Consider the following 72,089-nt stretch of genomic DNA (forward strand, 5'->3'; position numbering starts at 1 on the left):
AAAGTACTTATTTAGATTCTATCTACTGGGCAATAGGGTGTCTTGAACAGCATTCTTAAATCTGATATGAGGAAAAAAAAAGTATATTTATGTTTATATTCTAGTGACTTATCATTTATCATTAATTACATGGAGTGATTCATTTCCTTATGTTTAGTGAAGAGATGATTAAACTCCCCGGGTACAAAAAAAAAAAAATGGCAATAACTGATTTGAATGTGGCATCATTAGTTATCCATTCATTTTCATTCAAAAGTAACTTACGGGACACTATCAGTACACTTCAAGCATTCTGCTAAAGATTTCACATAGTAATGGAAAACATTAAGTTTTGGTAGTTGTGCTTTGGGTTTAGTGTTTTTTTTATTAAAAACAAACAAAAAGTAGGTTAAACAGACAGTAAATGGCATTTATGACAGGGTCAGAATTGTTTCTACTGGATACCAGCTGATGGATAACTACTTGGTGTAGCCTGATCACGTACGATACAGCCTTGATATAGTTTCCCACCAAAAGATGAAGCTCTTGTAAGAAAATATCAATAAAAGACACTTGAATTCTATGTATCAATGTATATAATACATACAATTATCAAACATCAGGCTTCTGTAATGATAGAACACCACTCATTATATTGCAGACGTCACATTCAACTTCATACTGAGACTAAACATATACCCAGGTAACGGACTAAAGTAATTCTTGGTTGGCAAGAAAAGTAACTATTAAGGATCAGGATCATCAGACTTCATCTAATACACAAAATGAACATGTACAACCAGCAGCTCAATAGAAATTCATGCATGTTAGTTTAACTATTGTTTTTTAGGAAAGTAAATTCATAGAAAAAAGTCAACATAATAGGAATTACTTTTGATTAACACATACAAATACTGTCATGGTATTGAGCCCCTTTGCACACACCTACTTATAGTACTAGGCATACACTGATAAAATCCTGAACAATGATTTTTGTGCTTTTATACAATAGTCATTTTTCTTTTTTTTTTTTTTTTTTTGGGGTACAACCTTATAAATGTTTTGCTGTTTTGAGATTTATTGAGACCTTGTCCATAAATAACCACATACTTGATTGTCTCTGAGCACAGTTTCATCATTCTGTTAAAGCTTTTCTGTAAAGGCATTCTGGTGGACACATATTTGACAGTGTTGACATTAAATATATTGCAACGATGAGCAGACAGTGTTAAGAAATGTACTGATGAAAATTTCCTCATTAAACTGATTCATGCTGATTACTATGGTCAATCATAGTAACATGCATATTCTTCCATTAAAAAAGGCACATATATTTTCATCATAGTTTTTCAGTGGATTGAAAAGTCAGTAATTACAGGCAACGTCTAAAAAGAGTACAGTATATAAACCTAAAGCAATTGTACTTATATTTGGCAAATCTGTGTAAAAATAAAGCTGAACAAATTTAGGGGGAGGTCTCGCAACTGTCCAGTATTTTCTGGATGATGTCTACCTTTATTTTGCCAACCAAAGCTCGACAAAGCTTCCCAATTGTGCAGCCAATGCTTCCCTCCTTCATCTTCCAGCGCTCCAGCATCTGGTGGACCATCTCGGGCAGACCGTAACGGTAAGAGTCTAGCTCAATGGTCTCTATTTCCACAGTGGACAGACCCAGGCGCCGTGCACAACTCTTCCAGTTAGCCCCAATGTTTTCCCTCAGGAGATCCAGATGCTCCTCAGTAACAGCGTGATCCTCTAAAGAAACAGTCAAGTACAGCATATTAGTGAAAAATTTAATCAAGCACAGAAATGTTAGACTGTTTATTTAGAATTTCAGCCAAGAACTACTTGTAACTATTCTACACAGCTCATCTGTCCAGCCTCAAACATTATATGACACATTAACGACCTTTAAAAGCATTACTGCTTGTAAAAAAACTACACCTAGTAATCCAGAATATTTAACTGCACAGTGAAGTACACTAGTATGCACAAGCAGAGCATCCATTCTTGAACATGGAAAAAACAAGGATTACCATATTTCTGAATGGCTTCTTTGATGAGTGAGTTAGCCAAGCCGTTAGTAGTAAAAGATAAACCTTGGGACGACTCATAACCTCGGATACTCAGCAGATTGTTGTTCCCAATTTGGATCCCACTGGCATTCTGAATATAGAGAGATCCTGGAAGCAGCACAGACCAACACAGATAAACACATCAGTGAGTGACAAAAACACATCTGAACACCTTACAACTAGATATATAAATGATGATTCAACAAACACATGGATGCATGTACCTGGATCTTGTGCTGAGCCACTCTTGGAACTGTTCAAGAGACGTCCGGTGGTCATATCAGGAGCATAACTATCACACACTGGGTAAACTGGCCATGACTGCTGGCGGTCAAAATGGGAATGTGGATGCTGCTGGTTCAGCTGTGATAGAGAAGGGGTGCTGATAGACGTCGGCAAAGAGGAAGGAGTTGGTGCGTAAGAGGTCATGGACTCATAAAGACCAGTAGTAGGGCGATACCAAGTTTCTTCCTGGCTGGTGGGGTGCACCGGCTCAGCCTTTGTCCAGGACTGGACAGAGGACTTTTCTTGTTCTGGCTGCCTGATTCCGCACTCTGAAGAGCTGAGCTGGTTTTGCATATAAGGATTGGAGCTGTTTGGGTAACCACTGGCAGACTCAAGCTGGTTTTCACAGTTATAGCTACCATATTTATGATACTGAAGCTCTCGATCCAGCTTCTCTTCCAAAGCTGAAGGGCCTCCGGGCCTCGCATCCGTCTGGATTTGGGACTCCACAGGTGCCTCATACTGGATGTCATGCAGGTCCTCGATACTCGCTTCGACTGGCACAGATACGCTTCTGTCTGAGCTCACCAAAGGAGCAGGGCAGTCTACACAGTAAGAGGACACGTTAAAGCAAAAACGAACTTCACATTTTCTAACCTGAAGTGTTTAAAGCAATTAAACTTTGTATTTAAGGAATCAAGGTTCCCAGTAGAACTCACCTGCTAAAAAACTTTCATGGGTCAAGGATAAAGACTTCATCTTTTCAACAAGTTCCTCTGGGCCCTCATACCGAATCTGTTTAAAGCACAAGGAGAAATGATAATAAAGGTTTAGAACCTGTATATTTGGGTGCGCAAAAAAGAAAATTAATAAATTTCTTCACCTTTAAGTCTGTTAAATCTTTCTCTACATTTGGGTGGAGCTTTTCCATGTAGAATGGTAGGAAGAAGTCATAGGCCTCTGCAAGAAAAAAAAAAAATTGTTATGAAGGAAATTCAACTCACTTTTGTTTTATCAGTCTGAGAATGCAGACCAAATGAGTCTACATATTACAGTTGATGAAAACAAAAGGATTTCTGTCTTGTTTTAATAACAAAAATAAATAAATAATAAAAAAACAGCAATATTTCCAGCTGAATACAGCTTAAGATGGGAAACATTGGATGTAATATGAATTGAACTGAACTGAACAACTATGATAAAAGTCTCAGACAAATACAGTAACATTTAGGTCTGATTCCATATATTCTCACATGGCTGTTGTATATCAAACATGTGCTGAACCATGTATTAATTGTACATAATAAACACAAATGAACACAAGTATACCTTTAAATGTTGGCCGCTGCTGTGGATTGGGATCCCAGCAGCTTTTCATTAGTTTTATTATCTCTGCAGGCGTGTCCTCTGGAATAAGGCTCTCCAGTGGTCGGTTACCATTCCGCACACACTGGCTGATTTGGTCTTCACTCCTGGCATCTGGTCATAATAAAATACATTTACATAGTTATCATGTGATTTAATTTAATTAGACATGTAGCTACTTTTACAATAGACTACTAAAAGGACAAGATTCTCCGTGCTTAAAATGTGTCTTGTTATTAGGACTTTTTAGAAATCCAACTGACTTGCATAGGGCTCTTCGCCTGTAAGGATAACCCAAACTACAATTGCAAAGCTGTAGACATCAGACTTCTCCGTGGAGGCTGCATGGACACTCTCCAGGTGTTCAGGCGCCATGTAACTTAGGGTGCCAGCACCCCTCGTCCCAGATGAACGGCCCACATGACTCTTTCTGCGGGACTCCTCCTTTGTGAGTTTGCTCCATGTCTGACAAGTGGCCAGGCCGAGGTCTGCAATCTGCAGAACCAGACAAGTGCATAGGTTGTCATAACTGCACATGCATATGGTCTATATTAAAATGAAGACCACAATGTCTGTAATATACCTTGATGTGAAAATCCTTGTCCACTAAAATGTTTTCAGGCTTGATGTCCTTGTGTATGACGTGTTTCTCTGTAAGATACATCATCCCTTCCAAAATCTCTAAGATGATTCTGCCCTTGATTGATATTGGTACAGAGACCTAAGAACAGATGTGATTTCTGCAGTTTATTCAAAATGGACAAAATGTACTTATGTTACAGTTAATAATTTCACTTTCTCTGTTCAGTCTGACTTCAGGTAGTGATGGGTTTACCGTTTCTAGCATGACCAGCAGGTTGCCTCTAGGAATGAGCTCCATGACTAATGAGCAGTCTCTGTCTTCCATGATCACACCCAGCAACTTGACCACTCGCTCATGGTTCAGGCTTGCCATAATGTTCCCTTCTTCCAGCAGTGACCTCTTTCTGTCCCTGGAGAGAATATATGGAGCGCAAATATAAGAAAAGATATTTAATTCTTGTTACAGAACTTGCATCATACCTTACATAGTGTACATAGAGGCAGTGGCAAAATATAAATACTCTAATTGCAGTAATGTGCTGATGTATAACTTTAATCTAAAGTACATTTTATGCAACTTTATAGTTCTACTCCAATACATCTCAAAGGTAAATATTATAGATTTATTATTATTATTATTATTATTATTATTATTACTAAATTTGTCATATGGTGTTTTACATTTTTCAGTTTATGTTTTAAGTGCCCATTGAAAACCACCGATCTTCTATGAAAGCGTTAATTTTGATTGTTTGTGATAAGATGAAGTATTAAGTTTTCATTTATGGGTTGAGAAAATGCTCCTGCTTATAATGCTAAATCAACTCTTTAAAAATCCTCGTCATTGTCATAAATCTGAACACAAGTCTGTTATTCTCACTTCATGAGAAGCTGACTTTTGGATACATGGTTGTCACAGGACTATGACGATGAATATGATATTCAAAGAACATGTTGTGTTGGTCTAGATTTAACACCTTAGTATTTATAGTAGTTAAAAGGAACTCACCATTGAACATCTAACTACAGCAATTTTTTTTTAGAAAAAAAACATAATTATTTATCGATAAACATGTAGAAACATTTTTGGAGCTGCCACAAAACTAGTTCTAGGTCTTCCAGGGTTAATCAAATTAACATTACCTATAATAGAATCAGTAACAATAATAATTTTAGTGCACAATGACCACTTTAACCCTGCCATGCATGAATTATGAGAACCTTAATCAGGATTTTTTTCCCCCTGAGTGTTTTTATTCCTCTTTAGTTTTGAAAATTTTCTTATTAACCTATTTTTCATGGAGTTGCAAAAATGTCCCCTCAGCTGGACCCCATTCGTTTAATATTTGAAGCAAAGAAAAATATATATTTACTGCTATATTGTGTGAAAACTATGAATAAAAACATTTCTAATGCTGCTAATCTGTTGTTTTCTCACATTTTAACATACTATAATACTAGTTATTACTCACTTCATGGAGATAATATGCAAAAAAAAAACAAAGAAAACTTTTGTTTAATGACAGCCTAATAACAATAACAAACAATTGATTTACACTCAAACATGTTACTACAGATCAGGTTTATCAAGAACAGCAAAGTTACAGTAATGGTATGAATTGCAGTGTATAAGATGATGCATAAGCATCCACTGTGTTGGCGGATATGGAACCAAAACAACAAAATCCATGAATATATCCTCCTGAGAGCCAGTAAGTAAACATTTTCACCATTTTACATTAAATAATTGCCTTAATTGGAAACAGCATGATGCAACAGTTTTTTCAGATGCACTTTTTGTATATCGGCTAAAATTTGCTTAGAGGTCTTATTTATGTCTTTGTGCAAAAGAAATCAATATAAGTGAATCCCCAAAGGAACTTTGTGTTGGTAAAAGCAAGTTATGCAAATTTACAGGATTTCAGTTCTGTTTGCAACATGTTGATGGTCATATGAACTATGTTTTCAGGTCAAAAATGTCCAACTTCATCACAATTAATGCAATATTTTCATGTCACAAATGGCCAAGTTATATTTTAACTGAATTTACCTGAAAAACAAAGATTCTATTCTTTTAGATTCCCCAGTTTTTTTTCTTACAAGATTATATACTACATATCACGTTTTATTTTTACAGGTTGCAATATGGAGTATGGTGCTGATCCATCCTGCTTATGTTACGTGAATACACACATTAAGAATGTCACACGTCACTTTTTAAGTCAACAGTTTTCTAATAATAAGCATTTTTATAAAGAAATAACAATTCTATACTGTTATTTACTCTTTACTATGATGATAAACTATACAATAAATAATTCCGATACTAGTTTTTGCACAGGGATCATTTCTGGAAATGGTGACATGGCTGCCGAGCATCAGTATGATGGAATCCGTAACAACCATGTCACATCCGTCCACTGACACATTTTGTGTTTTTGTTAAGATGTTATTGTTTTAGATCCACAATACTAACATTTATGAATAAGAGGATAATTAGCAATAGTAAGTATATAAGTTTATTACTAATAAAGTACTGGTACTGACCAGATCATCATGGGTAATGTCACGTCCGTCCACCAGCAAAAGTTTTCACATACACATGCTACTCAAAATCCAATATTTCTGAAAATATAGCTTCCACTGTCAAATAATATCAGTAGTCTGTGCACAGATGTATTAGCATTATTTCAGCACAGTTCTAAGCAATTCTTACAACTTTTTTTTTTTTTTTTTTTTTTTTTACAAAAATGGCCACTCATTTGACCCCCTAAGTAAAATTTAGCCAATATATAATGTCCTTTTCAGTGGACATTTATTTATTTTTTAAGTACAGATGTGAAACTCTTGTCTGCTACAGAACACAAAAAGGCATTACTGGGTCTCAGGAGGATATCACAGAACATCTTTGAGGAGCTGTCCACTGTAGTGACCACTGAGCATGAAAGGGTTAAGTACATGCTGTAGATATACTTTTCTTAAGTAAGTTCTTTAATGTAAAAACTTTACTCATATTTGAGTATTTCCTATTGACTTTGCTTAAAAAACAAACAAACGCACAATCAATCAAAAAAGCCCATTGAACTGATACTGGATAGTAAAGAGGATGCAGAGACACTTGAACTGATTAAGCGGATGTCACACATCCGCATTTAGGGTGAATTGAATGTTATGTGTTTAAGGACGTACCAAACAATCACTGTATGCAGTTACAACACGCATAAAGATGTGTGTTTATGTTTAAGCTTTTCTTACGGGTCGCAAAACATTGGAAAATTGACTTCCTTAATCATTTCACAGACATTCACTGGGTTTTACGGAGGGCCGTGAAATGTCCATCTGCACACATGATTCACGTTACTGTTTAGTGGAAGGGGAAATCCCATCCTCAACACTAGAAGAACACAGTGAACTTACTCGTTCCGAATAAGGCCCGTGTACATCGTTTTCAACACCACCTGGCCCAGGGTAACGTGGTAGCACAGGTAAACCTCTCCGAACCCTCCATAGTCCAGAGGCTCTTTTATGATCAGATCTGTAGACCTCATATGAAGGGAAGGCTGCGGTGGCGCAGTGGCCATCCTCCGATAAGTCTAGAAAACAGCTAAAAAACATAAACTACAGCTCAGAAACATACACAGACAACTGGTCGATAACAGTAACAGCACAGAAACAGTGCATGTAAAGCTTTAAAGAGACAAATTCAACAAGGACATCACGACGCAGCCATCCAGAAAGATGAAAACATTCAACATTTAAGCTAGCTGCAAATGTCTAACAGTCACTGAAAGTTTGTAACACACGACAAACTCGACTCTAGTGACATAAACAAGGCACTGTAACCTAAAAACGTCACTTCACATATAATTGGTCATCAATATAGAAAAAGTGGAGTGAAAGCATTACCTGAAACTGCTGTAAAACTCTCACCGTTTAGCCAAGTTCCGGGAATTCCTCGACGTACTCTGCAAAGTGAAAGGAAACATGAAAAACTACAAACAGCCCAAGAGTGGATAGCAGAGCAGGACGGCTAGCAGCTAAAGGGTTTTCATGGAGGGAAAAAAGCCTTAATTTTTTTTTTTTTTTTTTTTTTTTTTTTTCGTGTGAGTAAAAAATATAAATTGCAGTTTTATGTGTTTACACTTCTTCAATCTTCGACATAACCAGGAAAATGCAGAAATGTTCTTCACGGATATAAGTGATTTGTATGACATTGTCTCCATCTACTGGTGGAATTAATTATTACAAGGAGTCTGAGTTTAGAGGTGATGCATTTTTAATAAAACCTGCAGACCATTTTATTTTATATCTCACCAAAGTGCCAGACTCTCCATAAAAAAGGCAATAAACTGTGATTACATTTAACAACTATCAAATTCAATGCATTACTCATAAAAAAAAACACACACACACACACACACATAGATTTTTTTTCTGAGGAGGTACAATTTCATTGATAAATCAAGCATTTAAGTGAAACCAGATCGGGAAACCACCTAAAATGCAGCCTCTGACATGTAGGCCTACTTTCTGGGCAGCGTATCAGTCAACGCCTACACAATGAATTCCTCCTTTTGCACACTAAAACCACAACAAAGCTGCGTCATATTTACCTGTCTTGTACTGTCACTACTTTCTGGTTTGTAGGCTGTGTTTTTTCTGTAATTGATCGTTTGTTTATTGGTAGCAACATTCTGGTTAGAAAAGCAGAAAATCCAGAGTGACCTCAATTCACTGAAATGTGAATAAGGCAGGGAAATCTAAATATTCATGAAGAAAAAAAAAATCCAAGGCACTTTCTGAGCAAAAAGTTATTTCCCAAAAAGTTCTCTTAATAAGCATAATCTATGTTTGTACAACTTGCAGTTCTGATAAAGGGTTTTTTTTTGTTTGTTTGTTTGTTTGTTTTTTTTACTTTTTCTCTGATGTGAGTATTGTTTAATTTTTAATCCACAAGTTACACAAAAATCTCTTTAAGGTTATTTGAAAAGCAAGTTGACCAGTAAACCATGAAATTATGTATAGTCATATTTGAAGCATGGTTTACTTTTAGGAGGGGTGTGTGAAGAGTCAGGTCAGTCATTTCTAGGATTTTTTTCATTTGGATCTTGATATGTTGATATTTCTTTGTTTTCTTTGTTTATTTTTAGCACATCCCAACAATGAGACAGCAGCCATTTTAGATTTATTATTAATAGAAATTACTAATACTAAAATCATAATAATAATAATAATAATAATAATAATAATAAAAGATCTTTAAACTTGTTTTAAAGTCTAAAACATATAATGAACTCTATATAGTGGCTTTGGCCATTGTACCTATACATCTCAACCATCCTTCCGGTTTGAGGTCTGGCTGTTATAATGTCTCAGATAGAACAACAGATTATTATGAAGCTGAACCAGCAGCAGTGTGGTCTAATCTGATATAGTAGATGTCGACAAAGTGCAGTAGCAAAGCTTCCTGTTGATGTTCTTCTGATAATCATTACAGAAGTGCCAGGTGCCGTGTTATGTCTGCAAAAGACACTGAAATTATTCCCATGCTGCCCATGCTGTTGCATAATTCTTGCCTCAGCTGTCCTACTGTTTTTCTCTTCATCAGTCTGACTCTTCATTAATGGAGAAAGATGTAGGGATGGACATAGATAAGTAACGCCTCCCTATTGTGTAAGGTTTTTTGCAATATAATTGCACTTCAGATACAGATATAAAGTTTTCCTTCAGCTCAAGAAAAAAAAGGAAACAAAAGAAAATTAAACAAACAAACATTAGGCTGTTGTGGAGTGTGAAGGCAGTGGGAATGAAGGATCTTCTGTACTGTACAGTCCTGCATCTTAATGAGGAAAGTCATCCACTGCAGCTGCTTCTCTGTTTTGTTAGAAAGGGATGAAGAGGATGATCTGGATTGTCAAGGATAAAGATAGTCCACCTTAGTGTGCATCTCTCTACTGCAGTCCTGAAAGAGTCCAACTTCTTTCCAAACATTTCACCCACTTTCTTCTCCAGTTTGTCCAGCTGTCTTGTATCCTTTAGTTTGATGAACACACCACTGAGCATCATATGCATCATCTTAACCATTTATAAGGCGTTAATTGAAATACTCTGAAACTGAAAATTTCAACCTTAGGTGAAACCTGAGTTATTGGACATCGTCATTTACCTCCTCGTAGATTGGTGTGACAACAGTCTTCCTCCTCTTGCCATAAAATATCTGAGCAGCACTGGCTAAAAAGTAAACACATGCAATAAAACAACTGTTATAAAGTCATACACAATTTCTTTAAAATGTCTCTGAATCACTGTGTAGTGTTATAAATATCAACATACTTTTTGACCTCACTGAGGCACAGGATTGGCCCCATATTTAATGTTTGCCTGATAAAGAGTTAAGGCAGACGTCAAAGGACCTGAGGCTTCTAAGGAAAAACAGCCCGCTGTCCATTTTTGCCTATTCTCACTCTAGGTAGGTAGTGTTATAGACCACCTAAACCGAGATCAAAGCAATACCAAGATCAAAGTGCATCAAGACTAAGGCTTTGAAGGGTTGAGACCAAGACTGAGACCGGACTACATACATAATAACAGCATTATAGTTTTCAGATGTTTCAGGGGAAACTCCTTTACTCTACAGCCTGACTGTTTGACATTGAGAACATTATCAGTGGTTTTAAACAACACACGTAGGTTATAGTGATTAGAGGCACTAATGTTTGATAAGTGATCTGTTTTGGCCTCTTTAACAGTGTTGTGGTCATGATGCTAACAGTCAAGTCATGACTCAAACTAGAGTGAATTAAAACCAGCAACTAATTAAGAAAAGTTTACATGGAGTGGCAAGAGGGAAGACACTATTTGGAATCCTCATATAAATGTAAATGGATTGGATAAAACATGAGAAAGAAATACTATTTATTGTTATGTCATACCTAGGTGTTCTTAAGGTACAACAGGAAAAGACCAGTGTTCACTGTTTACTGCAAGTACAAATTCTCTGTATAAATTATCTTCCTGTAACCAGCACCTTTGGTTAATGTTTTGTTTGTTTCAATGTTTCAAGAAGGTTCTGAACATAGTAGTGGTAAAGTTGGCTATAATGTTGATTATGATCTACCCTGCTCACCTTTAGGGGTGTAAGAAAATATTGGTTCTGCAATATATTGCGATATTTCATTTCACAATACTGTATCGATATTAAAAAGTACTGTATCGATATTTTTAGGTATTTATTCAAATGCAGATATTATGGAAGTTCATTTTTGTGTTTTGTTTTTGTTTTTTGTTTATATTTTATTTATTATTATTTAACACTCTTTTATTAAATAATGGTAGTTCCTTTGTTGGGATTGCACAAAAATAATGTTCTGATGTTAGTTATGAACTAATAGAATATGAGCATTTGAACAGGATCTTAAACTGTAATGTCTGTAAAATATAATTTTTATGTTTTAACGCAGGGAAATTTTGTGATATAGTATTAGATCCTGTTTGGATCAAATAAAAATGTGTTTAGTATTTGTGCAGATTTCTGCTGTAATTCAGTTCTTCAAGGAAATAATCATTTAAAAAAAAGAAACAAACAAAAAATTGCCTTTTTACCAGTATCATGATATATCGTATCGTGATCCTAGTATTGTGATTTGTATCATACCACCAGATTCTTGCCAATACATACCCCTACTCACCTTGAAAGGTCAAAGTTCAAAGTCACACAATCAAAAATGATTGTCCCTGTAGTGATATAGACTCACATGCTCATGTACATTTTATTGTGTTATTGTTGTGTATTCTTGTGTTTGTATTGATAGTTTATATTAATACTTTACAATTCTGTCATATTTTATAACCTAGAATTTTATCTCATAAGAATTGTCATATTAGGGTAAATTGTGTTTGATATATATATATATATATATATATATATATATATATATATATATATATATATATATATATATATATATGTGTGTGTGTGTGTGTGTTAGAAATATATGGGCAACACAGTGGTGCAGTGGATAGCATGCGTACCTCACAGCAAGAAGGTCCTGGGTTCCAACACCAGTCGACACCAGGGACCTTTCTGTGTGGAGTTTGCATGTTCTCCCCATGTCTGCGTTCTCTCCGGGTACTCCGGCTTCCTCTCACTATCCAAAGACATGCACTGATAGGTTAATCTAAACTGGCAACATATCCAGGGTGTACCCCGCCTCTGCCCATAAGTAGCTGGGGTAGGCTCCAGCGACCCCCGTGACCCTAGTGAGGATAAAGCAGGTTCAGAAAATGAATGAATGAATGTGTTAGATATATATCCTATAAACAGCCACTGGCGACCAAACACTTCTACTGATCTAAACTATTTAATATTTGTTGATCCGTTAATTCTATCAATCCATGTGAGTATATGTAAAGTACAGTTTGTCGTCTTTTCATGGTCATCAGATATGACCCATTTGGACGTTCAGAGGCTCTGTGGTGAACATGGAAACGCCATCATCTTCTACAACATTGATTCACCAGTAAATCCCATGGAGTTTGACAAATGACAGTAGATGGACACATTGGGTTTATGTTCAGATAATGATAGATTTGACTGAAACATTCACTTTTTCTTCAGTTTTCTCTGTTCCTGATATAGTAGCCTTTGAAATTACTCTGAGCTTTTATGAACATCTAGCCTACATGATCAGTGAATTAAATACAAGAGAATATATGATTTACACTGAAAAAACTCAAAATAAAAATGACAATATTCATTCATTCATTCATTTGTTCATTTGATTTATTTCATTCATGGTTTTGCATTTCATCAGCAGACACTGAGTAATCATCAGGTGAACAAACATGTACACACCCATGCTTGAAAAGAGGCAGGATGAAGAAAATCTTGTATTTCCTGTCCCCTTCAAAATAATAATAGCCTTAATGGTTAACAATACACAACTAGCTATAAAGTCATAATATATAAATTCAGACAAACCAAACAAAATACATTCAAAGATAATACAAATTAATAATAAAGTCATACTGTATAAATTCAGACAAACCAAACAAAATACATCCAAAGATAATACAAAATTAATACAAAACCAAGTGCAAAACTACATATCTAGGAAGTACAAAACAAACAAAACATAGGTAAATATATACCTGATGAAAAGATGTAAAACAATTACGATACCAGACCAAAATAAGTAAATAAATATGTCACAAGATGCAAAACAAATACGAAACAAAATGTAAAAACTTCTAACTGTTAATATAATCTCATTGTTCTGTCTTTATACACTGTTTTTTTTTTTCAATTGGAATATGTTTTCACAATCCTTCAGCTCATTATACAGAGAATTCCAGAGTTTAACACCAACCACTGATATACACATCTGCTTCAAAGTTGTCCATACACATTGGTGCTTGAAATGACCTCCTCATTCTCTGAAGTGAGGACAAACAGTTTTTTGTCATTTAGCTGGTTGTACTTTACTTTTAGCCTTAAACATAAACATAACAAGTAATGTCTGTAGTTTAACTAGCTCTTGCCATTTCAGTAATCCAATATTACATTAAATGGTGATAAAACACTTAAAAAGGTTAAATATAGAGGAAAAAATCATGTGGGAACTGACAATAAACATGGACCAGACAAGTTAATGTCTCTATCTCACACTGCTGCCATGACCAAGACATGCCATTGTGTCTGAAAAGTCATTTGTCTTGTCACAGTAAACATTTAGAGCACAGGTGTCAAACATGCAGCCTGGGGGCCAAAGCCGGCCCGCCAAAGGGTCCAATCTGGCCCTTGGGATGAATTTATGAAATGCAAAAAGTACACTGAAGATATTAACAATCAATGATGTTAAAATCATTTTAGGTCAATTCAATCTAAAATGGGTCAGACCAGTAAAACACTATCATGATAACTTATAAATAAAGAAAACCACAAATTTCTCTCTTTGTTTTAGTGTAAAAAAGGTAAAATTACACAACACATACATTTACAGACTGGCCTTTTTACAAAAAATTTCAATAACCTGAAATGTCTTAAGAGAAATATGTAGAATTTTACCAATATTCTGCCTGTTACTACATGTCGTGTGATCTGTAAGTTATGATGCACATGTATAAATGATAAATGAAAGTGTAATATTGCTAAAATTGCACTTATTTTTCTTAAGAATTTTCGGGTTATTCATATTTGTTCATGTTACGTTCAAGTAGAGTTTGTAGATGTAAACATTCTCATAATGGAATTTGACTTTTTTCACTTAAAAATATAGAGAAAACTTTGGTGTTTATCAGTTCTTATTCTATTATTTATACAGGGTGACACAAAAAAACAGGAACTTTTTAACAATCCAATAAAACCAAGAGTGATGGAAGAAAAATATTTTATTCATAGTAACTGAAACCTTAAACCATGCCATTTAAGAAACGATGATGGAATTTTCATTTTTTTTAAAAAAATTACTTCCTGTAGATAGCGTCCTCCTGTACGAATGCATTCTTGAAATCTGCTGTTGAGATTCCTCATTGACCACTGCAACATCTCAGCTGGGATACTGTGAATTTCATCCTGAATTCTCTGTTTTAACTCATTCAGAGTTCTTGGTCGAGTCGTGTACACTTTACTCTTGAGATAGCCGCCAATGGTTACTAAAATGGGGGTGTGTTTACTTGCTCAAGGTCACTGTCTCGCAGTGCTGCCACTTGCTCATGTCTGCCAATATGCACTTCAAAAATTCCCGTTTTTTTGGCCGTAGTAACCATTGGCGGCTGTGCGAGAATTGTTCAGTAACCATGTGATCTCAAGATTCGGTAACGTTCCCTGGCCCCCTAGATTGCCAGATTTGTCCGTTTGTGATTTTTTCTTGTGGGGCTATCTCAAGAGTAAAGTGTACACGACTCAACCAAGAACTCTGGATGAGTTAAAACAGAGAATTCAGGATGAAATTCACAGTATCCCAGCTGAGATGTTGCAGCGGTCAATGAGGAATCTCAACAGCCGATTTCAAGAATGCATTCGTACAGGAGGACGCCATCTACAGGAAGTAATTTTTAAAAAATGAGAATTCCATCATTGTTTCTTAAATGGCATGGTTTAAGGTTTCAATTACTATGAATAAAATATTTTTCTTCCATCACTCTTGGTTTTATTGGATTGTTAAAAAGTTCCTGTTTTTTGTGTCACCCTGTATTATTCTGTCTTAGTCTGTATGTGGCCCCTGAACTAAAATGAGTTTGACATCCCTGATTTACAGCAAAAATGTGTGGTAACTGACTCCTCAACTTACTTTTTTTTTTTTTTTTTTTTTTTTTTTTTTTTTTTGGTGTGTGTTGTTTCTCAATTAGTGTCATGACATCAGTTATATTTCTGAAACATTCCAACAGGAGCTTTGCCATTTCTGTTCTGCTATGTTGACAGTCTTATTTTGCTGATTTATTTTGGGGTTAAGCATGTGCTGTCATCGAGTCAGGGGGGCTAGGTTATTAATATGTGCAGACTCTGCCCGTTAAGACACCTTCTTTGTACCAACTACAAATCCCAGAATTCCTTGCTGGCGGCTCCGGCAGCAGTGCTCCTTGGCCACCGCTGCTGCTGCTGCTACTGCTTGTGCGCTCGGACAACGGGGTCTGGGAATCCGTCAAGCCGCTGAATAATCATTTTCCACGAACCACGAGGAAATACAGCGTGGCGTGTTTTTGTAACTAGTCTTTTTTCTACCGGCGTCTTTCAGCATGGGTAATGGCATCAACAAGGTAGGATTTTCATCTGTTTAAGTCTGGAGTTCACACACCAATGATCCACAGTGTGTTGAATGTTAGGGCTTATATTGATTTAAATATTTGTAAGAATTAAAAAAAAAAAAGTTGCTCTTTCATAGTTTTACTGCCTTCAGTGAATAGATGCATCATATTTAGTCATTTATAGAACTGAAATAAACATAAACCCCAATAATCCAAGTGATCCAACTGTAATTTAACGCATGTTTTTGTTTGATTATGACATGATCTCTGTTTGGAAATACAGTGTTTAATAATCATCTTCACATTTTTAGTCAGCTATCAAGTTTTGTCAGCTGTTACACTTCTATTTCAGTGATGCTTAGACAGTTTCTGCTTTTAATATATACAGTACTCTGTGTTCATATAGGTCCTTCCTGACTTATACTTGGGGAATTTCAAAGGTCTGTCCATGCATTGTATTGTCATTTTGATTTTACGACTTTAAATGACTACACATTTCAGTGTAATGTGTTTCTGGTGCTGTTTTTTGTTTATGACAGATGCAAGAGACAGAGAACAGCTTGCAAGAAATAACATCACACACATCCTGTCTATTCATGACAGTGCAGCTCCTATCCTCCAGGTGAGACACTCTCACTTTCTGTGTCACAAGTAACATCTTTAACCTCTTAAAGATCACTCACAGCATGATTTGTGGAGTTTTTTTTTTCATGATTTTTTTCCCTCTTCAATAAAGTGACCAACTAAACCATCCTGCATATATTTGATCGGCTGTTTTGGGTGTATTACTGAAAAGCAGAACAAACACTACGGGCTTGGAAACAGTCCATAGACCAGTCTGTCAGGTAATTCAGGGAGAGCTGCCTAAACGCTGGCCAACGCTGAAAGAAGCTTCCTCTTTAACAAACAGTTGTCAGTGCTGAATGAGTGAAAACAAAGCAAGGTAGTATCATACTCATGTGATTCTTGAGTATCATGAAAAACGCCAGTCAACAGTAATTGGACTGGTCAGTGTGCTGCTATGTGTGCTTGCGTGGGTTTTAGAGTAGGCGGCTGTTTCTGCTTTGCCAGTTTCGACTGTGTAGTTTCAGTTCGCTTTTAGTTTTAATAAGTTATTGATTATGATTTAGAGTTTTTCTTGCACATGCATGCACGTGACCACTCCCCTGACTTACTTATTTATTTAAAACTAAATGAATATGAACACACATGTGACTTAATATTTATTGCCTGCTGTTTATGGATTCATGTTAAATGTATTATAAAGGAGTGAACACTGGCAGATAACTGGTATACATTGTCCTTTAGGAGATGACCTATCTCTGCATTTCAGCAGCTGACCTACCCACACAAAACCTGTGAGTACCAAAATGTGCAGCACAGCAACACAGCAAAGAACAATGAAAAGCTGAAACAGAGAGAGTACCACATCCATTTGAGGCTGCACTGTGTGGGCGTCTGAGGTTCATTTTCTTCATGCTAACGTGTAAATGATATGCTGCCACAAACTCGTCATTTAACTGTGAACTTATTCTGTGGATAGATCGTGATAACATGACCAGATTAAACGTTTAGCACAGGTTTTTTTTTTTTTTTTTTTTGGTCATTTCAACTCAGTCAGGTTCAGTTGTTTTGACGTAACATGAGAAATGAGGGAGGGAAAACCAAGGGTGGTACATGATTTTCCTTTCAGTGCCCTGGTTTAGACACATACAGATATGCACAAACACACACATTTACACACAAATTCTGTGGCTAGTTCACATTTCACACTGCTACAAGGACTTAGCAGGAAGGAAGTCTCATAGCTCAGTTCTGCAGTTTTAGCACGATGGTTGGTGCTGTGGTTCTATTTATGTGTCCCCACATACATACACTCACACATTAGGACCAGCAAATATATATACACACACACACACACACACACACACACATACATATGCATATACATGCCCCGGTCACCCCTACTATCCCAGCTGCCTCATGCCTCTTTGTGCTTAAAACCTGTTATGTGAAATGCGACACCTTATCTTTCAAACCTGAGGCGAACACACCCTCATCTTGATCCATCCGGGATGAGAAAAGGAGATGTTTTAGAGTCAGGTGCAAAAACACGATGTAAAAGAAATACAGCCAATCTCTGTCTGCTGTGTTTTCATGGACTTGGGACATGGTAGTGAAGACAAAATAACCCCACAGTCATGTTTTTGCCTTGTTCTCATAAGGGTTTCATGCGATCATGACCTATAATAACCATTTTCTTCTGATCTACAGGACTCAGCACTTTAAACAAAGTATAATGTTCATGCATGAGTCACGTCTGAAAGGAGAGGGCTGCCTCGTTCACTGGTAAGAGAAAAAACTTGCGTACTACATGTCAAATCTAGAATCAAGACCCACTTATTGAAGCTCTTTGTAAGTTACTGTACTAGGTAGACTTTCTTTCCATCCTACAGCTAAGATCATACACCCGCTGAAGTGAACTAAATGTACAGATAATGTAGAGATAAAGGAAACTGAGGTCAAAACAGTATGCAAGTGCACCCATGGGTAACTGAGCTGCACAGACGAGATTAAATGATAAGCAAAAGGCTATTCTTGAACTTCCCAAAACAGAGCACAGTAACAACTCTGATCACAATGTGTTTGTGGAGTGACCATATGTTCACTGAGGAAGGTTATATCTGATTAAACACAGGGTCTTCTCAGAAACAGAGGGGAACAGGCGGATTTGTATCGATTTTTGTTTATTTCCTGTAGATTAAAACAAATATAGAATGAGTATTCACTTGGCGTCAACATTTACTGCCCTTGTTTAACCCCCCAAAACCTTGTACATCCACCTGTCACTGTCTGTAGTCAAGTTAGGGTTAGCCAGAGTATCATATACCATGAGTATTAAATCTCATGTGTATATATTCGATCGCATTAATTTTAAAACCAGGTGTTTTGTACTTCCAGCATCCACTTAGTACATTTATTGAACATAAAGGAAAATAATATGACAGATTATTAATGTCTCTGATTGTCAGTCATGTTTACATGGACCCTAATATTCCACCAATAATGCTAATCCACAAGCAAAGCAGTGAAACTTGACCAAATTTAGATCCAAAATGAAGAAAAATTCAGAGGTCAGATAAAATGGAAGTACAAATTGGGTATAGTTTTCAAGAATACTGGATCAAAATGGGAAATTCAGTGAACTAACAGAATAGAATAGGACGGAATAGCCTTTATTTTCACTGTGTGTACAATAAAATTAGGAGTGCTACTCCAGTCAGGGCAACAACAAACACCAGTGCTGCAAGAACAGAGCGAATATAAAATTACAAAAACTAAAAATAAGATAATAAAATAGAATATTAATTTTACAATTTCACAAAGTAACATAAGAATAGAGTTAAATAGAATAAAAAATAAAATGGACAATATCAGTAGATGCAAATTTGCAGTATTAACAGGATGTGACAGTATATATATATATATATATATATATATATATATATATATATATATATATATATATATATATATGAATGATGTTAACAATAAAATGAAAGCAGTTACGTATGAAATGTATGAAATAGTATGTATATCTATGAACCAAGTCTATATAAAAATAGTGCAATTATATTTTGATAAATAGTGAATAAAGATTGCATTGTTACTGCAGAACACAAGATTATTGCATGACTTATTGCGCATATAATGAGAGAATTGTTATTACTAAAAAGGAAACACTGCCTGCAAATCAGAATCCATTCCTTCTCGCACTTCTAAACCTATGTGTATGGAATAACCCTTCATCAACATATGCCTGGAGATCATGTTGTAATCCTGTAAGTTACATTTCTAGCATTACACCCCATTTGTCTGTCTGTCACCTCTTAAAGTCTAGCAGGTGTGTCCCGCAGTGTCACCCTGGTGGTCGCTTACATCATGACGGTGACAGGTCTGGGCTGGCAGGAGGCGCTGGCTGCAGTGAAGGTGGTCAGACCCTGTGCTGGCCCCAACCTCGGCTTCCAGCGTCAGCTCCAAGAGTTCGAGGCTACTCAAGCTGATCAGGTCAGGTCAGATAGACTGCACAGGAAAATGCAGTATAAAAGCGCAATGAGTGTGTAAGAGTTATGCTTTGTATCGTTGAAAAATGTTGTAAAGTTTTTGTTTTCTTGTCTCAGTTTAGAGAATGGCTACAGCAGGAATACAAAGACAACCCCTTCAATGATGAGGCTGATATACGTGACTTGCTCGCTAGAGTGTCCAAAGTCAATGGTGAGGAGGTGGAAGAACAGACATCTACTCCATCTGGATCTATTTGATATGTACACCACGTGGGCATACAACAGTGTTTTGGACCAACCCAGAAGATGACTGAGCTTCAGAATGGACTGTTGTTATTGTTGGACTGATCTGGTAAAGATCATTGATCTGAACATGAAAGAGACAACAAATATGTATAGCACATGATCATTTTTAATATTTTTGACTGATGCTTTTAGTGTTGTTTTTTTTCTAATTTATGAATGTCGTGAACTTTATTTTCTATTGTACCAGTATAATTTCAAATTGCAAAATAAAGATTACAGTCAGGGTTTTGTGTGGTTGTCAGTCGGTGGGCTGTCATGTCGAAGGTGATAAGACACATTCTGCTCTGTGTTTACATCTCTATTTCCTGGTTCTCTTCCTGTTTGTCTAATGTGCAAGGGAGGTCATGCATGATGGCACCAAAAACACTGATCATGTGTATCTGTTGCTTTTTTGACCTTATTATTTCTCAAGCCTTTTTTTTAAAAATCAGAAATAGCAAAAATTTAATAAAACAGTCTGTGACACTATGTGAAGATACTAACCTACATATGTCAAACTTTATCCAGGTGAGCATGTGCACATTTATCCACTGGAGGGCAGTAATAGTAATGAGGTACAACTAAAAAATCTAAACATCTCATCTGTACCAACATCTGACTTAAAGACAAACAAATCATAATAGGAATTTAAAGCAGTGTTACTATAAATAACTTTGGCCTATAAATTAAATTGCTGGGAAATAATGTGCATTAATGTGCACAGGTAATTGTTCCACTCCTGCCCTGTGTCAGCACAGGGTGTCACTAGAGGGATTCCCCACAGCAGCAGTACTGTGTGGGCGCTGAGTTTCACAGAAATTAGAGACTCGTTGCTTCGCATCTTCTTTTGAGCTCCTCTGAGACTCCTCCCTGTAACAAATCAAGTAGTGATAACATTTAAGAAAAAGACACCGAGACCTTCAAAACAGATTTCAGCCAGGGGATTTGACATGATCAGAGGTAAGCAGCAGCTCCTTTAAAACAACTTATACCATCACCAGTGTTTTTATTTTAACATGGGCTATAGATAAATGATACAGTGTGTTTTCAACAATTCATGACTGACATATTGTGAAATATTGTGCTATTTTTAATTACTTTACTCATCTCTGTATTAGTCCAGTGTTGTTTTTAGCTCACTAAAATATATATACTCTATGTGCCAGTTTGAAGCAGATTGATATATTTTAATCATCATACTCAGTAAATGTGAACATTTGTCGTTATATGGTGAAAATTCAACCAAATTACCATATAGGGTATGAAGTTTAAGATGCATATGATTTCAAATAGATTCATCCATGAAGTAGTAGTCATACCTTTCAGTCTGAAATTGTCCCTACAGTAGAGTACTTTTGCATGCATTTAGTCATGCATGTTGATCAAATGAGTCATATTTCTCTGCAATGATTAAAACTAGTGCTATGGCCAGAAATGTCAAAACCAAAGTTCCTGCATATACTTTAAATAATTCTGCAGATGTGAGGTTATGAATAGACACCCTGTATTTTAAAATACTTAACGGTGACAATTTCACCCAGTTAGAGGCTAAACCTTAACAATTATTTTCTCGAGCTTTAAATAAAAATCTACCACTACTTTAACTGCGTTGTAACGATCATATAACTATCTGTGCATCATTGTAATGTTTTATTTTCCAGAGATGAACATGGAGGAGGACACCCTATCTGTCAGTTGTGGGAATGGCAAACTTAGACAGTGGCTCATTGATCAGATTGACAGTAGGAGATATGCTGGCCTGGTTTGGGAAAATGATGAAAAAACCATCTTTAGAATTCCTTGGAAACACGCGGGCAAACAAGACTACAACAGAGAGGAGGATGCTGCACTCTTCAAGGTCAGACCATTGCACCATCTGAGACAGTTGCACATGGAAAAATCTGATGATTACTTTCTGAACACACTGTTGAAACAGAAATATCACATGAATATTGACGCCCTTAATGTTATTTGATTATATTTCTTTGAATATAGTGCCTCAGGGTTAAAGTGGTACTCTAGGCTAAAAATGCATATGTGATTATATGTTAATTAATCAATTTTTCAGGGGTCTACAAATCTTACTTTGAAAAAATTACATAAGAAATGCAAATTGGTAAGTTGAGTGCAAATTATTGTTTCAGGCATGGGCATTGTTTAAAGGGAAATACAAGGAAGGTGTGGACAAACCTGATCCGCCAACATGGAAAACCAGATTACGCTGCGCTCTTAATAAAAGCAATGACTTTGACGAGTTAGTGGACAGAAGTCAACTGGACATCTCAGAGCCCTACAAAGTGTACAGAATCATTCCAGAGGGAGCCAAAAAAGGTACAACTATCTAAACACTGTACGCACAAGATTTAGTAAAAGTATTTTGAGAATTATTGTGAACCTTCTCTGTAAGTGCAGATGCATGTTGTCAAGCCTGGCTCAAACAGCTTGGGTGTTGGGTGTTGCAAGTTTGGGTGTTGGTGGTTTCATTTTGTATGGATGGACATTAATAACATTTATCAAATATCCAAAGTCATGGTATTGTAATTGCACACTTGCATGTGCAGTACACAGCACCGTTTCACTAGTGAACTTTGTTTATATACTATTGGCAATTTTACACATATGCAACTCTGCAGTTGTTTCTGATGAGGCAGGAAGCACAAAGGAAGCCAAAGCATGTACCAAAAAGGCCGTAGTGCTTTTTTTAGAGGGCTTCGGTTACTAAGTGCAGGTTGCACATAACACAATGAGACGACCTTCAGCCTTGCATGACAAAGTCTCTGCCGCCATACAACAGCTTTTGTCACACCAGTACAGTTGATTGTATCGGGGATAATGCTTCTTTTATTAACTTTTATATTGTCACTTGACTCAATCACCTTTTGCAAAGTGTGCAGAACTCTCAGATAGTGTAACTCAGTACAGAACATTACATACGTGTATCTCCACAGTCACTTCTTCTGTGCAGTTAAACCATAATAATCCTACAGCATTGTTGATAGATAACACAGCATATATAGTTGATAGTCATAAATTGGATTTGGTTATCTGAAGTGTATTTTTGCTGCATTTACAGGAATGAAGATGAGTATGGAGGACACACCTTCACATCTTGGATATGCTTCGCCATATTCATCTTTGCACAACCAGGTGAGCAGGTTGATTTTTTTTTCAACCTTCTTATATTCTTATATTGTCTGGATCTACTGCTTAAACACAACAGAAATGCTCCCGCATGAAAACATCTTCCCTTTTTTTTTTTTTTTTTTTTTAACTTTAGGTACCAAGTTATATGGTTACTCAAGAACGAAGAGAGTGGAGGGATTACTCATCACCAGAACAACAGTCTCTTCCTCCTTCACATCACCATGGACCCCATCCAGAACTGCAGTACGGCCAGTGCCACTACCCTTCGCCAATCAGCCGGGCATGGGCTGGGTCGCACCCTGAAAATGGTAACTACTATACTATACTATACTATACTATACTATACTATACTATACTATACTATACTATACTATACTATACTATACTACTATACTACTATACTATACAAGGAACAAATGGACAAGGAAATATTTTATTTAGTTTGGTTGGTTACATTGTTTTTGTTTGGTGAAACGTGCTGTTTTTGCATCATTTATAATTTGATACCAAATAATGTAATCCTGTCAGTCATGAAGTAACTTTATGGAGACCTCTTTGTAGGAAAATCAGTGATTAGGCTTATTTGTTTAATTATTAAACCACTTAAAAATTTAACAGTTCCATTATTAAACAAGTGGTGCCAGACACAACAAACCCCGCCCCTTGCACATATTGTAGCTTATTTTGGCATCGATCTAGCTGATGTCATCATGTCTATGCATGTGTCTATGCAGTTGCCTCTATATATGTGCCAAGTTTGAAGTAAATTGAGACAAAATTGATTTTTTTTTATAGACATATGAAATTTCACCCCTTGTATGTAAATGGGAGAAAAAAAAGATTTTAAAAAATTATAAAAAATTTGAACTTTGACCTACTGTTCCCAAAATATAATGAGATCTGTTCTGGGTCACTGCCAATCTACAAACCAAATTTGGTGTATATTCAACCAATAGTTTTGCTCCTAGAGTGTTAACAAACAAAGAAACAATGCAAACCTTAGAAAATATTTTAAAAAGACAACTGAAATCAGCAAAATGTTCTTGTTGTACTATAAGTTTTATGTGATAATGCATTGCCACTGAAATATTTTGAGAAATATCACAATCACGGACTTAGTTTAAATTTTTGTTTTCAGGTTCACATTTTGTAAAATATAAATCTGCTATTTAAAATATAGCCATTTTCACATATTTATGGACCGTTTCAACATCTAGAGTGTCACATATTAAGAAAATGACTGTAATAGTGTTAAGTATTAGTAATAGTGATAGAAGACAGCTAATATAGTATATGTTGTATATGACCTAGAATACAATAGAATAGAACAGAATGTAGTGTACAGAGAGTTTATAGCTATTGTTAATTTTCAACTCTTGTTAATATTGTACAAAGTTGCTGCACATTCAAAGGCAGCAAAAACAGTTATGACATACTTCCATGTGAAATGAAAACATAGTCTTAAATTATATTAATTAATATTAATCAAACCACTGTGAACAAATGGAGTTGTCATCAGTGCACAGATTATTCCAGGCCTGTGTGGTATATCTTGTAAGTGCTGCATTTCTGTTCTGTCTCCTGAATATAAATTGCAAACCCCAAATGTTCCCCAAATGCACCCTTACAAATAAATGACTTTGGACCAATGCAATAAATTAACATGTTTATTGTTCTGCAGTTGATTAACACAGTCAAATAATCCAGATAATAAAGAGACAATGAGGAACAGCACTGAGCAGTAGTCTATGCAGAAATGACAAACACAAAATATACTTATGTGCAAAGCCATTTTGTTTGAATTGGTACACCTTGAATAAGAATGGAAGAACTAATGGCTACGAAAATATCTCTAGTCACATAAATAAGCACAATAAGACTGTCACATCTGAGAATCTAATAAGTATATAACATCTCCTGTACAGGGTTTCAGCTCTCCTTCCACACCTATCTGTCAGAGTCTCAACCATCTGTGTATACGATGGACCACAGCAGTCCCATAACAGGTAAAGATAATTTTCTATGCACACATGCAAAACAAAACAAAACAAAACAAAACAAAACAAAACAAAAAAAACAAAACAAAAAAAACAAAACAAAAAAAAAACCAAAAACAATATATATATATATATATATATATATATATATATATATATATATATATATATATATATATATATATATATATATATATATATATATATATATACATTCATACATACATATATATATACACACACACATGAAAACATGCACTTACACACACTGACACTTAAAATTCAATCCTATTTTTAAGACTTTTGCATTTACAGATAAGAACGAAGCTACAAACGCCGCACAACATTTACTTCCCCCTTCTGAAACTCAGGGCAACTGGCCATGGGAGTGAATAGCATTTTTAAGCAAATTATTTTTTGGGGGGTGGAGGGGGGATACTTGAAATGATAAGGGAGAAGTGAGTAATGCTGGATATGCCAAAATTACAAAGAATTTATTTTTATACTTGACATTTAAACTCTGAACATGCTCAAATTTTGATGCTGATGTATGTTTTTTCCACAAAGATGTATCTGTTCAAAGCTGCTCTCTTTATCTTCCAGACTTGAGCCTGCATGTGTCCCTGTTCTACAGAGAGTCTTTAGTTAAGGAGGTGACCACCACCAGCTCTGAAGGTTGTCGGATCACCTCATCTTCTTCTTCTTCCCCATCGTCTTCCTCCTCATCTTCCCCGTGCCCAGAGGACAGGCATCCCATGGGGCCAGAAATCATCCTTTTTCCTTTCCCTTTCCCTGAGTCTCACAGGCAGGGTGCTGAGATGCTCCCGAACATACTGGAGAAGGGGGTGCTTTTGTGGATGGCATCTGATGGGATGTACGCTAAACGCCTCTGCCAGGGACGGGTGTACTGGGAAGGACCTCTGGCTCCATACATGGATAAGCCGAACAAGCTGGAGAAAGACCAGCCATGCAAACTTTTCGATACTCAGCAGTTCCTCATTGGTAAGTGTTGATATGTACACACCTACACTTACACGCTAAGAGGTTTGGCTTTCCTTCCCCGAAAGGGAGGCAAGAGGTATTGTTGGTTCGGTTTGTAGATTAGATTGATCGGGTTTGTAGATTGCCAGTGACCCAGAATAGATCTGATTATATTTTGGGAAAAGTAGGTCAAAGTTAAATTTTTTTCTGAATTTTTTAAATCTTTTTTTTTTTTCCCATTTACTTATAATTGGCAAAATTTCAAATGTCTGTAGCAGCAACGCTATTGGGTGAATACAGACCAAATTAGGTTTAGAGATTGCCAGTGACCCAGAATAGATGTGGTTACATTTTGGGAAAAGTAGGTCAAAGTTCAATTTTTTTCTGAATTTTTTAAATCTTTTTTTTTTTTCTCCCATTTTCTTATAATGGGCGACATTTCAAATGTCTATAAAAACATCAATTTGTTTCAGTTTATTTTTTACTGTTTTTTTGTACACAGTGTAAAAATTGTCTATGTCTAGCATGCATAGTACACACAAAAACTTGTTGGTTATTTTCTTCATTACAAAAATGTACTTTATCATGCTTCCATAAAGAGATTCTGAAGAACAATCCTAGGTACATGGAGGTTATTCAGATATACTCAGGCATTTTGGTGAATATACCATAAATATTTGGACTTCATGGTAAGTTTATTGTTCTGAATTATTGTGATTACAGTGTTTTGTTCACTAGTGTTCACACATACAGAAGTTTGTACTTTGTCATACTGACAACTTGCAAATCAAACTGTTAATTCAAATGTTAAGACCACAGCATATTTCAGGCTTTCTCATTTTACACCTTTTCTTGCGATATGTGATGAAGATTTTGTCAGACAATAACTATAATTCGTCGAAAAACAATGCTACTGTGGTCACGCTGACAGAAGCATCGATGATGTTAATGATAATGATTAAGGAGAGGCTGCAGGTGTTTTATCTGGGTAAGTCCCTGTGTTGAGGTAGCATTAAGAAGATTACATTTTCAGCAAGGGGGCCAATGTGTGTGGAGTCCCCACCCACCTGCTGTGGTCCACCACATGTGACTTATGATATAGGTTTTTTTCTCTGCCATGTCACACTCAAATTTCCACCGATCTGATCAGTAGTTTCCAGAAAAGACAACTAATGCTGATTTGGGAAAGTGTTGGATGAGCTATCTAGGGTACTGTGTATTTCTAGTATGATACACTGGATTTTGCCTTTACCAGCACAAAACGGGTTCATGGATGGTGCTGCAGCTAACACTGTCTTTTTTATGTTTGCCTTCATTTTCTTAGAGCTTCAAGAGTTTGCCCATAATGGCCGACATCTGCCAAGACACCAAATAGTGCTTTGTTTTGGAGATGAATACCCTGATCCACAGCGCACGAGGAAGATGATCACAGCACAGGTACATATAGTGTACATAGAGAAAAGATCTCCAGTTAATAAACAGTCTTTTATTAAGTCATATTACTTTATTAGGTGAAATGCTATGTGGTCTGATTGTACAAAATTGCTTTGGTCTGATATATTTGGCATTCGTTGTTCTACATAAAGTAGTTGCACTGTAGTCATGCTTAATTTCTGTTTTAACAGAAAACTAAAGCTAAATGTTTTGTGTAATTGATAACACAAATGTCAAAATATCAGTTGAGATTTGTAGATTATAATCAGTAGATTATTCTAAGTAACTTGATAAAGCAGTAGCTGAAACATGATGTTAGCAAAAAAAAAGCTGAACTGATCTCAGTGACTGGTAAATTCACATGATTAAGTGTTAAACCACCAGTGACTAAAAGCCTCTACAGATGTATAACGTGTAATAATTTTTGAACCGCTCATCCTATCAATACATTAGAATAATTGAGGTAAACTACAGTTTCTTAGCTTTTTGCTGGCATATGATATGACTCTTTTGGATATTCAGGGGCTCCATAAGGATCAAGGAAACACCATCATATTCCGCAACACTGATTCACCAATCAAACCCACGTAGTCTAACAAATGACAGTCAATATAGACACTTGTTTTCACATCCAGTTAATGCTATATTTTGTCAAAAAAAAACAAAAAACAAGCAAAACACTTTTGCTTCAGCTTTCTCTGTACTGATGTAATACATTATCAATTGAATTTACATGGTCAGTAAACTTAGCAAAATACCTGCTTTTCATTGCAAAATGCAGAGAATGAAATAATAAATAGTTATAAATCACTAAGGTTAAATGTAAAGAAAACCCTTTTTGTGGTCACTGCAAAATAGCTCTACTTATTTTACATTAAATAACATACTGAACGTATGGTCTTTGTCCATATAGCATGCAAAATTTATTTGGGATGTAAAAAAGAACTTGTAAAACAGATCTTCAGTAGATCTATATGTTAAAATCATGTTATTTTTCTCTTTTTCTATAGATTATACTGCTCTCTGACTGTGTAGGTCTTAGTATGATAATGTATTTGATGAGTCACAGACACATGTCATGAACAGAGATCATGTCTCTTTAGGTGGAGCCGGTGTTTGCCAGAAAACTGATGTACTATTATCAGCAGAACAATGGGCACTACCTGCGGGCCTATGATCACATCCAGGAACAGAACACCTCTCCAGTCATTGACTATCCTCCTCAGAGACCTCTACAGCATATTCAGGAGTGACAACCACACACACATACACACATGCATGCATGAGGGCATGAGTGTGAATGTAAACAACTCACCGTTTCTAAAGCCTTATGATTGCAGTCCTGTTCAACTGCTGTGAGAATTGTAATGGTGTTGAGGGATAGAGATGGGGAAGACCCTGTGTTTTCACTTGCACACCTATGAGTCTAAGTGTTTGTGTCTCTGACTGTGGAGTAATGTGTTTTTTTTTTTCTCTCTGCAAGTATTATTGTGACAGCGTGAAGGATGCGGTTTGAGGGTGGGGGGATGAGGGTAGGCAGAGGGCGACTGACAGGAAGTACTAGCACAGGTGCACAGGAAGAATGGCCCCTAAGACAAACACTGATACGTCAAACAGATTAGAAAAAATTAGTATGAATGAGTACTTACAGTATTTTCACAGGTAAAAGTTTCATTCTTACTTATACACACAAGTCAAACTAATGGCGATGACGGACCTCTCCCCCCAAACTGATTAGAAAAAGAAAGATATGATAAACAAGGTGAAAAAAAAAATTCCTTTTTCAGCATGTTTTAGAGTTCAGTTCTAGACTCTTGACCAACGAAAGGTGAATGCAAAAGAAACTGATGCCAACACTGATCTGGATTTTTAGAAGAGGACACATTTATCACAAAATCAGGTGCTACATGATTTGCACATCTACTGGATTTGAAGCTAATCTGGTCCTTTACTAATATTTGATCTGTAGTATAATGACTGTACAGTACAGTATAGGCCAGTACTGCATTGCATCCTTTTACTGGAGTCACTGGAAAGATTTACTTTAATTGGCGACCTGGACCTGCAGGAACTGAACTGGAAAAATCACACTCATCCCGTAACCTGCAGAGAAACTAAACCTGTTCCTCTTAACCTGAAACTAGTGGCCCCACAAATAGGAAGGAAAACTACCTTTTAGGTCAGTGTGCCGGTTCGGGCAGGGAGGAGCTGTTTAGTTCCCAAGCCTGAGATACCGTCCACATTCAAGTGCCAGGTTTGACATCCATATCGAAGCCAACCAAAGAGCCCAACAACATGTCTGTTACAGTGTCTAGTGTACAAAGACTCAAAATATTGCAGTGAGAATAATGAAATTCCATGTTCTGCTCAAGTCCTGGAGGGTGATGCTGCGAAGGAGGGGATGAAGATTATGTTATGTTTTTCATCTGTGGTCCAGAGTTTCGATCTCTGCATTTACTTCCTTCACACTTAAACCACATCACTTTCACAATGTCTTTAAAAGTCTGACCAAAATCACAGGCAGGAATGACTTTTTCTTTTCTTTTTTTATATATATATGTACTGTAAATCTTTTTGCCTCGAACCTTCCATTTTATTTTGCATTTCTTTACAGTCACACATGTAACTCATTCAAAATGACATCTCAAACAAAAATCCTTCCCAATATGCACATACACATCCTGTGCGTGAGTATATTGTAAAGGGCCTCATGTGTGCACATGTGTAGGTGTGTACATGTGTGTGTCACACAGTTGTGGTATGACTGTTATCAGGATTTGACATTTATGGACTCAGGATAAAACATGTGACTCCCCCACCTACATTGTCAGTGACTCAAACTTGGACCAAAGATGAAAAAAAAAATCACATCACATTTCACAGTTACAGTAAAATGCTGACATAAAGTTGAAGAGGAAATCACAATATATCAGCATAAACTGAGGAATTAGTTGTCTTTTTTAAATTAAAATTTCTAATTTTGTTAACAACAGGAATGACTAAGGATATTGATTAATGTTAACTTGACTTGACTTGAAATAAACTTCATCATTCTTTTGCTTGTCATGTTTGCTGTGCTGCTTTTGTATTTGTTCAGGAGATAAAAAGAAACTCATAATTGGTGATGGAAAAGACCAATGAAAAGAGAAAAAGGGAAAAACACATTTACACATTTGCCATGGTGTTTCCCCTTCTGCAGGAAGCCACATCATTTGTTGTGAGGCTTCAGTTTTTCCGCACCCTCATGAGCCGTTACTCCCAAGTGACATTGTCTTAGCCTAGCTTTCTGAAGACGCTTTGGAGCGAAGAGTTTAGTCAACTAGTGCCTCAAACATCAGCAACTCATGCTTCTGAGAGAAGTGAAACTACCAGCAACATATCAACTGCAACACTTTCTCCAAAAGAAAGTGATTCTCACTCAGATACTGTGGTTATAGCAAATTCAACTGTTTATAGACATAATGAAAGATGACCCAACATGATGTAGTCTCAAACTTTATGTTTATGTATTTGTTAACTTTTGGGGTTGCATACTGTGCTTTTATTGACAAATAGACAAGATACGTCTACCTGTGTTCTGACCAAACAAGACTAGAGTTGGGGTGTGATGAGCAGCAAAGGTCACTTGATAGAGAGTTGAACACAGGAAGTTTGTAGTTCATGGTCGGTGCCCTTAACCGCTCTAGTGTCATGAAACACTTACTGTTAAATACCATCTCTTTCTGATAATCACATGTTACTGCAGTGAAATATGGCATACAGTCCTGGAAAAAATTATTTGACCACCCCTTGTTTTCTTCAATTTCTTGTTCATTTTAATGCTTGGTAAAACTTAAGGTACATTTGTTTGAACAAATATAATGATAACAACAAAGATAGCTCATAGCAGTTTAATTTCAGAGCTGATATCTATCCATTTTCCATGTTTTCTTGATAATAACCAAAATCACTTCAGTTCTTACATCAATAGCAATGGCATTGTACTGACAAAAACAATGCTTTTAGACATTCTATGTTTTCTTTTCTGTCTGTTTTAGTCACATAATACATACAGGAGTTAGTGCTTGATTGCATAACCATTGTTTTTGATGACGTTTGATGGTCTAATAATTTTTTCCATGACTGTAAAAGAAGACTGCCACCACCTGTGAAGTCACATCTCACTGACAATTCTCTGTACAGGTAAAAATAAATACAGGGAAGGTGAAGGCTGAAGTTCTGGCTTGTGTTCAGGAGGTCCAGAGTACTGTACTGCAGCTGCTTTTGGGTCAGCCTTGGTCAGTGGAAAAAGCCTCTTATCAGCACACTGGGAGTCTTTAGGCCTTCCCTCCCATGTAGTACTTGCTCTGTCCAGACTCCTTTCAAGGTCTTTTGGTACCAATGAGGCAATGAGACTACACACTTCCAGCTCAGCTATCCACAGATCCACACCTCCTTAGTATTATGTCCATTCCTGCTTTAAAACCTCAAATGCTTGTCCGTCAAGTCTCCACATTCTAATCAATTTAATTTTACATTCATTTCTGGACAAATTTCTCTACGCCTTAATCCAGACTAGCTCCTTTCTGCATCATGTCAGTAGGTCTGTCTGTCAGCTGATGTTCTTTGTAACTAATTAACCAGCTCCCAAGTAATAAATGCAGATATCACACATATGCATGTCTTATTCAGAAAGAAGAAAAAAAAAAAAGTCATTGTATGATGTGGGGCTCATCCAAGCAGCCAAGCAATGACTGCTCTAAAAGGTTGTCAATACATGTAAATAACTCAGGTAAAATACAGTTTCACAGCTTCTCAGCAGCATCATTTATGACCCATTTAGACGTAAAGAGGCTCTGTAGTGAACATGCAGGCAAACACTGGTTTATCATAAAGAAATGTAGTTTGATAAATAATGGTGGTTGTAGCTTGTTTCTATGTTCAGTTAATGATATTTTGCTAGAAAAATCCCTTTGTCTGTAGTTTTCTCTGTTTTAATATAATAACCTTTGAATTTACTCGGAGCTTTTATGAACATCTACATGGTCAGTAAATAGAATACAGCAAAACAGATTCAAAATATTCAAAGATTTATTTATTGTCAATTCACTCGATGCACAGGACATACAGAGAATTGAGGTACTGTTTCTCTCTCACCTTGTTAAATGTCATACATTTTGAAAAAGAAGAGGTAAAAATAGAATTAGAATAAATAAGTGGTATAAAGACTACACTATAGCAGAATATAAAGTGTACATGTCAGTCTATTTACAGTAGCAGCTGTAGTGCAGTGGTGGTTATGAGGTGAGGAGGTGCATAATGGAACCAAACAGCAACAGAAAATACCTTATTTTTAATGAAAAATACAAAACACAGACAATAATATTATGAAAAATGGGGATAAATTGATTGACAAAGATTAGATTTAGAGAAATGTACTGAAGATTTTAATAGTAAATCACCACAAAATTACTTCTTGGTCTTTAAGGGTTAATTCATATATCAGTACATGACTATGAGAGGAGGACAGATGAGGCTTTAACACCACACAACCAGAACAATGTTTTACTGACATCTGCTGGTTAAGTTTATTTTAGATAAACAATGAAGCAATGTTGTGGTGCAGAGAAATTAAGGGGTGCATTTACACCTGAATTAAGCAACATGTGTAACACTGTGGCTTCAAATCAGGTAATTAGATGGAAATATTCTATATCAAGTAACAGGTAATTTAAGACAGTGAATAAATGCTCCCCTTGCTGGCATGAAATATTTTATAGTGTGTAAATCAGAGGCAGCCAGATAATGTGTCACAGATAGAAATGACTGAGGAGGAATAAAAGTAAATTAAATTTATTTATTTATTAAAAGTAAATTTAAACTAATACTAGAAAAAAATAAAATAAAATCAAGAATGCCATCTACATTGTCGGCATTATCATCAGCATAAACATACAGTGTTGTGATATTTCCCACTAAACATAAAATGTACATCCATTTATGGTAATTATAGCTAAATATTATTACCAACAAATTCACACAGAATGTAGCTTCACATATAAAACAAACTAAATACATAAAAGCCATAGGAAAAGATAAAAAAAAAAAGGTATAAAAGCATTTAGGGGAGATAAGAAAAAGTAAGAACTGAGATAAAGAAAGAGGTAAATAGTCCATAGCAGAGGTTCTCTAAAGCAGTAGGATATTTCTTTCAAAACAGTACATAAAATGCCTTAAAAAATATGCAAGAAAGAGTTTCAAGTGAAAAGGTGTTTTACGATTCATTCCATGTCCATGATGCATAAAAAGAAAAAGCAGTTTCACCCTGGGAACGATCAGAAGAATTTGAGGTGATCTTATGCTGTAGTTAAAAGTTTGATAGGATAAGAAGCAGGAGATGTAAATATGTAATATGTATCTGGCAATAAATTAGCTGTAAAAAAGCAACATATGAATATCTGGCACTTTACAGAGGACCGTTGTACAGATTCATATAAAATCCAGCTGTGAGTGCACGAACCAGCATTAGTTATAAAACTAAATGCAGTTCGATATGCAGAGTCCAGTTTCTTAATTCATTCATTCATTCATTTTCTGAACCTGCTTTATCCTCACTAGGGTCACGGGGATTGCTTGGAGCCTATCCCAGCTACATAGGGGTGAAGGCGTGGTACACCCGTCTAGTTTCTTAAGTAAGAATAAAATGATGCTGTATACATGCAAATCACATCATTCTGATTTAGTACAGAATACAAAATAATAAATAACCATAGCTTCAAGAGGTAAAGAGATTTAAAAAAAAAAAAAAAAAAAAGGTTTTGGTTGTGCTTTTTCAACAGATTTTCACACTGAAAACTAATATTTCAACAAACCATATACTTAAGTAGTTGTAAGAGGGGACTCACTCTGCACATGCACCATCTATTATTGAAGTAGTTAAATCAGTTGTCTCAGAGTGAGCGACGGTAAAGTATATATACTTTTTTTTTTTTAAATTTAAAGTACATTTCAGTCACTGTTCAGAACATTATAAGTAAATCTAGTCGAAGTCTGGCTGGATTCCGTTACTTCCGTTTACCTATTGTAAGTTGACACTGGACTCATAGTCAGTGACCTCAGTGTGTTTGGGGTCAGAGACTGTTGAGACCCCAGACCTGGATTTGATGACAAGTCGTATTTAACCTTTGTCAGCTCAGACTGTTCCTGGTTGTTGACCCCATGATTAGAAAGGTGATGACCTCATTTTCCTTCATACAGATTCTAACCTGTCAATCCTGATAAATCATCCAGTCATCACTCAGTGGTCTAACTGCCACGGACCCCAGTCTCATCCTGTAGCTCATAGAAACAACACTGGATTACTGACAGATGATTACATTGCAAATGTCAATATAGCTAGATTGTATACTATAGGTGCAGTTTATTAGTTATACTTTAATTACTCATTATTATGATAATATAAATCCTTTCTATGTGACCTAAAGGAGGCGTAGGAAATGCTTCTCATTACTGGCAAATAAAACATTTATCAGCACAATTAATCAGCTTGTATTGTTTTCAGATGCCTATGTTTATCTGAGGCTCTGCAGATAACAATGTACTGGACCCGATACATTATGATGGCAGGAAAGCAATAACAGTTGTCGGATGAGGGGCAGCAAAGTCTTAGAAAACAATCAGATGGCTTCGGACACAGTGTAAACAGATAAGGGATGATAAGTAGAACAATATGGTGGTCTACCTGGCACTGATGTAAGAGCTGAACTGAACTGAACTGCCTGTTTAGACTGGATGGCAGCTTGCAGACGTTCTGGAGATACTACAATGTTATTAGACAATGTAGGAAATGCCGCATTTTCACTATTATCTACATTTCCTTTGGAGACACAGAGCAGACTGCAGTGGAGCATAGATGCAGTAGAATAAGTGACCAGCAGGGAGTGATGTATCATTGTTGTTTTCAGCTGGAGAGAGTAAAATATGAAGTGCGTTAATGTGAAATGACACATTTGGACTCCAAGTCTCTTTGATCAATCGTAATCATACAAGGATGTGATTCTTGTAGCGCCCCAGCCTCTAGTACAAACATACATCCACACATGTGAAAATGCACACAAACACTTACATAATTTTCACATTTTCTTAATTGGTTTGGATTAATCAGTTCTATTAGTCATTGTTTTCTGACCTTTCCTGCAAACAATTTCCCATCAAAGAGAAGTATGAGTTTAGGATTCCACTTCTGTCATTTCCTGTCTTTCTAAACACAGATACTTTGCTTTGTGTGTCGAAGTGACAAACAGAACCAGTGCTGACAGCGAGGCAGAGGTGGTCAGAGTGACAGCTTGTAGGCCGTGTTGCGTGAGAGTGACTTTGGCTGTTCTCAGACTCTGTGTGGTCTGGGTGTGTGGTCTCCAGCTGACGGGCAGGGAGGAGGACAGGAGAACGCTACGAGTGTATATGTGTGCATGTAAATGTGTGTGTGTGTGCTCATGTGTTTACTTTAACCAGAGTCAGGTCCAGGCTCTCTGTATCCATGGCTTGACTAGAAAGCCCTGCCTTCCGCCACTCAGCAGCCCTGGTCTGAAAGATAAATATACACTGCCACCACTCTGACATGGCTCATCTACGGATAATTTTTATCCATGTATACTTATGGGACCTTAAAGACCTTTAGGGTAGAGGGTCTTAGGCTAGTGTGTAATTTCTGAAGCTACAGACTTGTGTTGAGTAAATGCTCTGGTGCTGGATTAGTAGCTGACTCAATTCCTAATCTTACACTATATTTATTTGACAGCTTCATGTCATTTATGAGGTGCATAAATCTTGGTTTGACATTACTGGAATATATGAAAAATGAAGTAACTGCTGGCACTGACAAGTTTATTCTTATTGCACATTTTTTGCTTTTTCCTTTTCTAATATAAATAATATGTGTATAATCTTTATGAGGGAATCAATATAAATTCAATTAAAAGCACAGTTTGAGTCTTTCATATGTCGATAGATGGAGCTAGTTATAATAACAGAGGTAACCCAAAGTTTAACCGTGTGATCACTAATTGCAAATTCATGGTAAATGGAATTAGACCAGAGCCTCTGTCACTCTTCCCTTGTACACACAGACACACACATATCTAACTGTTGGATTAGTCTACTCTCTGTTCCCTCTCCCACAGCGATCTCAAGGGAAGACTATGTAATGCAGCACTGCTGAGAATGCGCCATGAAAATATAAATACAACCTCGCTGCATTTCAACCATGTAAATAAACAAGGCCACCCAAATTTCTAATTAGAGCTGGTGTGGAAGGCAGGAAATAGTTTAGACGAGAAGAGACCACACCCCCTTCTGTGTCCTCTACTCCTGAAAAGAATCCAGGTCCAGGTCCAGGTCCAGGTCCAGGTCAGGGACATGGGACAGTGGCAGCATAAAGAGAGTGGCGATCCCAGCATTCTTATTTCTATATTTTACTGCTTTTTCCACATGTCAGTCCACACCTATTAGACTTTTTGTTGCCTGGGGTTCACATAAAATTCACAAGATTCAGATATGGACATGGAACCAACCCACTGGATTTAATAGGTGTAACTATGAAATCCTAATAATACAGAGGATAGTCTGTCCATATCTCCACCCCAGACATTTCCTTTCTTTCATTTTGAGTACTATACCAGCTTTCTTTATCTGTTCCATCTCGGTTATCAGACGATTCCTATCTGGCTGAAATGAGGCATTTTCTCTGTGTTCCACATCTTCTTGGAACAGCTAGGCACAGTTATTACACAGCTAAGCCCTCAGACCACCCAGGAGCTGGGGTCCAGTTGTGTGAGGCAAAGGCAGGGTCCATGTTGTGATAAGAAAGACAAGCCATCTTTAAGGGGAAGATGGTGCTTTGATAGTGCTGCAAGGTTCGCCTGATCTCTGTTGGATCAAAGTCTGATAGACTTGCCTGGCACTCACTACATCCAGCTGGTGTGCGTCCTGGTCAGTGCCCTAGCTGTGGTTACTAAATATCAGGGGGCCTATTAGTTAACATAAACACACAAAATAGAGTAATTACCCCAGAGAGTCAAGGAGCTGTGTCATGAAAGTCACTTTCACTCCAGATATGGTTGTAAGATATCACCTCATTTCTTAATGACTATAATTCACCCGGAAAGGGCAGTGCTCATTTAGATAAAGCTGAAGGAAGTTATCTGCTGTTTAATGAACTGTCTATGCAGTATATGTAGGCATGTATGCAGAGTAGATCTATTTAATTCATGATGTCCTCAAATGACACTAATGTAGGTCCCCCAAAACTCTCTGTGTGTGGAGTAAATCCTCCTGTCCATCATCTATTGTTCAGCGTTTATATTTGATTGTCTGATTGCAGTGTGACTTCCCATCAGGCTCTGTAACAGCTACACAGGAAACAGACAGTATAAACACAGCACTCAGAACATCTTGACTCTGACATCTTGACCTCTAATGCTGCCTACTCATTTTTACTTTACAGACTACTGCATTGACCGCCACTCAAACTGAATGTTGACCACTCAGTCACTCATTGTCTGCTTCCGCTGGAAATTGATTTAACTGATAAATCAGACCATGGCTTTAGCTAATATTATGCAAGTTCATTCAGAAATAGTTAGAGTTGAACAAAACGTTTACATTAGTAGATAGCCGTGATAGTGAAGAGTCCATCCAAGCCACTTTTCGGTGTGTTCAGGACTCAGACTACCAGACTGGATTCATGGGAAAACATAATGAGGCTGCACTAATTCTTAAGAGCACCACTGCAGTTGTATTCTTTAAGGTGTAAAAATGAAAAGGCCACAGAACAAACTTTACACTAATATTGACCTTCCATTAAATGAGACTTAGAGCTTGCTGTCCTAGTTAACATTAAGACCTCTGCAAGCCCACTGGGGATTTTATCTTTGACTATAATGTGGTGGTTTTAATAACCTCGGTTAGAACAACATGCCACAGACTGGCAAAGTGAAGAAACACCCCTGAATTGGATTAAACATCAGTGGGAACAACATTGACGTGTTTTGACTAAAGAATTTTCAGTTGCCATACAATATGAATTTTGTACTTGTGTGCTATGCTACAACACTGATGTTGTTTTAGTAAGTTTAGTAAGTTGTCCAGACAATCCTTCATAAAGCAAAAAATTGTGGGATTTTGGAAATATGCAGTGCATGTGTGTAACACTTTCATGCATGGTAGTATTCAGACTTAAATTTGCAATTCTCCCCCCTCTCTGAGGTGTCTGCTGGTTGGCCGGGCCTTGGGGCCCTCTCGGTCGGTCCCTGATCCTTGAAGGGAGTGCAGTTGCGGTTGCACACCTGTGTTCTTCACCTCAGTCTGTTTGCCTGGTTCACTCTGTCACAGCAGATGAATGTGAACAACTGATGTTGTGTGGATTTGTTACTGGTATTATTTGTTATAGGTATTATTTGTGCGAACGTGGTATACGATTATTTGTTCATGCTTTCTTAAATTCATCATTTCATAGGTCTTATGTATTTCATTGTTGTGTTTTGTTTTTTGTTTTTTTGTAGTTTTGTTTGTTTTGTTTTTTTTCTCTCTCTTCTGCCCAGTTTACTCAGTTCTGGTTGTAGTTATTGTTTCCATTATAATTGTCTCCATGGTTGTTAGTGTCTGTATTGTTGATACTTTCTTGTGAGGGTCTTTGCCACCTTCTTCTTTCTTGTTCTCGCCCCTTCTTCTACCCCCCCACCCCCCATGTCAGGTCCGGCATCAAAATGTGGTTCAACAAAACTCATAATAAACACAGTAGAATATCAAAGGGCGCTTCATATACTTTATGAAGTTACCCTTGGCAAAGCAAATTTGTTGAGCACCGGGAGGAACCAGACTACCATTCTGCTGTTAGGACGCTGGACAAGACAAGTAGGAAAAAAAAAAAAAGTAGTGTGAGATACTCCCTGGTAAAATGTCCAAATAAAAGAGGATACACAAGCAAAGGTGTCAGAAAAATGGGCAATGATGACTGGGAGTACAGTTGGTGTCGGCTGCTGCCTTATCGGTACAGACAGCTGCCTGTCAGCCAGCTGAGCCCATAAAAAAAGAAAAAAATTAAATAAATAAATTTGCAATAATAGTTGCAAATATTACTCCTAATTTTTTGGCCTAATTGTAGCACTAAAACATGAAAATATCTACATTTCTACAAACATTTTGTAATTTATTAATATTTTTTTTCTCCAGCATCAAATAATTTCTTATTGTCAGACAATTGATATTACCACTAATGTGTAACATGTACTACAGGTACCTTTAGATTAAGCTTTCCTACAACATGAGGTTTTTGTACACTACACCAAAAATAAATGTATGTTTAATTTATTTATCTAATTAATTTAATGGGGTGCTAAAACAAAAAATTATCATTACTGTCACATAAATAATAAGAATAAAAGAAATTATTCTGAAAAGTGTTATGTAATATTATTTGTTAGACATCATAAAGAGATACATAAAGAGAAGGAAATATAATAATAATAATAATAATAATAATAATAATAATAATAATAATAATAATAATAATAATAATAAAGTATTTATTTAAGTGTGTGTTGCATTTTTCTCATAAGCTTTGAACCACACTCTTCTTCACTCTCACACATATCAGTTGACCAAAATACAGTTTATTTTAAGAAAACTCTGCATGTCTATATCTGATGTATAAAAAGAACAAATATGATTAAAGATAACTATGTGTCATCCAACAAATAATAGGGCTTTTTTCCATCTTAAAGCCACTGGGACATTTTGCCTCTTATGCCCAACAGGGGGCGTGTTTAAACACATCTGTGGTCATGTTTTTAAAACCACATGTAACAGTCAAATACTGCATCAATAGTTCACTGTAAAGGTGTAGGATTTTATGGTGACTACAAATAAAGAGATGCTGTATTTGTTTTGTTTACTAGTTCAATGCATTTATATCATTGATAGTATGTGCTTTACCCACTTATTTTAATTCCCATAGCTGTACATGTGTGGTTTAGCGCTTCAGTTTAGACAGTGTCACACCTTTGATCCTCCCACTGTTTTGTCCTGCCACAAACTACACAGATCTGTTCACTATATTAGACACAAAACCATTCCTTCCTCTGGCAGCTACACTTCTCTGACATGACTTTACAACCTTATCAACTTCGGTAGAACCTAGTGAAGCAGGGCATACAAGTGTCTGGCTCTAACTGTACAAAGGATTCTAATTTGGAGCATCTCATTTAAGAATAAAACAGTGTGTGAAATGCACTCCCTGTCACATTCTTTTCATTTGCACTGACTGTTTCAGTGCTTCCTCCTGCAATGAGGAAATACTCAGATGCTCTTTAAATGATTCCCAAAAAATACTGATGACTGATATTACCAAGAAAGATAAGACCAATAATACTGCCCACACAAACAGTTTTTGTTGTGAAAACATTTCAGATTCAGATTTTTACAAGAATATTCATGAAATGAAAACATAACAGTGCCAACACAAATAAAGTTATATTCAGCAGGAGTTCATTCTAGATAATGATGAGATTTCTTATATTTCCTTTTTTATTAAAATGGCTCCTTTTTCTTCATTTCTTGTGCAGTCAAGAGTATGGAGTCTGTAACACACTTGACACTTCTCATGGTTCTCAAGTAAAACAAACGTCATACAACAACAAGGCAAAACAACTACAGACTGTAATGATCCTACAACCTGCAAATGTACAAAATGGCATTAGTATTAGTGAAAACTCAGTGTTCATCTGCAATAGGCCTGACATTTACTGGGATTTTGGAAATATTTCTGGAAAAAAACTTTAGTAATATTTGTAAAATCTAACCCTTGTGCTAAACAGCTATAGATACAGAAATATGACTTGAGAAAATGGTGCTGAAAACTAAACAATCAGCAAAAAATTATCAGCAAGAAAGTATGTTTGCATCCCTTGCACTCAGTTATGCAAGCCTTAAACAGTTAAAACAGATACAAACCCTGAAAAATGGCCAAACCATACAAAGGAATTATTTTTGCAAGACAGATATTATCCCAAATTCTTATATGTCTTTGGTGCCTTTGGTCTATATTTGTTTTGAAGCAAAGATTTGGTTTCAAGTTGCAATACTTAAGAAAACTTAAGAAATATATCTTCACTTGCATTATATACCAATATATATATTATATTATATTGTTTTTTGCTTTTTACAACCAAGCTTTTACTTAAAGGCCTAAAAGATCTCTCCTCTCATGCTCTGTCTCTTGTCTCTTGTCTTTCCCTCCCTGACTTTCCAACTTAAAATAAACAACAGCTTACCCAACAGCATGATTAATTGCTGATTGTTAATCATTTATTATGTGGAGTAATGCACTGATGTCAGAACGATGGAGTAGGTTAGAGTCAAATCAGAAAACATGGTTTTATAGTAATCGCATTATCAAATGAGAGCTTCACTTATACACCAAATGCTACATATAACAGTAATAATAAAGGGTGATAGTATAATAATATGTTTTCTAATGTTAGAGCAGCATGGCCTGATTTGTTTCTGATTAAAAATATATTTGAACATGAATATCTGACAATAAAAAGTACGACACTGCATTAAACTAATTGGCAAGTTCCTCATTGAAGAACAAGTCTCATGTATTTGTAACTTCAACTCTAGAGGGCCCTGTAGTCAGAGGTGAAGACCACTGCTGTGTCTCTATAGCGTGACTGAACAGAGCGCAGCTGTCAAGAGGTGTGGAAAGGTCTCTCTGGTGCTCTCAGCTGTGAAAACAGTTAACAAGAAGCCCATTACAAACTCTATCTCACTCTCCCTCACACACACAGACAAAGAGATTTATTGCTCCACTACATTATATCCTGTGACATTTTATCTGTCAGTGGAAAGGCTCTGATGTCATTGATCACTTTATTAATATTCCCAAAAGTTATATTGTCAGAGGGTAATTAATGCTAATAAAATGCCGTATCTATTTACTTTTATCAGCTGGCAACAACACAGGGGTTAACCTGTTCTTCCTAGTGTTGTAAATATTAAAACATTTCCACGGTAGCTAATCTAAAAAGGCAGCATAAAGTATGATAAAGTATCAGTCAGATCAGTCGGTGTATAGGAATTAAACTTGGATGTATGAAAAAAATATATGGAAAGTCAGAATGCATTGAAAAAGAACTTTAATATATTGAGTTGAAGTGTGAATATGCGTCATGAAACTTGATAAATGGAATGAAAGCACTGAATGGCATCTGCTATAGGGAATTGGTGCAATATAAACTCTGGTTACAGATCGTTTTTTGCAGATTTTATTATAATGAGTAACCTGAAAGTAACCTGTCCCTTGTTAAGCTTCTGTCATGGAGACTATAAAAAGGGAAATTCATTGTTCCTTGATATAAAATGATATCACGATTACTTGAAAGTAACAAATTAATCCGCTTAAAGTTTAACCTCAGCACGCCTCATAAATCACATCATTTCTGCAGGTTAGTAAGTGGCCTGATGTTATCGTAAACAGAGAGACGGGTAGAAGGAAGGAACAAAACCAGCCAAACTACAGTCACGGATAAAATTATTAGATCACCCCTTGTTTTCTTTAATTTCTTGGTCATTTTAATGCCTGATAGAACTGAAGGTACATTTGTTTGGACAAATATAATGATAACAACAACAATAGACCATAAGAGTTTAATTTCAGAGCTGATATCTTGCTATTTTCCATGTTTTCTTGATAATAACCAAAATAACTTAAGTTCTTACATCAATATCTATGGCATTGTATTGACAAAAATAGTACTTTTAGGCATTCCATGTTTCTTTTCTGTCTGTTTTAGTCACATGATACACACAGGAGTTAGTACTTGATTGCATAACCATTGTTTTGATCACTTTTGATGATCTAATAACTTTTTCCACGACTGTATATATCATTACCTGTCATCTCTGTTGTCCTGGAAAAACTTACTGAGCATGTTTAATCAGTTCAATAGAAGCCTAGAGATAAAACTGAATATACTGCATGGATCTGACAAACCCTAATGAAGTGGTTCCTGTGCAAAAGGTTTTATATTTCATCCCAGAGGTGTTGGCTCAGATGGGCCAGAGGTGGGACTGTGGTATGTATCTGGACCTGGTAGGACTTCCCTGTTTTAGGAAAATCTGGCATGTTAGCCACGGGAGGAGTCAGACACAGGTTTGTTTATGTCCTTAAACCCACATCTCTTGCCAGACAGGAGTCACCCATGTCAACACCGATCCTAAAGCATAGAATTCTCCTCCATTGAGACATTAGTCATTACTGTTTACTATAAGCACTGTTTGTGTCATTACTTTGTGCCTTACTCATCAGATAGCCTGTTAAGTAAGCTTTAAAATCCCCAGAAGAATAACACTGAGGAATTTCAGGGCTGTTTGTATATGTGCACTTCACTTGTTTCTCCTCTGTTTAGACATGGGCCTCACCCCAGCTGACAGCTTTTATCCAAGTAATGCTGCTTTTATGATGAAACTATTTCAGATGAATGCACTCATGTCTGTATTAACACCACAGACATGTCAGTGTTTCATAGGGTGTCTCAAAAATCTCTTTTCTCTTTAGATCACAGTGTTATTTAAACCAGTTAATCTCCAACATGATAATAGCCCCCCAGAAAAAATTTCAGCAAAATCCGTCAACGTTTGACCCCCTCCCTACCACAAAGTATGAAGGGCCTGTCAAAAAATGGCAAAAACACCAAAAAATGCTGTTTTTAAATGCATTACCATGCTTAATGGATACTAAAGTGCCTAAAGTAAAGACATCCATATTGCGTCACATGTGGTACCTGAGTGAGTCTCTTGTGGGACTAAGTCTCTTTGATAAACAAGTACTAATAGATGGCAAGACAACTGCAGTACAGAGAAATGAGGGTGACACAGTGGTGCAGTGGATAGCACTGGTGCCTCACAGACAGAAGGTCCTGGGTTCGATTCCAGCACCAGTCGATGGGGGTGGGACCTTTCTGTGTGGAGTTTGCATGTTCCCCCCATGCGTCTGCGTGGGTTCTCTCCGGGTACTCTGGCTCCTCCCACCATCCAACTGATAGGTTAATGGGTTAATCTAAATTGCCCATAGGTGTGAATGTGAGAGTGATTGTCTCTATATGTCAGTCCTGTGATGAACTGGTCACATGTCCAGGGTGTACCCCACCTTCACCCATAAGTAGCTGGGATAGGCTCCAAGAGACCCCCGTGACCCTAGTGACGGGTTCAGAAAATGAATGAATGTATTGGAGCTGTCTGTCGTTAACGATGCTGCAGGACATCCAAGATGATGCCAATGCAGCCATGGATGGTACCCATAGAGGGAACATCATCTTAGTGTCTGGTTCCCACAGAATCAAGCTACCAGAGTTTCTCAAGAATGAAATGGAAGAGAAACTATAGAGCGAGTAATATCTGAATAAATTGTGAAATGCACATGTATAAAAGTATGTCCAGATTATCAGAACCATGTCATCATTAAAGTCTTTGATTTATGCAACCTTAGATCTTGTATTTAGCCTTATTATTAAGTGTTCAGCTGTATTTGTCTTTAACTAAAACCTGTATTTTGCTGAAAAGGGGGTTAAGAAAATAGACATTGTGTTCAACTAGATTTACTGTTCTGAACTTCTTTCTATTTCAAGTTTTTTAGCCTATAATTGAGTTATTTTATCTTAAAATCGCTTTATTTTCACTTATAAATCACCTGATACAATAACCTATGAAGTTGATAATACAGGGACGCTGCAAAATACCAGAAAAAGCAATTTGTGGACACTTAAGACCTCATTGTGGGGGATTTTCTGGGTTAAAATGAACGTTTTTGGTGTTTTTTGACGGGCCCTCCATACTTTGTGGTAGGGGGCGTCAAACGTTGATGGATTTTGCTGAAATTTTTTTGGGGGGGGCTATTATCATGTTGGAGATTAACTGGTTTAAATAACACTGTGATCTGAGGAGAAAAGTGATTTTTGACATGCCCTAGTGTTTCATTATATTCAATGCAAATTAGTGAAATTGAATACCTTTTCCAATTATATCAAGCATTTCAAGGGAGGTATATTTCCTTGTCCTCATGTTGTACATTATGTTGCTAAATAAGGCTATGTTCAGACAGCAGGTCTTAACGCAAAATTCAGATTTTTTGATGGAATCTGATTTTTTTGTGATTTTGTTCATATTGCACTTTAAATGCGACTTCTATCAGTTTAGAGTATGAACTGAATACAACCCTGAAGTGACCCACATGTGCAAAAGAGGTCCTGATGTAATATGTGACCATGCAGGTCTGCACTGTGTTTACAGAAGTAACACTCTGATGACACAGAATTTTGACGTTTGTTGTATTTCAATGATGTAAAGATCGGATAAATGCGACCTGACCGTTCAGACTGAAGTCGCAATGCAAAATATCGGATATGTATCGAATTTAAGGCCACGTATGAAAGTGGCCTGGGTCGGACTTGAAAAAATCAGATTTATGCTGTTCAAACTGTTTTTAACAGATCGGATACAGGTCACATATGGGAAAAAAAAATCGGATTTGGCCCACATTTGTCTGCAGTCTGAACGTAGCCTAGATAACTTATTCTCCACATAAGTCAGTGGTTCCCAACCTTTTTTCGCTCATGACCCCATTTTAACATCTCAAATTTCTGGCGACCCCAGACATTCAAAATGGAGACTTTTTTTTTGCTAAAATTAATTTGATTTTGATCATGTAATAGTTTGCTATAGTATGTTGCAAATAAACGTTAATTTTAGACTACATTTAGTCTATATAATGTATATTATTAGGGACAGAGGCAGAAAAGCCAGGTGTAGATTACTGCACAAAGTTAGAATTTTATTTTCCTTGGTCAGGATATGTACAGTCAGTCCAGCTTGTATTTACAAGGCTGACAATTAATACTGAACAAACAATAACTCAAACTATGAATTATGAAAGAGCTGCAGCATCTGAAACTGGCTACAATGAACATTTGACAGATAAACAGAACCACAGTGCTACAGTTTCAGCTTCACAGTTTGTCATGTCTTTTATGGATTGTGATTGTCTCTCTCTCAACTAACCATATGTCTTTAATTAGTAAGTTTAAATTTTTTTTATCACTTACGAGAAATTTCAGGCGACCCCATTTGAATTCCAGGCGACCCCACATGGAGTCCCGACCCCAAGGTTGAAAAATACTGACATAAGTGTTGAGGGAAGTCATGATGAGAAGGTGTTCATGGTAGTTGATGGTTAATAACAGGTACTGAAGCTGATTGCTTAGCAACATGTGCTGAATAGTGTCCATCCCTGTCAAAAACAATAATAAAACATCATTCACAACCCGGTGATTAAAGTTTCCAAAGAACCGTTGTTACCAATGATGCAATCCATTGACTCAATGAGCACAATGCTGCTATTACTGCTGAAATAAAAAATAAATAAATAAAAAATACAATAAAATAAGATGTAAATAACTAGACACCTACATGAAGTATTTTATTTTATGCGTTTACTTTACCTGGCATGATAAATAAAACACATTAGTATTATCCAGTGCATTGTACATTTAGACAAGGTTAAAGAGCGATGCAACATGGGTTTATCTGCTGTTGTGTACACACATTATGTTCAGAATAGCTGTTTTGTGTCTTTCATTGTCCCACTCTTCTTCTATTGTGTCTCAAAGCACCACCCGTGTCCATTGCATTTGAATAGTTGGCTTTCCAAGGGAGGACACTGTGGATTTGCAAAATTGTTTTTCTAAAGTCTGTCTCATGTGTCACGGTGAGTCATACTTGTCATACTTTGTTTATGCTTTTTCTGAATGGACATCACAGCCTCCCACACATTCGGAGAAAATCTCATTCCCTTTTTTTCTCTTGTTCTGTCTGGTACACTGATGTCAACCTTGTGACTTTATGGTTGTTATAACAAATACACTAACACACAAACACACATACTTATGTATGATCTGTTCCTTTGTAGATTTTCCTTTCATTTTTAATTTCTACGTGAATACAGACATTTGATCTTTTCACTGGAATGTGTCACCAAGATCTATTTTCTTAGTTAACATTACTACAAATAAAAGGTGTTTTTAAGCCTGAAAACAGACAATATAAATGTCTGTCTTTCTGCTGCAGCAGTGGCATTGTGTGCAGCCATTCCCCAGCTATTTTTGTGCTCTTTTACCTCACCGTTTGTTGTTTTGTTGGTTGTACTTGTTTGATGCTGAATAAGGATCACATTACAAAGGCTTTGTTCAGATCTTGCTCCACACCACGGCAGACTTGGAATGACAAGAGGTCAATGGACGGGAAATGCTTTCATCATGCCTGACTCTTTGACTCTAGTCGTCTATTGTGTTTATGGGTTAAGTTCACATTATTTCAGGGAGATCATCATCAGGTACCAAGTACTGTGTAGAAATCACGTTGCTTTTGCTGCTGTAAACAAATGTGGCAAATCGCATAAATGTTTCTACTGCTAGCTACTGTGTGTGTGTATGTATTTGGATAGGTTAAATGACCGAACATCCCTAAGTGTTAATAAAGAAAAGTAATCTTAGCCTTTAACCTTTAAATATATAAATGAAACTTTCATGTTAAGAAGAGTAATCTATTAACGCTTTAACTCCTGACGTGTCTGTGGTGAGCATTCTGTATGTATGATTTATTGTAAATATTCCTAAAAATTCAACTGTTTGCTCTATAAGAAACATTTCAAAACGTGCTACTAGAATAGACCCTGTGCTTTCCATAGACATCTGAGCATGCTCAGTGCATCCCCCGCCACCTGTATAATAGGGGTCAAAACATAGAGCACAACTCGCAATAAAAATAGATGCTTGTTTTTTTTTCACTTCTACAGACGGAAATTCACAGCAGTCCGTTTACCTGGAATATTGTCACAGGGATTAAAGGGTTAAACTGAAGTATTATATGTTTTACAATTTTATAAAAACGAAGCCGATCAAGATACATCACATTGACTTTATGGCGCTAAAATGATGACAGTTCCTCTGCTATCTGTCAGGTGGACAAAAATGTTCTCCGATGTCAGAGTCTGGGTCAAAGGTAAAAGACTGACCACAGACTCCCCAAACGATGGACGCTCCTGTCCTTCAAAGAAACCAAAATAGACATTACAATTCATCCAAGCACTCCCTTGACCTCATTATAACCTACCTTCCCTCTTCAGATCTGACAAACACTGGGTGTAGAAAAGAAAACATCCTTTCATAAGTTGTCCCTCTGCCAGTTTCCTGAGAAAGGTATACCCAGTCTCCCAGCGTCTCAGAACCTGAACTTCCCAGTTTAGCAACAACAGGCAGCTGGTGAGTCATCACAGCGGCATGTGTAATTGTCACTGAAGACTATATGAAAATAAGTTGTCATACATGCATGCATGAGAAACAGTTTACCGAAGGGCAGAGCTTCTTGTGTTTCACTGCATCATGAGGTTGCACAAAAGCTGGTTTACTTTGTGGGCAATGAGTTTAGTCTGTAGTGCCAGTGTTGTGTATTTTTGCATGTTTTGGAGAGTATAGTTATCATGTATATGCCATCACTTTCTTGGTCTCATAAAAGTCTTTCAAACACAATACATGTCTGGGCTGAAGGCTTTTTTTTTTTTTTTTTACACTACTTTATCAACTACGGTTGCTGGCAAGCTGTCGAGAAGAATGCTGTTCAGACAGTAAACACACTCGGCTCATTAGTTTCAATCTGTGTCTGACAGACAAGTCAAGTAAGTTTTTAAACTAAGATTAAAATCATGTCACACATTCATATTCATAATGCACTTATAAGGTGAAATAATTGTTATGACTGTGGTGATTCCTCTGTATTGAAATGAAAAAATGTATTTTTTTTTCCAGTCATATGACTAAACATCTAATGGCAAACAAACTGGACTCGGTAAATAAGTAAATGGACATGTTGCCAGTTCCTCACAGGGCCAACACATACAAACAAACAATCATTCTCACGTTCACACCTATGAGTGATTTTTAACACATTAATATGCATGTCTATGGATGGTGGGAGGAAGCCAGATTACCCAGAGAGAATGACACATGGGGAGAAGATGTTAACACCACGCAGAACTGTGGGTCATTGGGGTCGATTCTTTCTTGCTGTGAAGTGACAGCGCTAACCGCTGCACCACCATCCATATTAAATAATATGCAAAATTAACAGCGTAGGCCAAGAAGATGCCTAGTCTCACAAGTTGCTTTTCCATTGGACATCTGCGCAAAACTTTTCCGATATTTACTAAATGTCAAAAAAACATAAGTGCATAATGTTGGTTTTTCCATTAAATCACAAATGCAATGATTTGTTTATTTATTATGACGAGATGACCCCAGAAGTCATTCCATAAATATGGCGACAAATGTAAATATGGTGTTGATTTATAGATATATTCTTTATTATTATATATTACTCCTCTATCTCGTACTAAATTTAAAAAATGATAGGGTTTCCTGGTGTGTCCACACATACCGCGACATGTTTCTTCTTCTTTTTCGCTTGTTATAACGTACGCCAACATCCATTTTTTTAATTCACCTGACTCTAGTTGCGAAAAAAGCACCTCCATTGCAGTTTTGCACGATATACCATTTGTGCTATGCCTGAAAAACCACCTCTTGCCTGTGCAAAAACTTTTAATTGAAAAATGAGACTTTTGGCAAAATTGGTGTTTTTCCATTAGGTAAATTTTTATGTGCAAGTTTTGTTTGCGCAATTTGAGGGTCAGTGGAAAAGCGACTACAGAAGCTCTGCTGAGGAATGTCCCCAAGTCCATATAAGAAACTTGACATTTGTGTTTACACTTATTGAATTCCAGCTCACCGGTTACATTATTCCATCTAGTCTGAACCTTACCTGCATGAGTCATGCCTTGACTTGGCTCATTTTCAATCCATCATGTTCACCAGTCATAATCAGGAATGTTTATATAGACAACTGATTTATGCCGTTTTATCAGACATCACTGATCAGACAGATGAGCAATGATTCATGAAATGAGGTGGAGCTGAATCTCTCACGCACCTTTACTGGAATGGACTGGTTGGATCATTGTGTAACTTTGCCCTCTCAGGTAAAGCCACACTGACCAAATAACCAAAGGACCTGACCATTAGTAGTGACTAAATGCTAACGGCTAGTCAACAGCAATATAAGAAGCTCTGGCCTCAGGTATAAATCATGTAAAGGTGAGGAGATTATTAATTCACATAACTCTTACAGGTGTGTGTAAAAGCTTTATAGGTCAAAAATAACTGCTGATGATTTCAAACAGTGAACACACAGTATTAATCTGTCTCAGATCTCTGGACCTGGGAAAACTACAACAGTAGAGGATCATATTTCCAGAACAGTTTACATTCTCCTCGCACTAGACATACCACACACCAAGACACACACTGTACTTGGTTTGCGGCAGAATATAAGTCGCTCACAGTATTCATTTCTTTCCAAGACACAGCATACAGTTCTTATAGATGAACTACATTCCTATTCCTGAATTAATTATTATGAACTGGTAGAATGATAAATGGTTAGTATTTCACATTTATGATTTACAATTTAAAAAAAAAAAAAACATAAAAAAAAAACATGAGTGTGTATTTCTTCAGATATATGACACTTCTTTAATCACAAGTATTGGCTTAAAAAAAGGACAAAAATATTAGTTATGTCACTTCTTTCTGCATGTCATTATCTATATGTTTAAGATGGCTGACACATGTGGACCAGTGGCATTCCTTTAAATGATGTCCGCATCAGCATCTGTCACCTGACAGCCCTGATGAGGGAATGACCTTGAGGTATTAAGTTTACAAAATGTTAAAATATGCGCAGCGCTGATGGCTCCGGTTTTTAGACAAATCTAAAACAAACCGTGACTTTATTTACCCTCCCTCTGCTTTGTAACCTTTTTTCTACTTGTGTTGGTCATACAAACTCTGTCATAATACATTAAAAATATCTTGCAAATATTCAAAACACCAAAAGATATATTTTTTTCCTCTCTTGTTTACAGTAAACATCTTTTTATGGTTCCACAGTATGGCAACTGTCTAATTCATTCTTTATTTCAGTCTGAGAAATCATTATATAAGGGAATATACACGACTTTCTGGAGATTCAGAAACTGCTACACATTTGTCCTTTCATGCTAATATATACCTAATTCTAAATACAGTAAAGTGTAGAATTAAAGACATGGCAGGACTGCTGACATAAAACAAAAGAGTATCAAAATGAAAACATTTGCCATAATTCCTTTTAAACCACAGACTTGTAACATGATAGATGGAGGCTGCAATCATTTAACATTTTGTCATCATTTGGTGTTTTGAAAAAGTCAAGAAGAATCCCAGCTTTGTGTTATTTCTGCTGTGTTATAAGGGTATATTGTACCACTCTGACATCATACAGACCACAGACTTCAGCTTAGTGGCCACAAATCAAATAAAACATCAACAATGACAGTAAAAGAACATTGCACTGTCCGTTTTCCACTGACCTCTTTTCTTGCGATAATGATTTACTGGACTGCATATAAAGGTGGAAACGTCCACTTTAATAGCACTTTACATAAACTCTAGATTGCTTAAAAACACCAACACACCCTGTGGTTTATTGTTTTATATGCAACTGAATTAAAGTTTCCTTTGTTCCAGTGATTTGGTTTAAACATGGTCAGAAATCAAGGTCATAAAATCCTTTAAGACTTTGAGGTAACGATGCTGTTGTACATCTTGTACCAGTTTATGGTGACTAATGTGGATACCTTTGAATTATAATTTGTATGTAAATAAACTCTCACTGGAACACCAAAAAACAGTATTTCCCCAGTATTTTTTTTTCCCAATTCACTGATTTAGAATGGAGTCAAGATGACAATTACATCATGACGTATTTCTTAAACTCTGAATGTGGTTTTTCAAACCCTCAAGAGATAGAGATATTTCTGTGAAATACATTTTTCTCTAACCTTCCGTAAGTAATTTACCACCATTTATTATAATAATATCCTTTGCATTTATTTTTTTTTTGTGAAAATCAGGTATTTTTCTGTATTTACTTTACTAATCATGTAGATGTTCATCATAATTCAGAGAAAATTCAAAGGTATTTATATCAGAACAAATGGTGACATTTTCACCTAAATATATCATTAACTGCAAAAAACAGGTGTCTACAATCACTGTCTTTTGTTAAATTACATGGGTTTTATTAGTGAATCGATGTTCCAGAAGATGACAGTATTTCCATGGTCATTACTGAGTTTCTGAAAATCCAATAATGTCTGATGCTACTGGAAAGCGAAGGAAATGCATTTTACCTGAATTCTTTTAATGCATTAGTGATTCAAAAGTTATTAAAAGATTTATATCAGTAAATACTTTTGCTCACCTAGGGTTAAATTGTAAATCCATGAACATGGTACATTTGGTTATTTTAGTTTAAAGTCAAAAGGGAGAATAATTTAACAAATAATGAACTCTGTTCATCCTGCAGACAATAATGTCCTATACAGCCAGTGGTACTCTAGAATTCAACTTCAATTCAATTCAACTTTATTTGTATAGCCCAATATCACAACAAGGTTATCTCAAAGAAAACAGTTGTCAAACATATGGCCAAAACTGGCCCACCAAAGGGTCACTAATGGTCCATGGGATGAATTTTTGAAACGCAAAAATTACACTTGAGATATTAACATTCAAAGGTGTCAAACTAATTTTACATCAGGGGCCACATACAGACCAGTTTGTTTTAGTTTGTCTTTGTTTTAGTGTAAAAAAAAGTAAAATTACATAAAACATTTGCATTTACAAACTATCTTTTTGCAAAAAATGTGAATAAACTGAATAAATACAAACAACTTCAAATGTCTTTATAGAAATAAGTGTTTTTTTGTTTTTGTTTTTGTTTTTTTTACCAACATTCTCCCTTTTACCAAATGTTTTGTGTATTTATAGATCCATTGTGATCTGTAAGTTGTAATGCACATATGTAAGTGATAAACTCAGGCATAATACTGTTAAAATTGCACATGTTCTTTAAATAAATTTCAGTTTTTTCATGATTGTTCATGTTAATCATATTTTTTAAAGGATACTTTGTAGCTGTAATCATTTTCATAATGTAATTTTATATTTTTCGCTCAAAAACATAGAGAAAAGTTTGGAATTAACTTTATTGATAAGTTATTATTTTCTCGGTCCAGCCCACTTGAGATTATATTGGGTTGTATGTGGCCCCTGAGCTAAAATGAGTCTGACACCCTTACTCTAGACCAGTGTTTTTCAACCTTGGGGTCGGGACCCCACATGGGGTCGCCTGGAATTTGAATGGGGTCACCTGAAATTTCTAGTAACTGATAAAAATAATTAAAAAAAAAAAAAAAACTTACCAATAAAAAATATATGGTGAGTTGAGAGAGACAATCACAAAACATAAAAGACATGACAAACTGTGAAGCTGAAACTGAAGCACTGTGGTACTGTTTGTCTTTCAAATGTTCATTGTGGCTGGTTTAAGATGCTGCAGATCTTGCATAATTCATACTTTGACATATTGTTTGTTCAGTATTAACTGTCAGCCTACAAGCTGGACTGACTGTACATATCCTGACCAAGGAAAATCCAATTCTCACTTTGTGCAGTAATCTACACCTGGCTTTTCTGCCTCCGTCCATAATAATATACATTATATAGACTAAATGTCATCTAAAATTAACATTTATTTGGAATGTAGTATAGCAAACTATTACATGATCAAAAACAAATTAATTTCAGCAAAAAAAGCCTCTTTTTTTGAATGTCAGGGGTCACCAGAAATGTGTGATGTTAAAATAGGGTCACGAGCCAAAAAGGTTGGAAACCACTGCTCTAGACTATTTAATACTTCAGATATTTCAGACTGACTGGAAACACTATAACAGTTGAAAAAAAAATTGACTTTGTAGGATTGGGCCTGGTTTCTGGTGTCTCTTAGCAGTAATAAACTTAGCTTGAGCTAACGCTAAACATGATCTGGATTAGCACTGTGGTGAGCCTGATGAAGCAGACAGTGTGGACTAAAGCCTGGATCATTAATCGTCTTTGGGTGGCAGGTAGGAGCAGGCTAATTCACCTTTAGGAGAGTTTGTGTTTATCCCAACTGCCATAAAAGATCCATTACTGCTGTCAGTGTGTGTGCAGTCACACTCACATACTGACACAAAGAACATTCAGTACACATACAAACGGGAATGCACAGTCACACGCAGATCCATACACACACTTATCAAACATGCAGTAAACATTCCCCATTCACAGACATTATGAGTAAACTCACACAAGGCTGGAGGCATTGTGCTGAGCTCAGGTTCAGCCCAGAGAACAGATCCAGAACAGGTCTGGAAGAGTGTGGCTTAGAAATAAATATCATTAAACTCAGCTGTCAGATTGTATTTGGCTCTACAGAGCGTGCAGCCATCTATAAGAGTTTGGCTGTCCTCCACATGAGCGCTGGTTTTCTCTCTTTAGTCCTTCTTAAATACACACTCGTTCACTCTAACATGCTAAAACCAGCATGCACAAAGCAGCACACACACACACACACACACACACACACACACCAACATGTGCACAAATGAATCCACACACCCATAGACCACCTGGGAGATCTGTTTATGGAATTCTGTTGAAACCACATGAGAAACAGACTTCGCTTTTATTTCACTTTAAGCACAAAAGATCTAAATAGCCGCATTCAGTTACATCCAGAATGCAGTTTTGTCATCGGGAAGAAGGATTACAGAGTTATTCTGCAAACACAGACAAAGACCTGCTGTTGTAAACAAGCACCAACACACAAAAAAGGATTTAGCTAAACACATAATGCATAATACTTTTTAAATCTACCTTGCCTTGTAGCGTTTTATAGTGCTTGGGTAATTAGAACTTGGTAACAAAAGCAACAAACATATAATATACCAAACAAACAGACACAGAAAGCAACTAAGATGATAAAGATTACAATTACGTTAGATCCACAGCACATTAAATCTTCATGACAGGATGGTATTTGCCCTCTGATTGACTCCTGTCTGTGTAGGTGTAAATAAGGTGTGTACTGGTAAACCTGTGTTGATTTCGTGCAAAGCCTCCAACAGGTACTCACCTAAAGGGAGTTCCTTTTCCCTTTTGCACGCAGGGCCCTTTGTTGCGCTTTTTTTCCTTTCTTTTTTCTCTGTCATTTGAAAAATAACCCAAACAGGTCCTGCAGACGTAGTAACGATGATATTATCTAAGCATACTTTACCTGAAGAGGGATCCCACAGTGATTTTTTTCCCCCTGCTTGCACGAATAAAGCCTGGGAAGGCCTGAAGGTAGGCAAAACAAGTTGAGCACGGTTCAGGCAGGCTAAGCCTTGCTAACTACTTTTAGAGTCTTTTTTAACCTGCTGCTCTGCAAATTCATTTTACATAATTAATACACACACCTTTTGTATTGTACATATCAAATTAAAAACCAAAAAAATAGTGAGAAGTATGCAGGAATTCCATCCAAAACATTTTTTAGTTTAAAATTTATGTCACTATAAGATGCACTCCGACAAACACAAGGCCACAGTCAACAAACAAACTTCAAATCAGAATGATTAAAATGCTATCAGACGTAAAATCAAGATCCCACATGTGTGTTCATGAAAGCAGCCTTAACCGTTTAGGCACAAGGCAGCAGACCGTGGCCTCACGCAACTGTTCTGTCCTCAGAGATAAAGGTGACTACTCCTCAGCAGGAAACTGGTATGATTGCAACAAAAAAGTCTAATGTATTACTCACGCTGTGTTATTTTAAAACTTATTTGCAATAAAATATATTAAATATAGTTGTGTTTGTGTTTGACACTTGTACCGTGACAAATGCACAATGTCCTTGTATTTTACGTACATTGTAATTTATGTCAAATGTTCTTGTTGAACTAATATGAGGTTGCAGATGATGGAAATAAAACACTGCGGGTCCTGTAGTTTCCAATCGCAATGACCAATGCCATAATGTTTACAATGTCTGTTCCACATTTGTTTCTCTGGGTATCTGGGGTGTCAGCTTGAATATAGCCAGCCTTGTGTAAGTTTCCATGATCAGAGAGGAAAAAGAGAGCAAAACATCCATGTGTTTCAGAACTATGAAATGGCTTCACTTCATGCTGGTTTCTCTTAACTACTGACAGCGGCAGATCAACATTGTACCAGTGACATTTAAACAAAGGAGGATAAAATTAGTGGGTTGATGTCTTCAGCATTCACCAGCCATAACACAAGAAACACATTTAACTAATGACAAATGTCATGTGATATAATGTCCCGAGTAGATAAATATATAACATCTACTTTCAGTTTACACAAGGTGTTGAGATTAAAGATCTGGCTAGTTACCTTGATATTATAATTACAAATGTAAGCATGTCTTGAAACCATGCTTTGATCGCTGTGGTTACATATGGCTTTGGCTTCTTTTTTCAACTTTTGTATTTTACGTGATTAAATTCAAATGGATTTACCCATTGCTTTGACAATGCCAGGTTGGCAGCTAGACATGAAAATGGGAACATGCCTCTTTTTGTTTACAGCTTTGAGTTGTTTTTGCCCAAGCTTTAGTTTCCCCTGTCACAAAAAAATGCATCAAGGCTGTTGGGTCTTAAGATGGAGCATTTTCAGAAGAACCTGGAAATGATAATGAACCTGCTCCAGAGGCATTAAGACAGCAAATTATAATTAAAAACTTAAAAATGTAGGCCTAACCTAACATGCCTGCTTTTAAAAAGAAAAATGGTACATGTCTGTAAATGTCACAACCATATACAATCATAAAATCATAAGGTGTGATATGTTCAGTTAAGTTAAAGCTGCAGGAAAACATATATTTTCATTCTGCTTCTCTCTCCTCTCCGTCCAAATCAAAGACTACATATAAATAAATAAATATAAATAAATATATACATGAACCTGAAATTCATGAATCTTTCATGCTGTTTTGGGACGGTGAAACCATTTTTTTTTTTTTTTCATTTCTATGTTGAGACATACGGTTGAGCAGCAGAGTCACATTTGACAGGATCTGATCAGTGATGAATAATTACAGCTGTTACAGGTTGAAGGTTATGTAATTAACCCCCTACCTGTCTGAAAATGCCTGATGTTAGAAAAAAACCTGCGTCACAGCGTACATTTTACATAGAAAACCTGACAGCCCAGGAACAAGTAGATGCAGATGCCTCATGTCCTCACAAACCACTTTAATTACAATATGCTGAAAAGGAATTATGATTTTTTTTGTGTGATGCTGCAAACTACACTGAAAAACTAGCAATTGATAATCTCATTACCGTATTTAATCAAAAAACAAAGCAACTCAAAAATTGTCTGTCAAGCAACATGACTCTATGATGATATCACAAAGCTTTTTGAGGAGCAATTACAGTATTTACTGCACATTCCTTAAATATAGTCAAAACAAGCAACGTTCTCTTTAGTTTAATGCGAAATTTTATTCACAAAAGCAAGATTTGGTTGTTTACTCAAGAAGGATATTTTTGCCTGGTGAAGGTAAAGTTTCTCATAATAAGATCAACAACAACACTCTTTTTTTCTGAATTTTTCCAAATTAATCATACTATTAATTATACTATGTATAATTAATGTCATTGACAGTAGTGAAAATATGGTGTTAGTTTTCTAGAGCTGAATTAGTGAGTGTCAACTTTAACTTTGTGTGTGTTACAATTGCTTTTTCAAATTTGCAGTATTGCCTTTATGATATGAGTTTTCTGAGCCTTTTTTTCTAGCAGTGTATCCAAAATGCTCAGATAGCCATTCATAAAAAATATTTAACACTAAAATATTAAATAAGTCACTAAAATCACTAAAAGCCTATAAATAATTTTAAAAAATCCTGATGATTAATTGTATCATTAACCCATAAAGACCAAAACATCCATCACTGACCAAAAGCATCTACTGATCTAAACCTGTTGATCCACTAATCCTATTAATCCATGTAAAAATTGGTGTAAAATATAGTTTGTCATCTTTTCATGGTAATCAGATATGACCCATTTGGACGTTCAGAGGCTCTGTATAGTGAACGTGGAAACGCCGTCATCTTCTACAACATTGATTCACCAGTAAAACCCATGGAGTTTGATAAATAACAGTGGGTAGAAATGCTTGGTTTATGCTCAGTTAATGATGGATCTTAGTGAAAAAGAACATTTTTCTGCAGTTTTCTCTGTTTTGATACAATAACCCTCAACTTTAACATGAGCTTTTATGAACCTCTACATAATCAGCAAATGAAGTACAGGAAAATACCTGATTTATACTGATACAATGGAAAATACAGAGGATAATATTATAATATATGGTAATAAATCACTTAAGACAGGTTAAATGTAGAGAAAATTTCATTTGGAAACTGACCCAAAAGTAGCATTGGGTCTTTATGAGATAAAGGTTTAAATGGAAATACATCTAACAAAGTGTAAATCTCAAGAGAGTTTGTTTAAAAACTGTTGCTGCAAAATGATTTGTTGGACAGTAAGACGTTACATTTAAAAACAAATGTCTTTTTTTCTTTAAATAAAAATAATCTAGACTTGACCTCCAATACTTAATGTTTGAGTGCCTGTCGTACATCTTCAGATTTATGAGGCCTTTATCTTTACTGTGGTGACATGATGTTCAGTTCTGCTACTTGTCACTAACAGCTTATGAGACCCCGCCCACTTCGAGACCTCAGCACAGACATCACTGCCGCAACCCCAGGAGAGAATAAACAGAGTAAAGATCACCGGCCAAAGCTTTCACTGTCATCACTCACACGGGTATGGTTCTATTCCTCCATTTACTGTGGAAAATGTTAAGCTAAACTGTGTCCATATTTCATCTCCTCCCTCGGTACTGCGTCATTGGCTGTGTTTACCTTATTCCCCCATTTTTGTCTAAACATAAGAGGGGAGTTAAGTGGTGCACTCACTAGAATGACTTTCCTGAAGAACAGATCTGAACTTTTACACCATTAGAATGATGACCGGGGCCTGTCAAACCTCACCTCAGTTTAATGCCCCTGAGTCTGACGCATGTAGACTTGTCTTTAACTGTCTTCATTTACTTAGCCTCTTATGCAAATATGACAAGAATTTGGAAACCACACCAAACTGCTTTTGTATTAACCCATAAAGAACCTGTGCTGCTTTTGTGGCAGATCCCAAATGATTTTTTTTTTTAATTCACTTTTTTATTGACATTCTGTATCAATTTTGACAAAGATATTCATTTTAAATGTCATCAACAGTATATTAATCCGAATGTCCCATTTTTTTTAAACAATGAAACAAACAAAAAGAACATAAACAAGTAGGGAGTGAATTGCAGTTATTACATTTACTATATCTAATCTTCTATACAAAAATAGAAGCATCAAAGTCCGGTCTGCGTGGCATAATGTATTCCATCCATTTCTTCCAGCGTGTAACAAACAAGTCCTTCTTATAGTTCACCTCTGCAGTAAGTCTCTCCATCTTATACAGGGTGGGGAAGCAAAATTTACAATGAACATTTAGTTGTTTTTTCTCAGCAGGCACTACGTCAATTGTTTTGAAACCAAACATATATTGATGTCATAATCATACCTAACACTATTATCCATACCTTTTCAGAAACTTTTGCCCATATGAGTAATCAGGAAAGCAAACGTCAAAGAGTGTGTGATGTGCTGAATGCACTCGTCACACCAAAGGAGATTTCAAAAATAGTTGGAGTGTCCATAAAGACTGTTTATAATGTAAAGAAGAGAATGACTATGAGCAAAACTATTACGAGAAAGTCTGGAAGATACTATTAAAGAAGAATGGGAGAAGTTGTCACCCGAATATTTGAGGAACACTTGCGCAAGTTTCAGGAAGCGTGTGAAGGCAGTTATTGAGAAAGAAGGAGGACACATAGAATAAAAACATTTTCTATTATGTAAATTTTCTTGTGGCAAATAAATTCTCATGACTTTCAGTAAACTAACTGGTCATACACTGTCTTTCAATCCCTGCCTCAAAATATTATAAATTTTGCTTCCCCACCCTGTATATGTCCACTGTAATGTCCATCCACATGCTCAGCTTTGGGCTTTCTGATGAAAGCCATTTTCTTGTGATGGCTTTTTTGGCCACTATTAGCAGGATATTAAATAAATATTTGTCTCTCTTTGGTCATCCTTCTGGTATAAATCCAAAAAATAAAGATTTACATTCAAAGGATAAGTGGCTCCCGATAATTTCTTGTGTTTCCTTATGTATTTCCTTCCAGTAATTTTCGATAACTGAACAATTCCAGAAGAGATGATAATGATTTGCATTTGTATTACCACATTTTCTCCAGCAAATTGGGGAGTTATCTCTATAGTGGGACTTTTGATGTGGTGTAATGAAATATCTAATCAAGCTTTTCCAGCCAAACTCTTTCCAACTCTGTGAACTACTACACTTCCATTGATATTCCCAGACTCTTATCCATTCTTCTTCTGTCAGATCCAGTCCTCCCTCTATTTCCCATTTTATTTTTATATATAAAGTGGAATGTGTTTTCATGTTAACAAGCCCTTTATATAGATCTGAGATTATACCTCTATTTTTGTGTGAATCATATGCCCTTATGAATACATCCAATAACTGATTACTTTTTTCTGCTAATTTTTTTTATTTTTTCATTAACAAAGTGTCTCAGCTGTAGGTAACGATAGAAATCTTGTGTCTCTAGAGCATATTTCTCTTTAATTCTTTCAAAACTAAGTAATGTATTATCCTTTATAATCTTACATATAGCCGTTATGCCTTTATTCGCCCACTCTTTAAATTTATTATCTAATTTATTTGGTGCAAATTGTGTCCCAAATGAATTTTTACTGTATATTTAAGCTTTCTTAAATGATTTATCACCATTACATTTTTTCTGTGTAAATTAGGTATTTTCCTGTATTTAAATTCACCAATCATCTAGATCAGGGGTCTCAAACTCATTTTCTTTCAGGGGCTACATTCAGCTCAATTTGATCTCCAGTGGGCTGGACCAGTAAAATAATAACATAATAACCTATAAATGCTGACAACTCCAAATTTTCGTCTTTGTTTTAGTGGAAAAAAACCCCATTAAATAATGAAAATACTTCCTTTTATAAACTATCCAAACAAAAAAAGATGTGAATAACCTGAAAAAACTGAAATTTCTTAAGAAAAATAAGTGCAATTTTAACAATATTATGCCTCAACTTATCATTTACGCGTGTGCATTATGGATCGGATCTACAAAGACACTGTTGTTCGTCCATCAGTCTCGATGATGACCTTGACTTCAGTTTTTGTGGGTCCTGGAGTGGTTTGTCAGCCCTATTTTTGCCCTGAAGTATCTGCCACAAAGATACTAAACACTGAGTAACAGGCAGAAAATTGTTAAAATTGCGCTTAATTTTCTTTAGACATTTCAGGTTGTTCATATTTGTTCAGATTATTCACATTGTATTGTTACAGGATAGTTTGTAAATGCAAGTATTTTCATAATTTAATGTTATTTTTTACACTAAAACAAAGACAAAAATTTGGAGCTGTCATTATTTATAGGTATAGTGTAATATTTTTTTCACATCAAACTGACAAAAACATATGGAGTCATTCTTTTTTGTAGGTTTTTACGCTGTTATTATTTTACTGTAGATCATATTGGTCTGTATGTGGAACCTGAACTAAAATGAGTTCCACAGCCTTGACAGTGGAATTTTTGCACTTTGCAAATTCATCCCACGGGCCACATTGGAACCTTTGGTGGGCTGCATTTGGCCCCCGGGTCGCAAGATGTTCAGATGTTCATAAAACCATAAAGGAGTAAATTTAAGACAACAATATCAAAATAGAGAAAACTGAAGAAAAATTGAGTTTTTTAGTAAAATCTATCATTAAATGAACATAAACCAAGCATCTCCATCCACTGCTGTTTATCAAACTCCATGGGTTTTACTGGTGAATCACTGTTGTAGAAGATGACGGTGTTTCCATGTTCACTTAAGAGCCTCTGAACGTCCAAATGGGTCATATCTGATGAACATGAAAACTGTATTTTACAACAGTTTTTTATGTGTTAGAGAATCAGCAGGTTTAGATCAGTAGATACTTTTGGTCAGTGATGGATGTTTTGGTTCACATTGATTCACCAGTAAAACCCATGGAGTTTGACCAATGACAGTGGATGGACACACTTGGTTTATGTTCAATTAATGATAGATTTGATTGGAAAAAGTCACTTTGTCTTGAATTTTCTCTGTTTTTGACATAATATTCCTCAACCTTAATCTGAGCTTTAATAAACACCCCATTGATCAGTAAATTAAATATAAGAAAATACCTGATTTTCACTTAATAAATGGAAAATTCAGAAGATAAAATTATAATAAATGGTAATAATTCACTAAGAAAAGTTAAATATAATGAAAAGTGTTTTGGAACAGCCACAGAAGTAGCCCTGGGTCTTTATGGGTTAAACCACTCACTTTTCCTCCTCTCCTTTAATAACACATCTTTGTCTCTTAGAGCTGCTGTAAATACTAGGTTTTGTAAAAGTCATGCCGGGTGTCTGAATCCACATGCTAGGAACACAATTGCAATAAAATCATCGTCTCTTGTAGGTAACATCACCTGTCTGTTTTGATAGCTTCTTCTTTTGTTTATGTTTTCCAGATTTGTTTGGCAGCTACTTTGTTTAACCTCAGCAGACACATGACGAAAATAGAATCATCCCAAACAACAGCCATGGACCTGTTTTCATTCCTTTTCCCAGTGAGAGACACACAAGAACTCATACTGCATCTACTGTCATTTTTAACTTTGGGCTTCACTTCTACTAATACTGACTGCCCAAATTTACTAAAACAAACAGCCCCGTGAATAGAATTGTGACTATGACTTAACAGGTATAAAGCAGACTGACACTGAAAGTATGTATCAGGAGGATGAGACAAGATATACATGAACAAACATGTGAAGCAAAACATACTGAAGGCTGCTCCATGATGACTAAGAGATGCACATGTTTGAACAAAACCATAATGCCCCAGTTAAACACTGAGAGACGTAACATGATAACAAAACAGAGCTGTCAAAATACTATAATTAGTGGCTGATGAAATATTTTGAGGTGGGACGTATTGTACGACGATAATAAACACACTTCTGCCATAAATAGCATGAAGGAATGCCTGGAATTAACCTGAAATTGCGTTTCTATTTTGGACCTTCGACTATATCCAGACGGTGAAGTAACTGGCTGATCCTTACGTATTCAGCAGCAAAACATCTGAACATCTCAAATCATCTGCTGCCTCACACGCAAAAGCTCCTTGTTTGCATAGAGGGTGAGACACTACCCTTAAGCATGAGTTATGCAAACTAAACTATTGTCAGGCTGACATCTTGACAGGGTTATTTTTAGATCATATTTTAGAATTATTTTACAATGACAAGAGCTTGCGTTAATTGACTTAATGCTGAATAAAATTAAAAAAAAAAAACAAAACTGAAGATATTTACACTGGATGTGTAGAACTTGTAAAATAACTAATATAATACTTGTTTGTTTTGTTAATGAGTTAACCCTTTATCGGGCAAGTGACTATTTTTGGTAATTTCCGCAAACATTAAATATGGGGTCATTCTCGTGCCTCAGTCAGGTCAAGAAGCATGTTGGTTTTATAATACTATACATGAATTCAGAAAGATTTTATAGACATTTTGAAGTTGTAAATATTGAATATGAGTGATTTTTGTCAGTTTATGACTTTATTTTGCATGTGTTTTCTTTTTAGCAAGTGCTGCTTGGATGTTTTATGGCAAGAGGAGGGAGACTATTGTCAAACCAACTGACAAGGAGGTAAGCGACAATGTCCAATAACACACAAAGGTTGAAATTTTGAATTTCAGAGTATTTCAATGAGCCCTATAAAGGGTTAAGAAGTACATAAATATATAAGGATCTTTATCATCATTTGTAAATATACATTAAGGCTAAAACAATACAAGTGGTTTTCTGTTTTTATAAACTTTAATGTTAACTGAATGCATACCAACTTGCACTGAGCCAATGGGAGTGCAAGTATTAAGTACTCCACTTACAGTACTTGGCACAGAGTAAATGTCATCAAGTACAGTAAGACAGACGTCACTACTTTGCCAACATCAGTTAACAGCTTATTCGCACGAACAATCACCTTTATCTCATAGACACGTGCACAAGTATGTCTTTTGTATTCTTGAAAGCGTCATGATTGTAATCTCGAGTCTTTTATACTTTGCTTATTTTGAATTATGGCTGTGTAACGCAATAAAATAATACACTTACATGATCCGACAGGTAAAACCAGCACAGTTCAAACTTTAATCAACTCCTGGATGTGTCACAGTTACTCAACTCCACATGGAAACTAAGTCTACAGTGACATTAAACATCATTTGGTGTTACCCTTTTCTGTGTTGTGTGGTGCCAAAGCTTTATTCTTTACACCTGCAGTCAACTGAGAATATTTACCCTTCTCCATTGTGCTCTCAAACAGACATTTGGGAAACTATTTTCCTCTACAAACAACTAAACCAGAGGGAACTTATTACTGCTGGAGCCTTCCAGTACAGCAGAGTACTGTTCAACTTGAACATTTTACAGGCACGGAAGAAATTAACAGAGAATGAAGGGCTACTGGAGTGTTTATGTAACCTATGGGTGCAGCACAAAATTCATAGTATGGTCAATGGAAATTTGTAGGTTACTAGGACAAATGTGATAGAAGTAAACCGCAGCTGCTATTATGTTTTAACCAAAACATGAACAATGCATTGATTTTGTTCTGGGGAAATGATAATAATGATAATAATTGTTCAGTGATATAATTTAAACATATTGTCTTGTCAGTAACCTTCCTTAAATGCAACTTTAGGCAGTAAATGTTACCTACATTGTCTGCATTTTTCTTCTTAGTAGACATTTACTTCAATAAACTGAACCCTGATTTAATCTCCTAACACAGCCCGGATAGTTTCTAAATTACAATACAATATAATTATACTGGTTTAGATACAGTAGGTGATTAAAAGCAGGAAAGAAACAAAATACATTGTTGTCTATAAAGGTAGAATAATTTTGTTTTCAAACACATTCCTCTTTTTATTCCTATTCATACACATCAGTAATCACTTTTGACCTCATACGATGATTACATACTGAGTTCCAGTTATACTTTATTTATAAAGAATAAATTACATTGTCACGATCATTTCATAAGAGGAAGTAAAATATTTTATTGCAACTTAATGGGTAAAAGCGTACATTCACTGTTTCCTCATAGATTATATTAATTATTACGTTTATTAGACACTCATTATAGGAGCGATTTATTCATATATGAAAATAATTTGTAGGTGATTTGGTTGATTTATTAAACTATCTTTAGGCTGATTTTCATATTTATGGTCCACGTACAGTACATACAGTATGAGTAATTTACTGAACTGTTTTCGCAACAAGCGGGGGGGTTACTTGATGCCACATTTCATAATGTTCCTCATTCCAACATAGTAACACGTGGTGGCTGTGACTCCGACAGGATACCTGCCCCATCAAGTTCAAAGTGACACAAGGGACAGAAAGCTACCTGCTGCTTTAAAAACACACCACTGTGAGTATTTAACCTTGATCCTCAGACATTCCTGTTACTATGAAGCTTTTAAATTTTCAGAGCTTGCAGGTGTGTACTTTGAGAACTGAGTTAATAAGAAATGAAATGTCTTATCTGATCTCATGTCTACAGAAAGGCAATCAGATGTACTCATAAATTTCACAACTCTGATCCTGACAAGAGTCAGAAAATGGATCAGTACAATATGTCACTACGTACAAATATGCAATTATACAAACACACATGGGAATTCTCAAGGCTATTCATCATATTACTTGCAAAACAGCTAAACTTTCCTATATATATATATATATATATATATATATATATATATATATATATATGTTATTATTTTAGAGAAATATGTTATTTTTATTGATGTAAATCAATGAAATCACACTGTTTTTGTATAGATAGTTGAGACTAAACTGTAAAACAACAATACAAAAATGTGTTTTTTCTTCACACACCTTTGGCAGTTCATGAGTCTGACACAGTCCACTTGGTTTCCACCTGTAAAGTCATAATAGAGGCTGTTATTAAGTGGATCTCTCTGTATACAAGAACACACAGACACACGATGGCCTCACAAGCTGCTACATGCACCCAGCAGTATGAATGCATGGTGTCTGAGCTCTTGACATTGTGTGGTTAGCTTACAGGAATCCATCGCTGACATGCCACCTTTCAAAATAGTGCCTTTACTGTGGAATGGGTGTCACACGCACAAAACAAACAGATTATTACCTGATAAATCAAAACATTCACACCAACACAAACATGTAACATGTAGAAACATCTTGAAACGCTTCAGTTTGTAATAACAAAACATAAACCACTTGGTTTCTGGCAAATGCACAATGTATCAGCAGTATTCTAATATCAACATTGGTTTCCAGGTGGGGTAAGGGAATGCAATTTTTACCTCCGCCAAGGAGGTTATGTTTTTGCCAGGGTTTGTTTGTTTGTTTGTCTGTCTGTTTGTTTGTCTGTCCGTTAGTGTGCAACATAACTCAAAAAGTTATGGACAGATTTGGATTAAATTTTCAGGGTTTGTTGGAAATGGGATAAGGAAGAAATGATTAAATTTTGGTGGTGATCGGGGTTGGGGGGGCCCACGGGGGGGGGCCACTGATCAGCCTTGGCGGAGGTCTGCGCTCTCCGAGTGCTTCTAGTTTTTTATGTTACTATTGGTGGCATTGTTGCAGTACAATCAATGACAGTTGTGTTGCAGGAAACAAGACTGTCAATTACACTGAGATGGGTCATTGAGTTTAACATGACTGTCAGGTGAACTGGAGAATGTATTCATGCTTAAAATAACACTGACATTAACTATTCAAGACATACTGATTTTAGATTTGTTGATTTACATGTCAGCTTGAGTTGTTTCTTGGAATCACATCTACCTTTATATGTAAATCACAAAAACCTCAAGGCAGCTCACAATGAAAAATACAATTAGAAGGTTGATCTGTTTTATTGGTTTTGTGCAAAAAGGGGGTTAAGACTTGATGTGTGAAGAGAGACAATAAAATAACAGTAGTAACTGCTGCTTAATGCTTGGATGTGAAAGCACATAAAGGGTCTGTATCCTTTTCTCACAACTGCAACATAGAAAAAAAAATCTGATATCCTTTATATCCGGGGTTACCCAAGCAACCAAACGTTTTCATTAAAATTAGGATATAAACAATTTCAACAGGTAGCGTAAAATGATAGCACTGCTACAGTATCTGATGCCCAAACGTGACAAATTGTACTGAACTGGAATATTAACTGCAGGCACTGTACCTTGGAAATACAATGGAAACATACGCCACCTGGTTGTCTCAGGTGAAATCGTCCAAAGGAGTAAACCAGATCACGTTTCACAGGTGAGACATTAATAACGCTGTACTGAATGGAAAGCTCAGAGAACATCCTATCTTACTAATTTCTGAACTATTTACGGACAAGACAAAACTGCCCTTTAAAACACCCGTGACTTTTTTTTTTTTTTTTTTTTTTTTTTTTAGAGACTATGCACGCAATATGTTTTAAGACGCTCCATATCTTTTGGAACCTTCTGGCTCCTCCTTCTTGGGTTGGTCCTGAGGTGAGGCTATAAACTGCTGCTCTGACAGATTGTAGGTAAGACGGGCTTGAATGCTCCTGCAGGTATGACAGCGACCACATGCTTTACTGAATGCAATTTAAAGCAATCGGTGTCTTGACGAAAGCGGATTCCAGGATTACGCGGAGCGCATCTTTTGGACCGATTCTCCAGTGCGTCACCAGAGAGAAGAAGTGAACTAAAGCATGAAGCTGGAGGTGTTGTGCGGACATCACTATGATATGACACTTAGGGAGATGTCTAGTGATGCCGATGGGAGTGTGCGGTCTCCTCTTTCTGCCGAGGAGGAGCTGGGGTCGGATGGAGACTGCGTTGCGCACAGCCCTTCACCTGTTCCTCGTGCGTAAACGCCAAATCCAAGCCGTACACACGGAGACCCAAGCCGCCTTTCTCATACATCGCTCTCATCGCTATGGCCATCAGGGATTCTCCTTCTGGACGTCTGACTTTGGCAGAAATCAACAACTACTTGATGAAAAAGTTTCCGTTCTTTAGAGGCAGCTACACAGGTTGGAGAAACTCCGTTCGGCACAACTTGTCCCTCAATGACTGCTTTCTCAAAGTGCTCCGGGACCCATCCAGACCTTGGGGAAAGGACAATTACTGGATGCTCAACCCTCAAAGCGAATACACATTTGCTGATGGGGTGTTCCGGCGCAGAAGAAAGCGCATTACCAAAAAGTTAAACGGGGAGGAAGAGGTATCTGAGGCCGCACAGGAGTCTCCGAGCATTGCGCAAAGCACCGCCAGCGCCAGGACAGACTCATGCGCCAAGTTTACGAGTCCTTTTGCCATTGACAGCATCCTCAGCAAGCCGTTCAAGAGGGACTCACACAAGGACTTCCCCCTCCTCCCTGCCCTACAGTGGCCGTGCTACCCTGACCTTATGATTCCTCATTCAAATGCACCTGCCTCATTTCCATACGTCAACACAGCCTGCCATATGGACCCTTCTGTTGCGCATGTGTCAAACCACTATGGCACAGCGCTGCCTTCACAGACTTTCTTTCAATATCAGAAATGAAATCGCACTCATTTCTAATTGGTAAAAAATATGCACTGATGACCGGGGTGGAGGAGAGTACAGACTGCATCATGGACAGATCATAACATTATTGGAATTAAATTACCTTTGGCATCATTGTGATCTTACTGCATTACATTGTGTTTGTATTTTGTCATTTCTGTGTAATGCATGTTGGGTTTGCTGTTTTACGCACAACACGCACACTTTGCTGTAATGTTACTGAACTGTACTTTTTTTTTTTTTTTTTTTGCTTAACAAACATGTTCAAATATGCACTTTGTTTTGTGTCTCTTCTTTCAGAAAATGTGCGATTTACGACATAAAAAGGAAAATGACCCCTATTTCGCATTGTTTCTGTGTGTACACATTGAATATTATAAACTTTTAGTCAAACACACTGTCTTTTTTTTCTCCATTCTAGTCTCCTCCACCTGTTATAGGAGGGCGTGTGTTCATGTGACTTCATTCTAGAGAAGCTGCTAGGGTTAGGGGCCTCCTATTGGCTATTCCAAGCTTTTCACATTTTATATAGAGGACCTCCCTAATAATAATAATAATAATAATAATAATAATAATAATAATAATAATAATAATAATAATAATAGCTTGATTATTATACATTTCCCCATAAAGTTGGAATAAATTATTATTATTATTATTATTATTATTATTATTATTATTATTATTATTATTATTATTATTTTACCTTTTTTATGAAATGATTGTGACAATTTGAATTATTCTTTATCGATATGTATAAAGCAGGACTCATTGTATCTGGTCAAAAGTAATTACTGATATGTATAAATAGGAATGAAAAGAGGAATGTGTTAGAAAACAAAATTATTCTAATAATAACAATAATAACAATAATAATAATAATAATAATAATAATAATAATAATAATAATAATAATAATAATAATAATAATAATAATAATGTACCGGATAGAGTCATCCAGTATTTATTGTTTCTGTCTGGTGCTGTAAATAGCTGTCGCCTCAACCACCACACATGCGCAGGAAAGGCTTTATACAAATGGTGCATCCTGAGCGAACACAACCTAGATCCACAATGTCCTCCAAGCAGAGGCCTATTCTTCTGAGGCCAGAAAGTAAATTTCCTTTAAACCAGCTGTGCATCCTGACGCTGCGTGGGTACAGCTTTGATGTTGCTGATATTGTGGATAGGCTGTACTCAGTGTCCATATACTAAGAGTGCTTTTATGACCTCAGGCTTTCACATAACACAGACACATGAGGCATTTACAGTAATACATTTTTCACACAACATATAAATTGCTATCTGGATGTCTCCCTGGGGGTTTATCATACATTCTGTAATCATTCATTTCTTCTGGAGTCCAGACTTCAAGGGGTAAACTGACACTTGTGCGCTGTGTGTGGTATAAGCTGGCACTCTCTGATGGAAAAAACATGCTTCCTCTCAGTGTCCTAACCCTGAACAGATCCCAAACAAATGCTCACTGCAAGACTTTACGACACGAAACTTCCAGGACGCATCAGAGGAGCACACTGTGCCAAAATGAATATTTTTTAATTTGTCTAAACGTCGCTTTTAGCATTACTCGACCATTTATTGTGCCAAATAATCTCCTCACAAATGTAGACAACGAATGTTTTGGAAAGTGAGTCGTGGGAGGAGATTTGTCTTATTCCACTGCGCTGTGTCCGGCTTCTAGTCTGGATCCTGGCCAGATGGGGAGGGAGTAGTTCCTGGCGATTTCTTGGAGGGATTTGAAGGGGGATAGATGGGCAGAGAGATTTAAGAATTGATAGGTGGTCCAGTTGTGTTTGGCCGGGTGGATATGCGCATGCAAAGTCACGGAGCTTTATTTTTTCCTCTCATGTGGTGTTAGTGCCAGCAATGGACAGAAAGAGAAAGGAGCAACTGCGGTGTTTCTTAATTTTTACAGTTATAAACTTGCAGCGCATCACAAAAAGACACTGGCCTGTGTTATTGACGCGTGTGGAAATCTGATAACAAACCGTACTTGAACTATAGGGACTGTGAGTTGCGCGTAAAAGTCTGCAGAGTGGACGACATCCAAAAGAGGTGCAACCATGACGACCGAAAGCACCCAGAAACATTTGGATTCGTCTAATCCTCTGCGCTCCAGTCCAGCGGCTGGGACCCTGAACGCAGCTCTGCTGAGCGCACACCCAGTGATGGAGAGCGCGCACAATGCGTCCAAGGGGAAGAAGGGAAACTCTGGTTTGAGGCGCCCTGAGAAGCCACCGTATTCATATATTGCGCTTATTG

The 72,089-nt window shown here is 36.4% G+C and overlaps 5 protein-coding genes across 9 annotated transcripts in view; 4 read left to right on the top strand and 1 right to left on the bottom strand.

The window, feature by feature from the left end:
* Nucleotides 1-348: 348 nt before the first annotated feature.
* ripk1l (receptor (TNFRSF)-interacting serine-threonine kinase 1, like) lies at nucleotides 349-8,263 on the bottom strand. 4 transcript variants are annotated; one of them, XM_030161432.1, is made up of 11 exons: nucleotides 8,157-8,263; nucleotides 7,644-7,830; nucleotides 4,480-4,636; nucleotides 4,228-4,365; nucleotides 3,908-4,139; nucleotides 3,609-3,758; nucleotides 3,163-3,239; nucleotides 2,999-3,074; nucleotides 2,279-2,884; nucleotides 2,016-2,162; nucleotides 349-1,734 (listed from the first exon to the last, which is right to left on the bottom strand). In XM_030161432.1, the coding sequence occupies exons 2-11, from the start codon at nucleotides 7,805-7,807 to the stop codon at nucleotides 1,445-1,447; spliced, it is 2,037 nt and encodes a 678-aa protein (XP_030017292.1). In that variant the 5' UTR covers nucleotides 7,808-7,830; nucleotides 8,157-8,263; the 3' UTR covers nucleotides 349-1,444. The 4 variants fall into 4 exon arrangements, with proteins under 4 accessions (XP_030017292.1, XP_030017294.1, XP_030017291.1 ...); XM_030161434.1 differs by having other exon boundaries at nucleotides 2,097-2,162; nucleotides 8,133-8,217; XM_030161431.1 differs by having other exon boundaries at nucleotides 8,133-8,217.
* A 7,554-nt stretch (nucleotides 8,264-15,817) lies between these two features.
* Nucleotides 15,818-20,566, top strand: dusp22b (dual specificity phosphatase 22b). The gene is made up of 7 exons (XM_030159629.1): nucleotides 15,818-15,983; nucleotides 16,378-16,411; nucleotides 16,511-16,593; nucleotides 17,280-17,329; nucleotides 18,246-18,320; nucleotides 19,868-20,039; nucleotides 20,153-20,566. The coding sequence occupies exons 1-7, from the start codon at nucleotides 15,963-15,965 to the stop codon at nucleotides 20,291-20,293; spliced, it is 576 nt and encodes a 191-aa protein (XP_030015489.1). The 5' UTR covers nucleotides 15,818-15,962; the 3' UTR covers nucleotides 20,294-20,566.
* Nucleotides 20,567-21,160: 594 nt separating this feature from the next.
* irf4a (interferon regulatory factor 4a) lies at nucleotides 21,161-30,796 on the top strand. Of its 2 annotated transcripts, XM_030159425.1 has the most exons (9): nucleotides 21,161-21,280; nucleotides 21,982-22,178; nucleotides 22,465-22,651; nucleotides 23,394-23,467; nucleotides 23,598-23,772; nucleotides 25,390-25,470; nucleotides 26,065-26,463; nucleotides 27,767-27,879; nucleotides 28,980-30,796. In XM_030159425.1, exons 1-9 carry the CDS (start codon nucleotides 21,271-21,273, stop codon nucleotides 29,127-29,129), a joined length of 1,386 nt encoding a protein of 461 aa, XP_030015285.1. In that variant the 5' UTR covers nucleotides 21,161-21,270; the 3' UTR covers nucleotides 29,130-30,796. The 2 variants fall into 2 exon arrangements, with proteins under 2 accessions (XP_030015285.1, XP_030015284.1); XM_030159424.1 differs by lacking the exon at nucleotides 21,161-21,280 and having other exon boundaries at nucleotides 21,966-22,178.
* Nucleotides 30,797-68,787: 37,991 nt separating this feature from the next.
* Nucleotides 68,788-70,147, top strand: foxq1a (forkhead box Q1a). The gene is given in 2 exon segments (XM_030159657.1): nucleotides 68,788-69,112; nucleotides 69,115-70,147. Coding segments are annotated over 2 exon segments (837 nt in total). The 5' UTR covers nucleotides 68,788-68,964; the 3' UTR covers nucleotides 69,804-70,147.
* A 1,396-nt stretch (nucleotides 70,148-71,543) lies between these two features.
* foxf2a (forkhead box F2a) overlaps nucleotides 71,544-72,089 on the top strand; it is a 3,154-nt gene continuing 2,608 nt past the window's right edge. The window contains exon 1 of the mRNA XM_030159452.1: nucleotides 71,544-72,089. This exon is cut by the window's right edge and continues 762 nt beyond it. Coding sequence (XP_030015312.1) covers nucleotides 71,891-72,089 — 199 coding nt within the window. The 5' untranslated portion in view covers nucleotides 71,544-71,890.

Source organism: Sphaeramia orbicularis, chromosome 17, assembly GCF_902148855.1.
Source record: "Sphaeramia orbicularis chromosome 17, fSphaOr1.1, whole genome shotgun sequence".
In the NCBI taxonomy this organism is placed as follows: Eukaryota; Metazoa; Chordata; class Actinopteri; order Kurtiformes; family Apogonidae; genus Sphaeramia; species Sphaeramia orbicularis.

Excerpts from the sequence above, each read along its gene's own strand:
- dusp22b (XM_030159629.1), top strand. The coding sequence starts at position 15,963 with ATGGGTAATGGCATCAACAAG. Across the intron at positions 17,330-18,245 it reads GACCTACCCACACAAAACCT|GACTCAGCACTTTAAACAAA; the intron begins GTGAGTACCAAA and ends TCTGATCTACAG. Across the intron at positions 18,321-19,867 it reads GAGGGCTGCCTCGTTCACTG|TCTAGCAGGTGTGTCCCGCA; the intron begins GTAAGAGAAAAA and ends CACCTCTTAAAG.
- irf4a (XM_030159424.1), top strand. The coding sequence starts at position 21,966 with ATGTTTTATTTTCCAGAGATGAACATGGAGGAGGACACCCTATCTGTC. Across the intron at positions 23,773-25,389 it reads TGGGTCGCACCCTGAAAATG|GGTTTCAGCTCTCCTTCCAC; the intron begins GTAACTACTATA and ends TCTCCTGTACAG. Across the intron at positions 26,464-27,766 it reads TACTCAGCAGTTCCTCATTG|AGCTTCAAGAGTTTGCCCAT; the intron begins GTAAGTGTTGAT and ends TCATTTTCTTAG.
- ripk1l (XM_030161432.1), bottom strand. The coding sequence starts at position 7,807 with ATGGCCACTGCGCCACCGCAGCCTTCCCTTCATATGAGGTCTACAGAT. Across the intron at positions 2,885-2,998 it reads CCATGAAAGTTTTTTAGCAG|ACTGCCCTGCTCCTTTGGTG; the intron begins GTGAGTTCTACT and ends CTTACTGTGTAG. Across the intron at positions 2,163-2,278 it reads TGGCTCAGCACAAGATCCAG|GATCTCTCTATATTCAGAAT; the intron begins GTACATGCATCC and ends TGCTGCTTCCAG.